This window comes from Numenius arquata, chromosome 7, assembly GCF_964106895.1.
Source record: "Numenius arquata chromosome 7, bNumArq3.hap1.1, whole genome shotgun sequence".
Classification (NCBI taxonomy): domain Eukaryota; kingdom Metazoa; phylum Chordata; class Aves; order Charadriiformes; family Scolopacidae; genus Numenius; species Numenius arquata.
In genome coordinates, this window is record NC_133582.1 from 62,213,513 (window position 1) to 62,284,469 (window position 70,957).

Sequence of the window (70,957 nt, forward strand, 5' to 3'; positions counted from 1 at the left end):
TACAGTCTTTAGCCTCATTTTTATACTTTGTGCTGGCTGGACCAATCTGCTCTTGTTTTGTGCTCAAATTCTCGTGTTTTTTTTTTTTTCCCTTCCTTCTCATGATATCATCTTGCAATACTTTAGGCCTAAAGATGTAGTTTCTTAAATATAAGATCTTAGAATTCCTATTAAAAGCTCTTTAAAAGTCAGTTGAGGTGGGTACTCCTTGGCCAGGCTTCTCTCTTCCTGCTCTGGGAGGAGGGTTTGTGGCCAGTGCTTGCAGGTTTTGCCCTGAGCCTCGCTCCTGGTTTGTGCCCATTGATCCTGCTCCAAAGGTGTGCATGTCCCAGGACATCTGAGTGCGCAGACGGCGTGCAGCCTTCCAGAAGCTGAGGGTATGGCACAGGTTGAGGAAAAAAATATTTGATAAGAGTAAGAGAAAGATCAGGCTGCACTCGATATGAATGTTGGTTGAAGGTAAAGCATCTCTAAAGCGGTTCTCTTCATTCCCTTAGTTCTTAAAAAATCAGTTCAGTTTTCAAAGCCTGGAGTCTGTAACGGGGTCAGCAATCAATATAGGGCAAAACACAGCAAGGAAAACAGCGTGATTGACAGGAAAACAGTCCAAAGCTAGAAAATGATCAAAAGAACATCAGGGAGAGGCGTAGATGAAGAGGGGAGGTGGGTTTCCTGGCAAAATGGTGTTCACAAGCTGAAAAGCAGTATAAGGAAGGAGTGGCACTTTGAGATATGGAGACAGGTAAAAAGCTGGAACAAGGAGGTGAGAAAAGTGAGAAGCAGTTTTTATTGCCTGCAAATAGTGCCTGGAACACCAAGGTAGGAAAATATCCCAGCAGGTAAGAAAACACTGGGGTAGGAAACTCAATCCCTTGATCCTTGAGCCTGGACTGAGGCAAACTTCCGTGTCACAAAGGCCATTTGTCTAAAGAAAAATTAAGTATTAGTGATGAATGAAGTGTCATCTACTGGCCATGAGAAACTGGAAGAACGTCCCACAGGGTTCCAGACCTCAACACTGACCGACCTGTTTTCACTCCTGGATGATTGCCACTGTTTTTGTGCAGTTCAGTGTCTCAGAACCTCTCCAAAATAAAAAGTAAAATATGAGCTACACCTATGGCGATGGGCAAATAACGTGGCCAGATTATTTAATGCTGCTGGAGGGTGGCTGCGCAGCGTCCTTTGGATGGCCACTGGGAATACTCAGCTCCACAGAGCAACTTCTAACACAGTTTAAAAAAGTGTTAAAAACATTTTAGCATACAGCAGCTTTCCCTTCACGCTCTCGGCTGGTGTCACTTGTCCAGCAATATTTTGGGGAGGGCAAGTGGGTGATTGTAAAAAGGGGCACGTATTTCACTGTGGAACCTGCTACGAATGAGCTACGGAATTTATAACTTAAAAGCAAATATAAAAATGGGAACTAGTTGATGGGACAAAAGTTAAAATGGAGAAGTCAAAGTATGAGGAGCTTTATTTGTGAATGAAAAATTGTAATTGACTGTTATGGACAGCAGTTATGGACAGCAGAAATACACTTTTCTGAAATTGCTAAATGTCTTGTCAGCTCAGGTTTTTCCGAGTGACTGATATTTATAGACTAGATTCTGTAATACTATTTTAGGAGTGAAAACCAAGCTGTATTAGAAATGGAAGAAGTCTGTTTTTATAAAGGTATCCGGAAGGCCATTTCTCGCTGTTGTTGGTTTAACTCCAGATCTTTAATTATGCTAATTTCCCAAGTGTCTCTAAATGAATCTGAAATTTGGTGGAACTCCGAAATACTCCCAGCTGCTGGTTTGGACAGTGAGAGAGCCAGCCTGTGGAGGAGGGCTCTCTTCTCACGACTGACAGGGAGAACTCACCAGCCAATGTAATTTCTCCAATAAGAACAGTCTTACTTATTTTCCATCATCATTTCTTCCTGGAATTTGCAGGGTGCTCTTGAGTAGTTTTTGCATTTAAACACTGAATTACTTAGATCCTATATGAAAAAATGGACTGCAATGAAACATGGTGTTGTAAGGTTTCTTTCAGCTTGAAAGATTCCAGGATATAGTAGGAGTTAATGCAGAGTATCTCTGCTACGAGGAATCAGGGGCTTTAGGAAGGTAATTTTATTTTAGAAATGACAAATATTTTTTATTACAGAAAAATTTTGCAGCAGGGAGTCTCTGTGGCGCAATCGGTTAGCGCGTTCGGCTGTTAACCGAAAGGTTGGTGGTTCGAGCCCACCCAGGGACGAGTCCCTCCCTTTCCTCTGCCCGGGGCAGGGGGGTTGGAACTACATGGCCTTTAGGGTCCCTTCCAACTTTGATTTAAGCGTAATATTACAGAGTGTTCCTTAGGGTTCATGCTGTTTTGTAAAACCTTTGTGTCTGTAGGGTGCTCTGTTGGGTTACTCTGAGCTCTAATAGCTCTATGTAATTTCAGCATGGTGAAATATAAATATATGTAGAGAGAATATCAACATGCGCTACTGTGCACCTCAGGCTTAGCAAAGATTTGTCATTTAGGAGTTAACAGAAAGCTGCGTGGTCGTGCCATTTCCAGAAATGTTGTGTAGAAGCCGGGTGAGCTGGAGTCCGCAGGGCAGCTCTCAGTGGCTGCTGCCGCCTTCAAATCAGCGCACGGCACACTTTAGTAATTGCTCTAATGGCAGCCATATGGATCTAAGTCTTTGATGTGATGCTTTTGCTTATGCTTTAAAAACATTTGCACTGAGAGGCTTAACTGACAGAATATGACTTTCTCTAAAGCCTAAAACTGAAACAAATCCACATGCAGTGAAACCGCTGAAGTCTGTCCCTTCAGCAGCTCTCTCTTCTTAGCACTTTATGAGCCAGCCCTTCTCTCACAGGGAGAACTGGGAGGGCTCTCTCCCCGCTGTCCATCTGCCTGCGTTCATGGTACATGCAGGCATTTGATCTTTGTGAGGTGGAGAGCTGGAGCATAAGGATCTAAATGCTGCTTTCAAAGCTGAAGGCAAAATCTCCAGCATCCTATGGGCTTGGGAGCAAGCAGCAGACAATTAGCTGGGAAAGAGGTGAGCTGATAGCTGAGAAAAAAATGCACAAGAGCAGCTGATAAATCCAGAAGAGATCTTTGGTCTCATGTGTTGGCTTTGACAGAGTGCTTCCACTCTGCAAAGGAGGCACCAGCCTGAAGAACACCTCCTGGGTCTCAGCAGAGGGCTCTGTGCCCCCAGGGTGGCAGAAGAGCGCAAAGCAGCTTGAAAATGGAAAGGAAATCCCAGTTTTTCAACAGACCAGATCCAGATACTCAGTTTCTATTTTTTTAGATCATGCTATCATAAATTTCAGAGTTTCAGATAGTAAAAGGCTACGAGTTTAACCAAAGTATCTATTAAACTTAGACAATGTGAAGGCTCCTTGCCCTGTCTGCAGCTCGTCTCACTGATTTTCAGCTATGGTCCTTGAGAGGAAAGACGGTTTCTTCAGCATCGTGCGCAGCGTAAGCAAAATGCCTGATTGGGCGGGAAGTTCTGCTGAGCCCCAGCCCTGCAGGCCAGACTGAGTGTCTTCTGGGTGCTAATGAGACCAGAAGTTGTGAGGGAGGTGCTATGTATTTTTTTCCTGGTTTGATCTCCAAGCCAGTCCGCTTTTGTGGCGCAGGTGCGAAAACAGAATTTGGGTGTCACCGCTGGGCTGGCAGAAAGGAAGCGCTCTCTGCCCAGCAGGGTGTGAGAGCAGGGGAAGAATCAGAAGATGACAAAAGGGACAGCGTTTGCCCTCTGTAGTTTCCTTTCTAAACCTCAGGTGTTACCTGTACCGTGGGTTGGGTTTTTTCCCTTCCCAGGCAGCAATAGTCCACCTCCCAGCCCTGGCGATGGCCTCTGCACACATCCCAGGGGATTACATACACCGAGGGATCTGATTTTATCTTTTCAGTCCTCACAGGAACTTCCTGGCGTGTAGATAACCTGCGTGAGAAAAGAAGCTCTTAACCATTTTAAAGCATTTAATTATTTTCTTTTTACATCCACAAAAATTGTATTTTGAACTACTAAACCAATGATTGAAATAGTAACACTTTAAGGATCATCATGATCCAATGAATAAATTCAGGCGTTTACCTGCAGTTATGTTTTACTCGCTTAAGAAAAAATGGGGTCTGTTTTATCCTGGCAATTCCCCTTCCCTTAGCGCAGCACACAGCGGGGGGCACACGGCAGCCACACTCAGGGCTGTGTTTTGGTATTTACCCTTTTTTCCTTAATCAATACTTTGCAAGCAAGAAGGAAAAAACTTTCTTCAGAGACAGTTTTTAGTCCTTATTTCTCCTCGCACTGTTTGGAGCTGCCTTTGGACTCTCACCTTCAGGTTATGAGGACCTTCTGCTGGGTGTTTCCTTCATGCTCCCCTCTGGAGGTCCCCACTGCCTCAGCCCGTCTCATCTCTCCCCTCACCAGCTTTTGCCATCATCCTCACAGTCCTTTGGGTGTCCTTGTGTGTCCTTCGTGCAACACCAAGGAGCTTCCTGTCTCCAGGCCTAGGACAGAAGACTCCTTTCCTTCTCTCACCCGTTCATCCTGCTTGGCCTTTGGAAAAAAAGGAATTATTTCTGCTTTTGAATTTCTCTCACTACGAGGCACGGAGTTACTGAGTTTCTTGTGGACCTTTCAAAAGGTGGTGTTGAAATGAGGAGTTGAAGGGAGAATCACACCCGTAAGACCGTTGAAGGCAGACTGGGAATGCTCTGAGCGGGTGTTTTACAGCAAGGGGCTGAGAGTCGCAGTGATGCAAACATACTGCCAATTCTGGGCACGAGTACCTGCCAGTGCATCTAAGCAAGTAACTTAACTCATTAAATAGTTTCTTTCGGAACACTGGACATGCTTTATTTCATTTTTTTTTTTCACAATTTATTTAAACATCTCACATATACAAAATACATTTTCTTTCTTTTTTGAGAAATGATGATTTATTTTTTTTTTTTTTACCCATTGTAGAAGATGGAAATGAGATTTGAAAGCAGGAGCACCTGATTTTGGAGGAAGAGGACAAAGATGAGGAAAAATGATCCACGTGCTTAAGCTGCGGGTGAGACAGGACAACCTAAGTTTTGAGACAGACTTCAAAGACACAGAGAAGTGATACCTTAAATGCTACTAGCACCATCGAAGTTCAAGTATTGGAAAGATACTCTGTAATAATGCAATTAGCACCACTGTATTTTGAGTGGAACTGACAGTACCTCAGATCATATAGAGAAGTACCTACAAAAGATGTGGATCACACTTGATTTAGTGTATGAGGTAGTTTAAACCTTTGGAAGTCGTGGTTTTAAACTTCCTCTGTGGAAGATATTCAAAGGCCACAAGTGGTGCAAACTTTCATGATTTTTTATTTGGTTTTTTTTTTTTTCTTTACAAAGGTTGACATTTCCCAAAGCAAGGTGTTAAATCTTGAAAGACTTCCAAGTCCTTTTGGGGCTGTATTAAATTTCATTGCACAATGCTCCAATCAATTCTTCTCCTTCTCTTTCGCCCAGAGTTTAAGCAAGTAGATGAACAGAAGAAATGGAAGGAGTCAGCTTTCATTACAAAAAGAAATGACAAGAGAATAATTTGGGAGAGGCTTTAAGTTAATTTTAGTTCATTCATTTGAAACAGACTGGGCCAATGTCCAAACCGAATTCTTGGTCAGCGCCGCCAATATCCAAAGGTGCGATGTCGAGGATGGGCAAGCGAGACGGCTTGTTTGTTCTGTATTCAATGATCGTTTTGCCCCATTCATTGTTCTTTCTCTGCAAGAGAAGGTTCATTACAATTGTTACTGCATTGTTCATAGGACTGAGAATTATTTCAGCTGAATGGATCATTTCTGAAATAATTTCACATTAATTTTGCTGCCACTGTTGGCAAATCAGGTACCCGTAATCCAACTGCTTAGATCTCTGATACAGAGAAAATAGTTACTTTAATCTTCTGAAGTCGTATGTGTGATGCTCTACAGAAACTACCATACTATTCACACTGACATTAAATTCTCAGTGCCTGAGTTTTTCAGGACTTGAAGGTCCTGTCCCTCCTACAGCTTGTGCACTACTTTCTCACCAATGCTCAGCTTGCACAGAATTTGGGTCTGGTCCCTCTGTAAAGCTTTTTCTTTTTTTGCCATGCAGCACAAGGCAGGATTTGTTTGTACCCTGGTACTTCCCACATGTTAAATATCTGGCATAGATGGTTTTGTAGGCTGTTCATCTTCACTGCACAAAATTCTGCTGGTCTGACTGATAACTGAATTCTCACTCAAAGCCCAACTCTGTCCCTAGCCCCATGCTTAAGCGGGGGCACTGATGGTGAGGTGAGGTGGGTTCTGCATTACTTACAGAGCAGCCATCCTCGAGCACACTGAATGTGAATCTGCTGTTGCCCTCAGCTCGGAGCTCAACGTCGTTGGATCCCTGCAGTATAACAGCCTTTTTAAGGTTGCCAGTTTCCGCATCCATGTAGGCAATGCTGTTCTTGCAGTGGTAGGTGATGTTCTGGGAGGCCTGGTTGGCCAGCAGGCGCATGAAGGCAAGTTGGGTGGCCATGTCCTTCGAGGTTACTCCTTCGTTGTTGTATTCGAACTGAAAACCAGAAGGAAACGCAGTAAATGGCATTGCTGGAGGAAGGCGGGTGTTTGTAATGGGAGTATGTGACAGTTGATCTAGGGACATTAAAAACCCCAACACCTGAGTCTGCAATCACTTGCCTACTGCAACTCCAGACAGCAACCACGACAGCATCACATAATGCTGGGAGGAGGCTGAAAACCAGACATGAGTGGGTGTCGCTGAATTGTGGAACTCTGTCCCAAACCAGAGCGTTAACAGTTTGTGGGGATTCAAGGACAAAATCAGACCAGGTCAAGAAAGGAAATCTATTATTTCCATAGATACACAGAAGCAGTGCCTGCCTCGAGAAAACCCTGATCATATTTTTTCAGTCTAACAGAATAGCGTCTGTGGATTTTACAAATGTTTACTTTAGTCTTATATTCTTTTACAGCATCTTTTAGCCATCGGAAGAAACAGGCCCCTAGACTGCCCTGGACCCTCATCCTGAACCAGTGTGATCGCTCTTCTGTTCCTACATTAGATTCCTTGGACACTGCAATTTCATCACAAGAGCAACTCAATTTCATTTAAGAATTATGTAGTTAGGTCTCCTTGGCTATATAAAAGTCAGTTATTTGCAATTGGCCAGTATGGTGTTTAACGTGCATGTAGAGATATTTCTTGTTTTGACTCACTCTGGCAATTCTGACTGGTGGGGCGGCACACGCTCAGGGTCTGTCATGTGTAATATAAGTAACTCCCCAGGAACAGTGTCATATGCAAAAGGTCTCAACCCGAATAATAAGCAATGATGTTTTTCTTACTTTTTCAGATAGTTTCTATACTGTCTTTATACTAATGTGGCATATTCCAGTGCGGGCTTCCCTTAGCAATAGCCACTGTCACGCTGAACTCATCATTTGCAGACACCAAGAAAAATTAGGACAAGACTGAGAAATCCTTTCAGCAAACTGTTATCCAAATGGGAACTGGAGCTCTGTTCCCTTGAGACAAAAGGTAGTTCCCTTCTTTGTATTTCTCCTCTAAGAGAGTTTGACTTATGTGTTTGCCTGATGAGAGTGAGTGAATTGGGCATGTTTTCAGAGAGCACTTGTAAGAAACCATCACCCTCCCCTCCATCACTCACCTGGCTGCCACCATTGATAGTTTCACCGAACCATACGTGTCTCTTGTCCTTGGGATTCTTGTTGATGTACCAGTTCTTCGTGGGGATGTTGTCAGGGTTGGCGTGGATGCAGGTCTCACCAGTGGCAAAGTCACAGTAGGCTCTAATGGCATCTGCAGAGCAGCCCTGGTTAGGATCGATCCAGTAGAAACCTGCCATTGAGGGGAGAAACACCAACAATAGTTCACTCAGCGTAACGCTTGCATTTGGTTTGTACGCACTTGTTTGATGGAGGAACTCAGAGACAGGTCATAAATGTCCCAACGAGGCACAATATTATGGTGATAACTAGGATAAATACGTATTTTAGACTGTTAATGTCTAAGAAACTGCATTTGAAAGCTATGGTTAAATCTTTTTATATTAATGACTGCACAACAATAGCTATAAAAAGCTTTTCAGAATGCCCTTGTATCTATTGTCAGTGGAGGCAGAGAGACCTTCTTCATTCGTCATTTAGTATTTTCACAGGGTGGCTGAGGATCCCGTTCATCCGAGAACACTAATAACCTGGCAGTGCTCCCTGAGCCAGAAAGGGAAACATCTGGCACCAACGTACCGCTGCTCCACTCGGGGTGGCTGAGTCTCAGGTCACGGCAGGTGCGAGCTGGGTTCTTTCTGGAGCCTTCTGGGGTCAGCAGGGTCTCGATTTGGTTGTTCAATGTTTTCAGAGTGGCATCAACTTCATAATCCTTGGGCCTGAGGGAAGGCTGGTCAGCCCGGTAGTATTCTGCGTCATAGCCAACCTCGTATCCACCACCGTTGGGGCCAGGAGGACCGGGGGGACCAGGAGGACCAGGGGGACCCTGAAGTTTTTCAAAAGTAAAAGAGAAGCAGCATTCTGTTAGACAGATGGTTCTCTCAAATGCTTCCACACACACATAGTCCTACTTAATTCTAGCCCCTAATCTGCTGTACTCTGAGGCAGCAAAGATGGACCTGCCCTGGTGACTACGCGGGGCTCAAGCAGTAGTAGACACACAGTGTGGGACTATCACAGCTTCTTTGGGTATTTGCTGGTTGGCTATACAGAATGAACAAGGACCTCAGGTTTAGGCCTATTGGGGAAACATTTAATGGTAAATAACAACAGACATTTGGAAGTCTTTTCCTAAACTGCTAGGCTTTTGAAGTTATTTTCTTGTAACTGGGACATAAATGTGTTAAATCAACAAAAACTAAGTTATACTCACAGCAGGGCCTTGGCTCCCGTGAGAGCCACGCACACCAGCAGGGCCGATTGGTCCAGGGAGACCATTGCGACCATCTTTACCAGGAGGACCAGAAGGACCAGGTGGACCCTAAAAGGAACCCCAAACAGTTTAATGACAGTAGAAGACACTAAAAATAAAGATTCATGTCTCTAGTGTACATATATATTCATATCTCTAGTGTACATATATATTGCATAAAAGGAATAGGAGAGTTATTTGAATATGCTCTTAAATCCACATACCCTTGGGCCAGCAGGGCCGTTGTTACCAGGAGGACCTTGGTCACCGTGTTGGCCCTATTGAGAAAGATACATCCATAGTCACTAAAACAATGCAGCGGCACACATGGGTATTAGCACGATTCAGGGGTGAGCTATAGTCAGCACATGTATTTGGGCTCAGTGAATGGGAACCTAGGGCTAATGGCCTTTTTTAGTGCAGCTGGGGTATGAAATGCCTGCTTTGGGGAGGGAGGAGAGGCTATTTAAGGGGATAACCTATAAAAGTCTCTATAGAATTTTTTCAGATTTTCAGAGAAAGCTTTAAAATAAAAGTCAGAATTCCTAAAGGAGATACCAGAATTTAAAGGGAATAAAATCTACAAATTACTCCTCCTTCTTTGTGATACAAAGGCTTTACAATTTCTGGCCAGAGTAAGAAATAATATTAAAACAAAGGCTGAGCTTTTTGAATTCTGTGCTAGCCAAATGCAGACAAGTTTCAGGGCAACTAATGGTACTCCCAGTTCTAAAGCCAACTACCTATGGCAGTATCAAAATTTGCCATTTTATGTGAAGAGCGCTGAGTATTAAAGAATCCTGTGACTTTTGAAGTATGATGCAGAGGGAAGTTAAGCAGTATCAACCTGCTGGGTTCTGCATATGTAATTCCACACTACGGTGAACTTAGTCCCTTTTTTTGCTCTTTATATTCAGAGTACTGAAAATGGTTTACTTACAGCAAGACCAGGAAGCCCCTGCAATCCATTGTGTCCCTTCAAGCCAGGCAGACCTCGAGGGCCCTTATCACCAGGGAGACCTTTCTCACCACGTGGACCTTGTGGGCCCTAGGAAGGGATAGAGGTGTCAGAGGAATAAAACAGAAGGCTTCAGGTATATACCACTGTCAAAGCAAGAACAAAGCACAAACATTCTATATTACGCCATAGGTTGCCCCAATATATATATATATGTACAAGCTGTTAACACACCCAGGAAGAGTGTCAATCCCAAAAGCTTCAGGATCGGTCCCATAAGAGAGAATACTGATCGAGGTTCTACGTCTATAAATATTTACAGCTTCTTAAGCACTACTTCTTGGGCCCATGTCTTCAGCACAGCCATGAGTCCTTACTAATAAAGTGTGCTTTCTCTTCTTGCCCCAGTGCGGTGATGTATTTAGAAATCAGACTTACAGCAAGACCTCTTGGACCAAAAGCACCAGCAGGTCCAACAGCACCAGCAGGACCCTGGAATGCAAACAGAAAATGCACGTCACTGCTGTATATTACGTCTAATAAAGGTTCCATGCTCAACACATCTCTGCAGAAAGGAAAGGAATCATCCACAAATTGGAGGGGTTTGATGTATAACGTATGTATGTGATGGAAAAATGTTAGTCCTGTGTTAGTCTAAAAAAAATGAAGGTCTAATCAACTTACAGGATCACCACGATTTCCAGGCTTTCCAGAAGGACCAACTTGGCCATGAGGACCGGGAGCACCCAGAGCACCGCTGGGACCAGGGTTGCCAGGAGCACCTCGCTCGCCCTAGGGACAAAGGAGTGCAGAGGGAGGGACAGTGTGTCACTACTGACTTACACATACTGGGATATTTCTTTCATGATTATGAAATAAAAGAGAAGAACAAGTCACCTTGAAACCAGGAGCACCATCACGGCCTGGAGGACCATCGTTTCCGGGATTGCCCTGTTGAAATACCATGAAAACACATTAAACTCTTTATCTCACGTGGAACTGTGCATCAGTCTAACTGCTCCCAATACGAGTAAGAAGACAGTGAGATGGAATAGCATAAACCTTGAAGATAACAAACTCTTCCTTATAGATGCCATTCTCAAATCCCTTAAATATATTAATGTTTTCAGAAAAATAAGATGGTTTTCAAATATTTTAGGTTTTAGAAGTTCAGCATAGAAGAAAATTACTGGGTTTTGCTATATTTCTGTAAATGAAAAGGTCAAGACAATAGTGGTTTTCATCTAGCTTGCACTCTTGTAAAACCGAGACCTAGTTTTTAGATGAAAAATGCCAGTGGTGAGAAAAGGACTTCAACAGTAGGCACAGCTGAATTACTTGGCTGTGGTACTTCACAAGCTTAAACAGCTTCCTTTGTGAATGTTAACTGCACTTCAGCTGTTTCACTGTGTGCATCAGCAAACCTTTTCCTTCAGACGATTCCGGTGGAGCAGAAAGTTTATTTCTTTTTCATACTTACAAAATAAAATTACTACTCTCTGATGTCTTTCAATTCTGTGAGTCTCAGGACTCAGAGGAGTCCTGTATTAACAATGCTCGGCTTATCAAATAAGCTTCCCCGACACAGCCCAGGGAAAGCTTTATCTAGCTCTGCTGACAGGAGACAAGGTAATGTGTCAATACTTTAACTGTTCTCACAGTGTAAGCCATGGATAACCACTGGATGGATCCCTTTCTTCAAGGTGAACTACTAACTTGGACAGTTAAACTGGATGAGTAAGTTTCTTTGCTGCTCTGTGAGGAACTGGGAGCAGGGCCCCGTCCTCCAAGTCATCACTTAAGGCTGGGCATTAGAGGGAGCAATTTGTTCCACTCCAGATTCGGAAAGCGACTCCAGGATGTATTTCAGACACAACTTTTGTCCTGAAGGATTTGTCACCTAGTTGGGGGTGAGAATCCATGTCTATTAGAGTCCTGCCCTGAAGCAGCAGAAGGTTCAAGTTTGCTGGCAGAACAACCTCCGCTTGCGTCCATCTTTTCTGGGTATTTGTCTTTGGCTCAGAATAAAAGAAAAGCAATCCTGAAAAGCAAGTAAGACATCACTTACATCACGACCAGCTTCACCAGGAGCACCGTTTGGACCAGGAGAACCCACAGGACCGGAGGGACCACGGGCACCAGGAGGACCAGAAACACCCAGGGGACCAGGTTCACCCTAATACAGGAACAGTGGTAACAAAATGTGACGTTATAACACAACACAAACCAGTCTTACAGAACTGCTGACCTATATCTAAGAGAAACATTTTTCTGCAATTGATTCTGGAAGCGAAACAGGTCCAGGACACAAGAAACATGTCCAACTATACCAAATATTATCTTCATCCTAAATTTTCTACCTGTTCTATCAGAAATCCCTGATGCCATTCAAAAATATGCTCCCCTGCAGACACAAATCTTGTTTGTCTGCAGCGAGCAGTAATTTCTTCCCCTGCTCTAAATCCTGTTTGCAGCAGCTATGGAAACAGCAGGATCTACATCTCCTTTTTCCCAGCTTCCCTTAAGAGGAGACCTGACCTCTTCTCTTTACACCTGTCTGTTTACAGGATTTAACTGGTTGTATACTCACTGTTGCTCCGGAGATGCCTGGAAGACCACGTTCTCCCCGAGAGCCAGGCAGACCAAGGATGCCAGGAGCACCAAGAATACCCTGAGGACCTGGGGTACCAGGAGGACCCTACAAGATGAAGCGAAAATTATTTATATTAACAGAGATCTCAATGCGGTGTCAGGGCTCATTCCTGCACGGACGTAGCTGTAATCAGGACATGAGACTGAGCTACAAAGCTAAAGGTCTGTAAGAACATCATGCCGGTTACATTCCCCTCATGACTGCTTTCCAGTGAAAATGCTGTTTCTGAACATCACTATATCTGTGCTTTTTCCCTTCCTATCCAGTAGGGGTGGGTGATGCAAGAAAATCGGGGTTCTCAGTCCAGAGGAGGTGACTATGTGAGGGGAGTCCGTAGCAAAGAGACACATCACCTGAGACAGGAGATCTGGCATCTCCAGACAACCCTCAGGAGGTCTCTACTGACTTTTCAATTTCCTTGAAATTTGAGCGTATGTGGCGCCAACCTCGGGGTAAGTAATTATCCTGACAGATTACCCTAAATTATTATCCCAACTTACAGTCAGGCCAATTCAGTTCAGTTATGTTTTTCGTAACTAAAATTAAATTAGAGCATAAAAATTAGAAAATGTATTGCTTTATACTGGACACTACAGGGCAAATTTTCAATAGTCACTCTCAAAATTTTAACATACGTATGTGACAGTGACACTGAAGTTCTTAGCTGCAACTTCTGCAGATCACAAAAGAAATTTCTATAGATTTTTGAGCAACAGACTGGTAATTCACACAGGTGCATAGTTCCATAAGACAGAAATGTGTCTGACTTTCAAAATGCCAGTGATTCTGGATATGCAAGCTTAAAGACACTCAAAATTAATTTATTTATTTGCATGATTCTGAGCCACCCTGGGGCCAGATGACTTTAACCTTAACGACTTTAAGAGAGAAAAACCTGACCCATGTGAAACACATCTTTAAACAATTTCCTGAGTCCCAGTGGAACTTCTACTTACAAGCTTTGATAAATTTATGTATGAAAGAAAAGCGCTTCACAAATACCAAAAGTATCTCAGAAACCATAACAATTACTCAAAGCATTTTTAATGAGATGTGATACTCTGTTACTTACTTGAGAACCAGCCTCTCCAGATGGACCTTTCTCCCCAGCAAAACCAGGTGGGCCAGCAATACCCTGTTCACCAGTACGGCCAACGGGGCCAACATCACCACGCAGACCTCGGGCACCGTCTTTGCCAGCTGGGCCAGGAGGACCGGGGGGACCAGTGATGCCCTAGGGTTGAGTATGAATACGGTATCATTAGACCCACTAACTGGGGAGAACAGAGATAACATTCATTTTATGTCCACGTACAAAAATCGTGTGTTGCAATAAGCAGGTTATCAGCTGCTCTGAAGCAGCAACTTTCATTATTTTTACTCAGTGCAGGTGAAAGTGGCAAAATTTGGCAGGAAAACACTCATTTGGCTCTGGAGACGTTAACTGCAGCTATAAAATCTATGCGAGAAAACCTCTTCCAGGAGGATTATTTGCTTTGGATACTGGGATTTACAACGTATTTAAATGCAGGGTTTCTAAGGAAAGAAGTGCATTTTGGTAAAGGTTGGAAACACCTTTGAAAACTACAAACGTCAAACTGAAATGGGAATTTTTGGCTGAAAAGTAAAGCAGCAGGGATTCTCAAACACGAGAGGTTCCTCTGCTGGAGTCAGGGGCTGGAACTGCAGATACTTTAGGAAGCACAGACACAAGATCACATTCTATTTCAAGTAGGACATGACCTTCTCATTCCACTCAAAATCTATGGCTATGCAGTAACTCGTGGTGACCAAAAGCAAAAGGAACACAGATCTTTACAGATGCTTGGACACCTCAAGATGCAGAGCGATGCTTGGAGCGTAAAAAAAGCCCACCCCAGATTAAATGCGTAACTCCCGCTCTGGGACTTTAAACAGCTAAGAGACTTCTTCTCATCTCATCCAGTCCCGTAAGGACCTGACTTGATTGCAGCGTGGTTAGAATTTGTGTCTGTGTAACAAAAATGAGGATCTTCTCTAACCAACAGAACTCCTGACTTATCTCCCATTAGAGCTTCCTCACTAGTCACTTACAGCAGGGCCAGGAGGACCAACTCTTCCAGCAGCACCAGGGAAACCAGTCATACCCTAAAAATAAAAGTGAAAGGAAGATTTGGGTTAAAGGAAACAATGACTGCATGAAAAAGCAACAACGCCAGTGCCCAAAGCCTGGATACTTACAGGAGGACCAGCGTCACCACGAGGGCCAGCAGGACCAGCAGCACCAGCGGGACCCTACGCATGAAGGATTGAAGAAGAGAGATGAATCAAGCAAAGACTGTCAATGTTCCCTGTTTAGAGTAAGGGCCCAGGCTCACTCTCATAAAAGTTAAGGGCGATCTTGCTTTTTACTTTAACAGGAGGAGGACTAGGCCCAAAACTACAATTCCTGCCCTGACACTAGGATAGCAAGTTCTCACAGACATTTAAAATGAGTATGGTACAGACTGAGAAGAGCTGCACAAGGTATTTAGGATTCAAAATAATTCGCCCTGCAAATGTTAACATGCATCTAAGCAAATCTAGAAGTCAAACTGTGAAAGACTATTAGAAGCCCACAGTAAGAACCCCAAGCCACGTTATCTTGCAACACTTCACAGTATCTGAAACTCCAGGGCCTGACTGCATCATTTCAGGCAGTTCCCCAATAACAGGCTGCGCATACATGAAGCAGCATGTGCCTTGGGGCTATAAAGGTGTTAGCACACGAAAAGCCTGTGTGCAAATGGGTGCACAAATGCTTCCAGATGACTGGGTCTGAGAGTCAGACTTGTGGCAGCACATCCTGTCTCTGAGAGGAAGACACCATCATCCTCAGTGCAGAGCTTACCCACAATCACCCCCTGGACGGTCCAAGATAGACTGGTTTTGCTGATCTTCAGGGCAAGTTGAAAATTACTATTTTTTCCTCTTCATTTCATTTCCAGACTCACGATCTGAGCCCAAGTAAGTTGGCAAAATTTATATAATGTGAGAAAATGAGTCTGGTGACTTTCCTCAGAGCCCGGTTTGAAGTTTTGTTTCTTTTTTTAACTACCTTTTCAAAATTCAGGGCCTCCAGGCTAGCGTATTGATGCATAGCACAGTTAAGAACCATGTGTTTTACGGAGACACAGTTCACTTACTGGTGGTCCGGAGGCACCCATTGGGCCAATAGCACCCGTTGGTCCACTTTCACCCTTAGGTCCTTTCGGGCCACGCTCTCCTTTAGCACCAGGCTGACCAGCTGCACCCTATGGGCAGAAAACCACACAGAACAAGGAATTGGAAAAGCTTGCGAAGGAAATAGAGAAATAGCACAGCACTGGTAAGAGGAAAGCAAAAACAATACTCACAGGAGGTCCAGCAAATCCACTGGGACCTACGGGACCAGGCTCACCACGTTCACCCTAATGAGAGGGCAAAGAAGAGAAGACTGGTTGGAATGGGCTTTGAAAGGGCATTTTTCTCTTGTAACACAGGACTAGTTCTGGGAATTACTACTTACAGGGATACCACGGGCACCAGCGGGACCAGCGGGACCAGCAGGACCTCCTTCACCCTAGAACAGATGGCAGAAAACATTATGATGCTGTGGGTTAAGGCCTCACTGCAGTCAGAGCAAGGATGATCTCGTGGTACAGACACATGGAGCGAGTCTCCCTGTGTCTCCAGTGGTCTCCACTGGGTCTCCACTCTCCAGTGGGTACTACTGAAAATGCTTCTGTTTTGACCTGCCCTGTATTAGTAATTTCTAACCATACTTGGACGGGATAAAGAATCATTCTGAGCTGATGTGTTCATCACCGTATCAAAACACGAGGAGGATTGTGGAGATTACTCTCAACTGGGAAGAATTCATACAAAGCCTAAATCAAAACCCTCTCCCCATATAACCCACTGCCAGGTAGATGTGCCTCCCTTCCCTGCCCTTTTAGAAGAAGGTTTGGGGTGCTAAGGCAAACTTCACTGAAGAGTTCTACAGTCCCAGTAATGCTTGCCTCCCAAACCTGAACTTGCAGAGCTTGTGCACACTAGAAAGATGGAATTGTTTTTTATGGAATTCCACATCTTAAATATTCATGTGTGGGTAAAGCGTATAAAGAAACAAGATGCTTTTTCATTCAAAGAATAGACTTACCCGATCACCAGCACCACCAGCAGGGCCAGGAGCACCAATAGCACCAGGGAGACCCTATAGGTCAAGAGACAGGACACTGTTTCTAACAAAATGTAAGCAGGAGTGACTACTTTTAACATTTTTTCTCTTTCCTCCTGGAAACAGGTATGTGACTTTCTTCCAGCTGTTTTTAATATCGTCATAGAATCATAGAATGGTTGGGTTGGAAGGGACCTTAAAGACCATCTAGTTCCAACCCCCTGCCCTGGGCAGGGACACCTCCCACCAGACCAGGTTGCCCAAAGCCCCATCCAGCCCCTGAGGGCTGCTCTCCAGCCATTCTCCACCCAGTCTGGGTTTGTGCCTGGGATTGCCCTGACCCAGGTGCAGGACCTTGCACTTGGCCTGGTTGAACCTCATGAGGTTCACACGGGCCCACTTCTCTTAGCACGTCCAGGTCCCTCTGGATGGCATCCCTTCCCTCCAGTGTGTCGGCCGCACCACACAGCTTGGTGTCATCCCCAAACTTGCTGAGGGTGCACTCGACCCCCAACATCCATGTCGCCAACAAAGATGTTAAACAGTACCAGTCCTGGTAAAGGACACAGGATTTTATAAAACAAAATCTATTCCATTACTTTCCTTCAAAACTATGAATACTGGGACAGGCAGCCAAAATCTCAAATTAATGATAATTTTGTGTGGTTTTGCAAGCTGCTTTTAGCATTAGCTGTTAAAGAGGATAATGTCACACTGAACAGCTGTCTGTGAAATACAAGATTCTCTGCTGATGTAGTTTCTCTGCTTGTGTGCACGAGGAGTGATCACTTTTCTCTCTCTCCCCCTGAACTCAAGCATCCCTGGACAAGGTGCAACAAAATCATATTGATTTGTATCAAAAATGAGCAGAAATAAGAGGGAATACAATAAAAGTGGGCAATGTTAAGTCCTGAACATACTTTGCAGTCACTGAAGCTCTCAGGTGTGTGCAGCAGGGTAAACTCAAGCAGAACCAAGAGACACTTACCCGGGCACCATCTCTTCCTGTGGCACCAGCATCGCCTCTCAGACCTGGGGCACCCTACAATACAGGGGGAAAAAAAAGCGTTATATTGGTAATGAACACTATCGTGTTCATTGTCTGGATGAAACAAGTCTTGAACTGTTTGCTGGGCATCCATGTGCTACTTGTATATCATATGAGATGCTGATCATGCTTGTTTTTTAGGAAATGGACTTTGATTATTATTTCACTCTGATTGCTGAGTATGTACCGACTTGTAAAGCGAGAATTTCCCGGCAAAGGGGACTGACGCGCTTTTCAGAATTATGAGCCTCCCTCCTTCACGGCAAACCTATTTAGTTTCCCCTCGGCGGCAAGAATTTTGAGCGGAATTAAAAATTCAAACCCAAGCTGATGGATATTCCAAATGATGAAGGTAAATCCCCCTCAAAAATCCCTTTTCTTTAGGTCAAAAAGAAAACCATACAATAAGAATTCTTTTGGGTGTTCATGTTGTACTTTCTAGTTGGAGCAGGAAAACAACTGTTAAGACAATGACGTCACATGAGTGCTCACATAACATGCCATATGCTTCGTATAATGAGAAGTTATATCCAGGCCATCACTAGTGTCAAGAAATCACACAAGCACTCTGTTCTTTTTTCTTTTTTAAGAAATCCCTTAAGAAGAAATCCCTTTTTTAAGAAAACCCTATCCTACTCTTCTGTATTAATCTGCACGTCAGTACACAGTGTTTTATAAAAAATTGCAAGTGATTTTCATCTTCATTTCCTTACAACTCCATTTGTGCTAAATGACTATGGATTTTTTTAGTGAAAACAAGGCAGTTCTAGAAATCTCAGTTTTAAGTTTAAATAATGAGCAGAAGAGAACATGGAATGAGATGTACTTAGCAGGATAAAAATCAGTTTCACAGATAATTATATGGATAAAGCAGAGGTAGCAACAGGACTCGCAGCCAGACTTCACAATTTCACATAGGGGCTTACATTGGCTAAAATGCTTTCTGATTTTATAGACAGCTGATATAATCATAACATTTTTGTAACTGATTTACTTCTATCACAGTCACGGCACCTAGAGTGGTCAAGGGTTTGATGAGAGACTCAGTCCTTTATGATGGGTAGGGCCATTCCTGCTATAAAGCCCGTACTCAGAGACAGCTTTAGCATTTCTTCGGTAAAGATAAGCTCATTGTTAACCAATCCTGTGAAGCACTAACTGCCACTTCAACTAACTCCCAATGCTGAGCAAAGATCAAAATACCACGTTAGAAAAGGCTGCCAGTCTGTTAGACCAACAAATTCTCTACTTATTGGCTACCCGTGCGTCACCACCTAATACAGTTTCACAGTAAAAAGAAGTTGTGTTGGGGTAACCTGCAGATTTTCGAAGTTGATGATATTCAAGCACCTCACAAACCCACCCATGCAGTAACGAAGCAGGTTGAATCTTACCTTTTCACCTTTGCCTCCTGGAACACCAGCAACACCTCTCTCTCCTGGGATTCCACCGGAGCCAGCAGGACCAGGAGGACCAGCAGCACCAACATTGCCAGGCTCACCCTGGGAGCAACAGCGCATCGTGTAAGATAGGGTCAAACCATACACACCATTTGGAACAAAATTCTGCCATTCCTACTTTGCCCATTGTTCTGCTTGCTTGTAAACAATGCGAGCAGCAGTATTTCACCTTAAGCTATTGTACTTATTGTACTTTTTTAGCTAGTGAAGATGACAGTCATGAACACTCTCTCTGATTCTGTGGGCTCCTGAGATTTTAGGGTGTCCCACATTCTAAACTAAACTTCTGTGGAGAGACTACCCATGAAAATCTTGAGAACCAAGACCCACATTCAGTTAGCATCAAGTCAACGCTATTTTGGTAGATGACTGCTCATTATTGTGCTAATATTTGGGGGAAAACAAGGCTTACTAGACACAAGAGCTTCCTGTGTATAAGTAGAGGTGGGTATAAATACAAGTCAGTGTGAATTTTGGCCAAAATCCTGGACCCTATCTCAAACCAGAATAATATTACACCCAGCTGACAAACTGTAGTCAAACGGAGTCCAAACTGGAGTTCCCCTCCCACCACCTATCATGCTAAACATAAAACCCTTCAATATTAGGATGGACTAGCTGGGATGGAGCTTCACCACGTGAAGAAAGGACCCAGGGGCTATGGTGTATAGGTAACTGCCTATTACTAGTCATCACTTCTGCTCTTGGGAAAGAAGGTTTTGGATTGCCTCCATCAGGGACTCAACAGTAAGTCAACGGCAGCTGGAGAAGCTGGAACACACCTTGTTGCCTTCAGGGCCTGGTGGGCCAGATGGACCACGGCTTCCAATGGGACCGGTGGGACCAACAGCACCGCTTTCACCAGGAGGACCACGCTCACCCTGCAGGAGAGAGTCTCGTCTGAGTCCTGCCTTGAATTGTTCTCTAGCTTAGAGGTTTAAAAGCACTAACTGGCAGCAATGACAACGCAACATGTTTTTATCTAACAAACCATGAAGAACTACGTTAGAGTTGTGCAGAGATTAACTAAACTGGTAATAAGAATTGGCTCTGGCTTTTGACACAAATACAGAAAAATGAATTACTAAAGTCCGGCATCATGATACTAGCTGACAAAGCACAAATACTTCTTGGACACAGATTTTGACTACTCTTCTTGTTCTGGTAACAGTGTCTTGTATTCTATTGTCAAATGGAGCTTCTGACACCAATTTGAGGGCAGATAAGGGGTTCTAGTGAAATTAAAACCACAGTAATTGGCAAACAATTATTTTGACAGTGGCATAATTCTGGTCAATGTTGGTGAATAAGGGTGGCAGCTAAAGCCTGCTAACGTGACCTGGACACTATAAGAAGTAAAAGGATGAATTCTGCAGCAGAGGCCATCTGGAGATGTAGAAGCAGCCAGAAACTGGTCTTAAACACACCACTGATCTATCAAAGATAGAAATACCAGTTTTACTAAAGACATCTCAAATTATCCCAGTATGACCAAGCTGGACATCAGTGAATAGTGTCCAGTGAAAGAGCACAAACGATGCAGAAGGCTAACTTATACTGCAGTGATGTTCCCCAAATAATGTATCTTTCCATTATTTTTACATACCCTTTACAAACGACAGAGAGGCAGAAAAGGAAGACAGACATTTATGAAATACACAGATGTCACAAAGGTGGCAGCTCTCGTCAACAGGAAGAAGGGCTGGCATGTTACACAGGAAGAAGTAAGTAACCTGCTGGGTGGCTGTCACAGCACAAGGGGAACAAGACTCAAGCATGCAAAGTACCAGGCCATTTATTTAGGCACCAAAAATGAGGATTTGTGCTGTAAATGGGAGTTTCATGTGGTGGAAATGACAGAAAGGAAAAGGTGACAGCCAAGAGCCAACGATACAATACAGACGTGGAAAAGGCAAATGTGTTGTGGCACAAGCAGTGAGGTGTTCTTCAGAAGTGTTAATTTTGTCACACAAAGCATCAGTAAAACCTAACGTGGAATACTGAACGAACTACGCTCTGGCTGGGTAGGAGGTGCTTAAGGCAGGGCAGAGCTGAGCCAGGTAACTGCTCCTGCAGTGATAAAGGGAACTCGGCTTGGACAGATCGGCAAAATGAAAGTTTAAAGAGGAATGGTTATCTATACAGCCTCGGGGCACTAAATATAGGGAGGAAAAGTGCTATTTAAACTGATCGACATGACTGACAATGAGCTAATGGGAGTATTTGCCATGAATACATTTAGTATGGAAGACAGAAGAAGAGAAAAAGCAACAGATGTAGTTTAAATATCAACCTCTTTACAGGTGGATTCAGAAAGCGAGTCATTAACAGAGCATTTTATAAGCTAATCATTGCTCTGCATAAACGGGACCTTCTTGCCACACAGGAAGGCTTCCACACAAAGCTCCTCACAGGTGTTTATTCACAGTGTGAAATACACTGTACTCAAACTGAGAAGAGCCGTTTGTCTGGAGAAACCTGTAAATGTCTATAGCTACTATTATTTCTGAACACATCCTTTAGACAGTCGGGACTAGATTTCAAATGAGTGACTCACTCTGGGGCCAGCGGGACCAGGGGCACCAAATTCGCCGTGAAGACCCTAGAAGAGAGAAGATGCATTGGTAAAGCTTATTTCTAAAACAAACTTGTTAGCTTAAATTGTGCTTAGGTGTTCAGCAGTAAATAGAAATGCTTCCCAAATTGCAGCAGCGTATTGAAAACCTTCAGACTGAACCCAGTCTTTTGGATACACAGAAATAACCCCTTTTCATAAAGCTGCACAGTATCCCACAGCACACATCAAATAGTGATTTCTCATCTGAAGAAAAGAGTTGGCGATTAAAATCCAAGCTCATTTTTCAGGTACATGCAGTGTAAGCTCTTTTCCAGGGACACAGAGAGATGTAACTATGACCATTAAGGTGGTTACGACACAAGGATGCACAATTTGCAGGTTACATCCCACACTGAGCAGAACCTCGCGCCTGAATTACCAGGGAGCCACCTCAGCTGTATCCCACTGGAAATTCACCAAAATCAACTGAGTTGCAGAAGCCCACAACTGGAGTAATGCAGGTTAGATTGAATTTCTTTTGAAATCTTCAAGGTTCAAAGTAGAATATTTTTTGTGTACTGTCTTGTCTTTTGGGGGAGGGGGCACAGTTTATGGGTGCTTAAGGCCCGAAAAGCAAAGAACTGGCTTTGCTCTGTTTCATACCAAAACTTTGGGAAGAAAGATGTTGCAAATTCTGACAGATCTTCTTCATTTGTGGGTAGCTTTGACAAAGGGGAGTGTTAAACTTTGTGTATAACACAGATTGCTTTGTTTTGGCAAATGGATCCAACAGGCTCTTGCTTTACCACATGTGCAAGTGTAAAAATAACACTTCTGGGATGCCTGCCCCTGCTCGTGCAGTACTCACCCTTTCGCCTGGTTTACCAGCTTCACCAGCAGGACCCGAGGGACCTGGCAGACCCTAAGGGTAAAGAAATAAGAGGACATGTAAAGTTAAGGCAGAAGCACCTCGTGCATTGTAAACCATAGACCAGATTGAGCAGAGCACACCGCTCCTCACCTGGAAGCCGGGAGGGCCAGCGGGACCTGTTTCACCCTTTGCACCTTGGTTGCCCTGGATGGAACAAACAAGTGATTAACTTGGAAGGAGAAATGCAGGAAAATGGATTTTAAAATGGGAAGTCCCATTAATGAAAAGTAAATCACGCATTGGATCCGTAACTTACAGTGACTCCGGGAGGACCTTGAGCACCGTTGTTTCCCTCTGGACCGGGAGCACCCTAAACGTGTTCAAGCAGAAAGCTGTTATCAAAGTTTTGATTTATTACGAATAACATCTCTCTAAAGTGATTCTGTGCCAAAAACACACAAAAAGAGGTCCCTGGCTGCATACTTTAAACTTAACCATTTAGTTGTAAGAGCTCCACTATCAAAGGGTACTAAAGATGCTTAAATTTTAAATTCTGGCGATTGTTTTAGTTATTGCAGCACATTCATCCTTAAGGAAACTCACTTTGGAATTACAGGTTCTAGGAACCACACTGATAGCATTTTTCCCACAACAGACCAATTATTTTGTCCCTTAAATGGAAGAATTTGTAAGTTCCAACTATCAGTAAGAAGCTGGAAATTTACAGGAGAAATTAGAAACCATACACTGTCCTCAAAAATTTTCACAGGGAGTGCTATTTTCTGCACTTCATAGGAAGCTAATGCCTCACAATTAATTAGCCAATTAATACCCCAGAAGGGTAGTTTTCATTTATCCGTTACACAATAGTCCTCACTGACACGAGGCCAGATGAGTGCATTCCCGAGTGCTTTTCTATTTCATCATCTGTTCAAGCTTGCACAAGATAGTGCTACTTTATTACAGATGTTTTAATATCTACTTTTTTCTCTCTGGAGGTTGATAAAGAAAACATATCCACATACCCGGGGGCCAGCAAGACCAACATTGCCTTTTTCACCAGGTTTGCCAGGTTCACCCTGAAGTTGAAAGAAAAAGATGCAAAGTTACCCAAGAGCTCATACTAGATTCAGTTTAAGCTACCAAACAATGACCGATATGCTCCTTGCCACAAGACTTACTGTAATATTTCTTTAACCTGAATTAAAACACCCACAAGCTCCATCTGCCTTCTTGAACTACTTAGAAAGAACAGCTCAAAAACAAACAGCTTCCCTTTTCAAAACTCCATTCCTTTATTTTTTGAGATCATAATTCATGACACTCTGCTGGGTGTCCCATGCAATACGCCCTATTATGTCTGCGTGCGTGTGTATGTACAGCCACAACACAAAACCAGGAGATGATTATTGTTGTCTGTGCCCTCTGTGTCACGTGTCAAGAGCCCCAGTGAAATCACTGGCAGCTCTTCCTCTGAAGTGAGCGAGCTTTGGATTGTGCTCCATAAATAACAATACTCTGGGACTGAAACTTAGGCTTGGTGCCAACCTCTAGAAGCGTGTATGAATTATAATATAGACATATTTTTTCTAATCACTTCAATGTCCAAATATTCCTCAACTAATTAAATTGTTTTTAATTTCTTTAGTAATATTTTAAATAACTGGAAAATAATTTAAAACTAAACTCTTGAATGTAAGCAGATGCCACCCAATAAACAGCAGGGGAGCACACAGGGAGATGTGTGCAGTTAGAGTTAGGGGAGCTGTTAGAGTTGGGGACCCACAGATTAGTCTGGAAATACCTTCACAGCAATAGAAAGTTTCTGTGCTGTACTTACAGTGGGACCCTTCGGTCCAGGGAATCCGATGTTGCCAGGCTCACCCCGATTGCCAGCCGGACCGATTGGCCCAACCCTGCCATCTGCTCCAGGGAAACCCTAGAAAAAGAACTCACACTTTTAGGTGGCTGGGTAATTAGAGCTCAGGTTTAGGAGAAACTTGTACTGACAAGAAGTAAATGCCTTTTAACTACATTGCATGCTCATGCATTCCTCCACTTTTCTCCTTTTTTCTTCATCCCCTTCCAGGACAAAGGCCTGATCTGAGACCCACAGAAATGAATGGGAAGCTTCTCACTGATCTTCTAAGTAATACAGTAGTAAAATATCTTGCTGGTTTTAGGCAGAGTTGTTTTAGAGCTCAGTGCTGAGATCTCTGCTTTTTAAAGCCTCAGGTTCCGTCTGTGTTCCACATGCAATGGGAAAAGAGAATGAAAATCAAGGTACTTACAACTGGACCTTCCTTGCCAGCGGGGCCTGGGCTTCCAGGCTGCCCTGGGAGACCCTGAGAAAGGAAAGGTTTCATGTTTTTAGAAGGAAACCATCTCACCCAACCATTAACCAACTTTTTTTTTTTTTTCCCCTACATCTGTGCACACACAGAGACACGAAGTTATCAATGTGGAAACAGGACTGTACGTCCTATCCAATCTCCATCTAAAACACCCCGGAGTTTAATTTGGTGGTGTGTGCTCCCACGCCAGTTGAAAATCAGTGTAGGCAAGTACCTGTTTCACTTAAACTCATTTAGGCTCTACTTCAGCACAGAATGGTTTAAATGTTTGCAGATGCCCAATAGTTCACGTGTGCATTGAAAACTCTTTCACTTCATGGAGCGGGGCAGGAAAAGAAAGAGAGAGTAGTAAAAAGAGGATAAAAGACAATGACATGGACATGATCTGGCTGCAGCCAGCACCACTGAAAGGATGGCTGTTTTCAGGGAAATCATTTGCAAAATGAAATAGAAATAATTGAGATCAGCCATCTCACAGCACTTTAGTATGGTCTGCTTCTCTTCCAGTCAGTTACAGAGGACACACACTTCAGCTGTGCTCTTAACGACCACACTCAGCACATAACCTCAGGAGGCAATGTACATAACGAGGGGCACTGCTCTGAGACAAGGCAATTAAATGCTACCACATACAAAAGAAACTAATTTCAACAAACATTTTGATGTTTCTTAATCACTTCCTCATGGATTTTTTTTTTTTCAAAAAAGCGACAGAAATGCCCTAATTGTGATTAGCACAGGCTGAGTTTTTTGCAGTTGGATTTCTGAACAATTTTGTCCTTAAATTGTAAGTAATTTTCTTTTTTGCATAGTTCAAACTTATACCACAGAGTTCAAACTTACTCTTGGACCCATAAGACCAGGCTCACCAGGACGGCCAGCATCACCATTAGGACCCTTAGCACCAACAGGACCACTAGCACCACGGTTACCAGCAGGTCCCTACCAAAATAAATACATAAAATTAGGCAGAGGTAGAAAAAAGCATCACACATTTGTATAGAGAAGAAGACAATTTAGAAATAGTGACCCAGAACAAAAGTCTTACCATGACACCAGCTCTGCCATCAGCTCCAGGGAGACCGCGAGATCCAGGCACACCCTGCAAGGGAACACAGAACAAGTGAAGAAAGGGAAAGAAATAAATCTGTTGCTGTAAGGCGTACGGCGCTTGCTGAATTTCAGCCCCCCAAGCAGCAAAGTCTGCTCAATTTGGGGCAGGTGCAGCTCTAAGCAAACACACCTCACTGGAAAAGGACACCGTGAAAGAGATCTCCCTCCCTTCCTTTAGATTTCTTTAAATTCTCATCTGCTTCTCTCAGAGCATTTTCACTGCTCATGGTACTCTATTCGTGCCCAGCAAACGGGACCCCCCAACCTGGCCCACGCTCTTCCACCTTGGCTTCTCTGCCAGGAGCAACCACCTTCTCTCTGACTGTACGCCCCGCCAGAGGTGCAACACTGAGTCCTTATCTCTACCCCCAAAAAAAAAATGGTGGAAACACTGCCATTTTTCCTATTTTTTTCCATTCCTGCTCCCGCGTGAAGCCACGCGCCTCCTGACATTCCCCCACTGGCCTCTTCACCCAGTGAGAAGGACAGCAGGCACCCGTGAAGACACTGAATTGAAACCCTCTGCCTCACATTATGTGTGAGCCAATTACCTGATTTAAGCAGTCAAATCCCATCACAAAGCTTTAAGAGTAATCAAAGATAATTCACTAAATATTACAGAATGGAGAAATCAAAGCAACCTTTCATTCCTGCAGGGGTAAGGCAGCAAACAGCATTCACACAAAGCAAAAGCAGCTTTGGTCGCAACTAATCCAAAGGCTCAGAATGGCAAAGGATCTTTGCTTAGTGGCACTGATGCAAATTTCATTACTCATAATTACTTAATTTGCCTTTGTGAGCCTAGCTTTATTTCCTCTTTCCTTTTTGCTTCTACTTCTGGAAGGTGAAGAGAAAACCTACTCTCAGACCAGCAGGGCCAGGGGGACCAGCAGAGCCAGGTTCACCGTTGCTGCCTCTCTTGCCTTCCTCACCACTGGGACCAGGAGGGCCAGCGGGCCCAGCTGCACCCTATTGCGGGCAAACAAGAGAAAAAGAGGAGATCAGACACTGTGCTGCAGATACCATTAGGCTTTAGTCACTGAAACAACCCTCCCGTGCTGCCATACTTACAGGTTCACCCTTGTTGCCGCTTTCTCCCTTGGCACCAGCAGGGCCTGGTTCACCCTGGAGTCCAAAACAAAGAGAGATCGGAGAATTAAGCATCATTCAAAAAAATCTTATTTCTACCTGGACAATTTTCTCATGAATCAAAATGCTCTTCAATCATCCCGTGCCATGCCTGCCTCTATTCTCATTAACGGTCAGTGAACTCAACTGTATTTTTGGCTTAACAGGCATAAGAAGAAACATGTTAAAAACACCCAGAAATGGCAGTAACTCCCCAAAGGGAGAGCAAAGCAAACCTCTTCAGTCTCAGCATCTGGAGCAAGCAGTGAGACAGAAATGAATGACAACGTTTAATTATAGTGGAGCAAGGAAAAAAAAAAAAAGTCTGTATTAAATACAAAAGAGGACATCTTTTACAACTGTGTACACCGTGTCCCATTTTCAGCTGAAGCCATGCAAAATACACAGTCACTTACAACAAGTCCTCTCGCACCACCAGGACCGGCGGGGCCAGGAGGACCAGGAATACCACGGGGACCGGGCAGACCAGGAGCACCAGCGACACCAGGAAGACCCTGTCCAACAGAGGGGGGGAAAAAGGCGTTATGAGCCCATTATCTTTTCTGTTGCATTAGCTGAATTATTCTTTTGGAGCAGACAAGTGTGAGTAAGGCGGTACTTACAGCTGCACCTTTAGCCCCTGGGAGACCGTTAGCACCGGGGTTGCCCTGTTAAAGATAACGACGCTGGTTAATTCAGAGTCTCAGGTGCCCTTGTCCCACAATAAAGTCTGGCAAGTTACTCACTGGGGGGCCAACAGGACCACTAGAGCCGGGAAGTCCAATCTCTCCTCTGGGACCAGCAGGACCACTGGGACCAACGTGACCAGCAGGTCCAATTTCACCCTGTTGGAGAGAAGACAGAGCCCTCCATCAGCGTACACGGCGTGCACGTTAGGCTGACATTAAGAAAACTATCTGATATGTATTTTCCCACTTCAGAAGCCAGGAAATCAAAGAGCTGAGAGATTTTAAAGGTGCTGAAGTTGGGAAGCCTAGATCATCAAAGCCGATGGCTAACATGGGAACAACGGGTGCTCAGTGTGTCTAAGAAGTTACATTATCACTGACGGTTACACAGAGGGTTGACCAGGAAAATCAGGATTCCAATCGCAGCCCTATCTGCAGCCGTGTGCCTCCAGCATTGGCCCGAGATGCCTCACGGAGTATGAGACCTAATGGACCATCATCTTGCACCTTAAGAAGCCGTTTGCACAGATACAAAATGCAAACCAATGCCTGATCCCAGTGCTGTAGGACAGTGCTCACAGCGCAGTAAACGACAGGAAAAAAGGTCCTTGGTTTGACTCTCAGATGCTTGTATTCACCAAGTCTGCTACAAAATCCTGAACAGAACAACTTCTCTTCAGCAATTCTCTAAGAAATCAGAGTTCAGATGGAGATGCAGGGAGCCTTCTCTTGAAATCACACGCCGTAACCACACTCACTTCTGCATCAGACAAGACTCCATCGTTTCCAAAAGTCTTGCCTTTTGTCAAAAGTAACCAGAACGGGATCTCAATCTTTCCTCATCTTCCCTGCAGTCAATATTAAGAGGTCTAGCAAACAATACCCTGTTTTCTTACCTTGATCTTCCTTTAGAAGAGTTTTGTCTCTTGTGCATTTGTGTTCAGGATGCAAACCTGTACCCCACTGGCTGGGAGTGTAGGCAGCTCTGAGCTTCTCGACAAACGGCAAGTGAGATTTCTAAATGCACTCTACGTGACACTCCTGCCCCATATCCTCTGTCCTTCCTTGGACAAAGTAAAATTTGAAATAACGCGAGTCTTACCCAGGTAAAAGTGCTAAGATCTGAGCAATAAACTGCATCATCTAAGTTACAGCCTGCAAGAGGGAAATGGTATTGCTCTAAACCTGAGAAGTTTCTCCATTGTAATTTCAAGAACTTAGGCTGGAGGGAGCCCGATACTCACAGGCAGATTCTTGGCCCTCCACGACTTCTATAAAGCGATGTAAAGTGCTACTTTGATTATTTATCAAGATCCACATCACCTTTGTAATGTGTATACAACTGCACCATGTGGGAACTAGTATAAAATAGAAAGAGGCTACGTGTCTTCCTGAACATGCCCAGCATCAATCTTATCTGGGAAATAACTGCTGTGTTTTAAATAAGCACGAATACATGATTTCTCCAAATACTACAGGGAATCAGCCTCATCTTAACCTTGGTAAGAAAGCACTCCTGTTTCAGAGAGACTGGTTTCTTGCTGCCTAGTGATACTAGTTGCTGTATTTCACCTTCACGATCAAAGGTACCAGCAGAAGCAGATGTTCATACCTTAGCACCAGGAGCACCTGGGAAGCCTGGGGGACCAGCAGCACCAATGGGGCCCTAGGAAATGAAAGGAAAGCAGCTGTGTAAGAGTATGCAACGATGACAGAAGCACCTTGCTTGCTGAAGTCAACAGATTTTTAAAAATGCACATTTACTTAGACACTCCCACCCATTACCACCTCGGAACATCAGCTGCCTTTTGCAGCTCCAGACTGACAGCTCTGGTTCACTAGAGACAGGTAAGAGCAAGGTCACTACTGAAAAACATCTGCAGTGCAGCTAAGAAACTGTGAATTAAGCAGCGATGGGTAAAACCTTGCCTTGAGGCCAAACACCTGAGAAAGAACAGAGGCTGGGCAGAGGCAGACATATGTCTGCAAGGCACCATGTCTCACTGTAAGTCCCACAAGGGAAGGAAGGGGAGGACTGCATCCTGCCGCTGCGCGTCTCGGCTGGCTGTTCCCAACACCTTCACTGCGCAGGGGCAGCTGTGCACACTTCCACACCAGTGGTCCTTCTAGACTACTACTGGTCACACCTAAGAGCCCTGTCTTGATCATAGAATCACAGAATGGTTTGGGTTGGAAGGGGCCTTAAAGCCCCCCCAGTGCCACCCCCTGCCCTGGGCAGGGACACCTCCCACCAGACCAGGTTGCTCCAAGCCCCCTCCAACCTGGCCTTGAACCCCTCCAGGGATGGGGCAGCCACAGCTTCTCTGGGCAACCTGGGCCAGGCTCTCACCACCAAAGAATTTCTTCCCCAGATCTCATCTCAGTCTCCCCTCTTTTGGTTTAAAACCCTTCCCCCTTGTCCTATGGTTCCCCTCCCTGATCCAGAGTCCCCCCCCATCTCAGTGAGGGCTGGTCTCTGCTGACAGCATTTGTTCTTCTTCACCCGTGGGAAGAGGGTTGGTGAGATCTCTGCACCCCTTCACAAGCCAGTGCTTGACACAACTTACACGGAACGCAGTAAGAAGGTACTAGAAATTGCATCAGGCTTAACAGGAGGGCAGGAGCTGATTCTAAAGTTCAAATGGATTAAAAATCTTGATTCCTACCCCGAGTATACATTTTGAGGCAGTTAACGTGCAGCCCCAGTGCCCTTTCTTTAGACTGTTTTGTTTTTGTTTTTTTTTATGGCAAAGGCAATGGCATGTCAGCTTGAAGAGGGCCGTCTGCTGATTCTACTGTGTCCAGCTATTGCTGCGAGAGCTGGAATTGTGACAGGAGAAGCTTCCTAGCACACAGTACCCAGGGACCACAAAAGAAGACACGCTGATGGATTCACAGCTTCTGTTATTCTTTAATGTACACAAAGACATCGTTTTTCTTCAATTATTAATGAAATATCCAACCTATCCCTATTGGGGATTGATAGCTACTTTTTTTGTGAGCTAATATCTTTCAAATATAAATACATATTATTAAACTGCCTCACAAATCCAAGGGAATAAAACGGGTCAGCTGGTGTAGTAAAGAATTGGCTTCTGACATTCTATAACCTACTGTGGTTATTAGAAAGTGGGTACCTGAAATTCTCACTGGTTTTACTTCAGTGAAGAAAAAGACTAAATTCCCTGTAATGTATTTACAAAAATAGAAACTTTCTGAATTTCCATTACAGTGACTCGTTTATATTTTAAATTCCCAAATCTTCTATAAACAGAAAGAGGGACAAAAGGCCCTAACGGAACCAGATTATCAAAGATCAAGAGTGGAACTTACAGCAGGTCCGGTGGGGCCAGCGCTGCCATCGCTTCCCCGAGCGCCCTGTGAGGAGAGAACACGATGCACAGAGTTTGAAAAGAGATTCAGAGGCTCGAGAAAGCCACAGTAAGCGGCCAGTCACGATGACAAACAGAGAGATGGGAAGCCACTTACAGCTGGTCCAGGGGCACCTACTCTTCCTCTCTCACCAGGGAGACCACGAGCGCCCTGAAAGAAAAATTAAATTAACTCATTTATGCCTATTCACTGAACAAAGATACATAGATTTTTTTTTTTCCTCCTCCTAAGTCTCTATATGAAGTGTGCTGCAGCCAGGCAATTCTGTTCTAAACATTCACATCCTATTACATTAGAGCATCTAGCTAGCTGGGGCGATGACAAAAACTGACCAAATGCTGGCTGAACTGTATCTATCACATCATCATTTCCCGCAGCACGGAGTAAATACTTACAGGTTGTCCGGGGGTTCCATTTTCACCAGGGGCACCGGGTTCTCCCTGTGAAAAAGAAAGTTCGCAGGCTTGAGATACTCACAGGATGCTTTGGACAGACAGCACAACACCCTCTAGAGAGAGATTCAACTGCTGGATCCTACTGCCCTGCAGCACCGACACCCCAATACACAGTAACAGCATGAGACCCCGAGGGTGACTGTCCCTGCGGATGCTGGAGCATGGCCAAGTGGAACCCTCTTAGAAGAACCCCTCAGAATTTGTCTTTACCTTGGTGCCAGGAGTACCGGGTTGTCCCTTTTGACCATCCAGACCATTGTGTCCCTATATCGAGTAGAAAAATAATATTAAGTATGTATTTTCCCACTAATGGCTATACACAAACTCTTAGTCTTGTAAGGTAAATCCTTCTTTCCACACAAAATTATTTCCTAATATAATCTTGTGGTTTTTTTTTTTTTTTTAAATAATCACTCTTTCACATCAGGAGATACTATAAACTTCAAAGAGGTTCATGCGGTTAGTTCATTCTTATCTCTGAGGGGATTTCCCGGGATTTTCAGTACACTGAAGTGTTGTCAGTCTTAGTTATTCGGGGAAACAGTATGTACAGACTCACCCTAATTCCCTTAAAGCCGGGCAGACCAGGAGTTCCAGGGAAACCACGAGCACCCTAAAAACACAGAGCACACGAACGATTGTCTCTCATATTATACGCTGCAGTTAAAGAGAAAGAAAATGCCTAAATCTTTCAGTAAAATTAGTGAGCAGATTTGGGCCGTGACCACTGAAGCGAGGAGCAGAGTCCATTCTGTAACCCTCCCAGGACCAGGCTTCTTCCAAGACTGAGGGGAATCAACCTGATTTTCCTGTTCTGGATCTCAGAAATCTCCTGCGTTAACACGGGACAGCGTGGCTGTTGTAGCTTCCTGTGCCCAGGTGCCTGCTCCTGTGCCACTTCTGTGACTAATGACACTGGCTCTGCCGGGGAGGGGGGGAATGCAAAATACACTAGTAACTCTATGGTGTCCCTGGAGGTAAGAACTGGAACGGAATTAATGCATACAGGGAATATGACCAGACTTTTAACCTGGTGCAATGCAGAAAGGCCAGCAGGTTTCACGGATAAGGACGGTTTTGCAGTGGATAGAGCAGATCCCTACGTACCTGAGGGCCAGCAATGCCCCTCTCGCCAGGTCTTCCAGGTTTGCCAGGGTGACCCTAGAAACGGCAGTAAAAATGCACTATGACGGAAAACTCATTTTATAAAATAACAACATAAGCCATCCAAAAAAAGACATTGAAAAAGAGAAACTTTGCCAATAAATACAGAAAGCTTGTTAACTTTCAAGTTTCCCTCTTTCTGTATCCAGAAAGCTAAATTATGTATTTGGGGAGGTTTTGAAGTTACCATTTTTTCTGTACATTTCCAACATACAGCATCTCTTGTGCTATATAATAATTATTTCAGGGGCTTATTTATTCTATCCAATATTATAGAACAATGTAGAAATTATGGCCAACAGAATGCTTAGCTTAACAATAACCTAATGTTAGACCTGAATGACAGCCCCAGGAGAGATGAGAAACATTTAATAACCACTTACGTCTTCACCAGCCTTTCCTGGAGGACCAGGGGGACCACGAGGACCCTGGGCACCCTGTTGAAAACAGATTTGAGGATTACTTAAAACATCACTCTTCACATGACTCTTTTCACTGGTTTCTGATTGAGTTGGGGCACAGCTGGAGCCTGAACTGAAGCAAGGTCCTTCCATCCTAATTGACTCTGCACTTTATGATTCCAGTCTGAGTGTCCAGCTCTGCTTCTGTAACAGGACCAAGCAGGAATACCCAATTCCAACATTCAAGGTCGTGCTCATGGACAGGAGAAAGGGGCCTCAGCTTCACAAGCCTACTTTGGGGTCCTATTTCTAGTGTTAGCAGTGTCTGTACATGAAACCTGTACTTACTGTTTGACCAGGTTCACCAGGCTCACCAGGAACACCTTGAAAACCAGGAGGGCCCTAGAAGAGGAGGGAGATTTTGTCAGTGTTTGAACAAGCTATTTCCTGATTTTACAGGTGTGTTAATGCTCGTCAGTAGGAGAGATGAGACTGCACTTACAGGGGGTCCAGATGCTCCAGGTGGGCCTCTAGGTCCCATCAAACCCTAGGGGAGAAAAATTACAAAATATTTTTAACAAAATCACCATTAACTAAACTCATTTATAACTCCAATTCCTGGTATTCCTAAAATATTGGCAAGTGTTACAGTTTTCAGTGTGCGATGTCCAAATCAAGGTAGAGGAAGTTAAAGAGATCTGCATGAATTCGCGCAGGCAGATCTTCAAACTGCACTGAACCAGCGCAGAATCCAGTGAGATGATCACAAACGTACCATTATGGCTGGGAACCTTGTGATTAGGCTTCTTAATCTATTCTGGCTCATCAGCCAGTGCGCTGGTTCATTCCTCTACGCGCCCTCTCCCTTCCTGGGCAACAGCTTCCAGAGTTTAAAGACGAGGATCATAACAATGTGTTAAGAAATGTTGTATTTTTGGGCCTGTCAATTTTACCACGATTTTCAAGAAGGGATATTGGAGAAGAAGATCATTAAAATGGTACACAGGTAAGAGGAAAAATTAAGGTACATAAATGGCAGCATTACCATCAACTGGGAGGTTCACACACGATTTTGGGAAGAAATCAGACCACTCTTATACATATTGTGTATACATCTCTCTCAAACAATGATCAACCTCTATTTAAATATTTCATTGTATTCTGCTTTTGGTTCACCTCCAAAATTAGTCACTAACATACTCTCCTTGACCGAGTTTAGAATTTACATACATCTTGGAAAAAAAAAAGAGAGTCAAAAATAACTTTCAAAAAGGAAATTTCCATAGATGATTACTGCATCTTCTTAACAGTTGTCTTAAGCTTTACTAAGCAAGCAAACAACTTTGAACTGAAATTTAATTTAGGCTTCAGTTGTCCAAACAGAAGTTTTATGAGATGTTTCAACAGAAATTATTATGGTTTTAATTGGTTTTAAAACTTCTTGGGAACTTTCTTAAATTTTCTCATTACGAGATTAAAATCATGACCAACTTTTCAATGGCTTATGTAGCCTTCCCATAAGACTGAATACTTTTATTAAGACAATTAAATGCCTGTATTTAGTATGCATTTATTCATGGAAGCTAAAGCAATCTTGTGGCTATAAAGTTATATAGTAATTCTAGGAAAAACAACTCTTTCTGGACAGTCTGAATCATATATGCTGCATAAGCCCTGTGAATCTCTTCACCAATTATATTCCATAATTGTTTTTCCCTCTATTTCTATCTTCTCAATCTCTCACATTTTCTTTATAAAACTTAAGAAATCCTCACAGTAGGTAGACGCCACTGCTGCTGCTGTCAGACGTCACACCTGACTCAAAAATTGAAACTGAGAAATTGTGACACCCCAAATAGATCCTCATCTACATTTTCTGATTTATTGTTTGACAGCGAGGGCAAAACTTGATTAAAGATGCTCCTGTTTTTCTGTATTTAGTATCTAAATGGATGCCAAAATATTTCCAACAGTTCATTTACTATTACACTGTTTTCAGGAACGGAAACAAGCACTTGACCCAGGATAATCCCGGGCAGCCCTCATCCCGCGGCTCACCCATCAGATGCACTGCCTGTGACGTCAGCGTGGGAGGGGGGGATTTAACCCATATTCTGCTACGTCTGCTCACTGAAAATATCTGCTGACGTCAGGAAGGGCTAGCAGTTCATGTGGAGAGGCAACAGACTCCTGAAACATCCATTTGGACACAGGATGCAGTAACCGATACAGATCCCTTCTCAGAATAGCCCTGTCGGAGCCAGCACCAACAGTCAACAGTTGGGAATCAAATGTGGTGGCCAATTTCCTACCAAACCTGTGCAACCCAAGGCCATCGGAAGGGTTGTACAGCCATGGGAGAAAACGGTGACTAGCTGGAGCTGAGAGACTGAGTCACCTTCTAGCCCTGTGTCCGCTCTCGAGAGCAGCTTCACAATCCATCTCACTCCTAAAACACATTCTGCCTCACTATGGGTGAAGTAACGCTACCTCAGAGAACACGTGTGACCCGACAACAGGTTATGAGACTCACCGATTCATAAATGTGTGGTCAACGGACAGAACTAAAGCACAAGACCAGCAGTGCTATATTCAAGTCAAATACACAGTCCCAAGACCACATTTCAAGTCCTAAGACTGTATTTCAAACACTTGACATTGTTCTACAACACAGGATGAGTTACAGTCTGAACCAATACGTGACCAAAACACTGATTTTAGCACTGTGCTCTGAGCTCATACAGCTGGATTAGACGCACGGGACAACAGTACAAACGTTATCTGTGCAAGTTACCAAGTGCTAAATCATCCACCTACCATAGGTCCTGGGCCAAAATCAGCTGCTTTAGATGGATCATATTGAGCAGCGAAGTTCTGTGGGTGACAAGAAATTTGAAATTAAAATACTGAAAATTTTACTTTAAAAAGTATTGGTCACTATCATTGTACATCAAACTGTCCCGTGCCGTGCTATGCAGTACGTTAAAGCAGCATACGGAAAACTCAGCAAGCATGGCCCTATTATAAATACATTTCTATTCACTTGTTTCACTTGTTTCCAGAAAGACTTGATTTTATGAGGAAGGCCCTTTCACACAGTGACCTCAAATATCCAGGCAGCAGGGACACAAAGGCATTGCAACAGCGTGAAACGAAAACTAAGACTGTAAACTCAGTGCTCATTTAAAATTGAAAACTTTCTGGAAACCCTCAAACCATTCGGCCTGATTTCCAGTGAGGGAGGTTCTGCGTATGTTTTCACCACGTTGCTTAAGGAAAATCCGTGTACCAGCCCGGAGTGACTATCAGATCGGGGGCCCTTCAGCTTCAGAAGGATTTGAAGAGTATGTAGCCCCAGAAACACTGCACTGCATTTTTGGTCTTGTATCAACATAAGCTTTGTAGGCAAATACATGTCAGGTTCTATAGAGTACATTTTGCCTCTTCACTAAAATGGAAAAAAAAAAAAAAGTTCTATACAATCAATTGAAAATCCTTTTCTTGCTTATTTTATTAGCGTAATAGAAATAATAGAAATTAATTAAAACAATTTGGGGTTTGCTAATAAGAAAATAAATTATTGCTATTCATACTGAAGGCAAAAGAAACATTCTTCCATGAAGAAGGATTTCCTGAACTCCATCAACATGACACTGCCTGTGCCTTCCCGCTCCCTGCGCGAGCTGATGTCCAGCAAAGAGTTAAAGCCAGCAGCTGCAGAGACTGCATGATGGACATGTCTGCAGAAAGTGTATATGCCACGCTACACCTACAGACAGACATCAAAAATCCTGAAGGAAATATTCTAAAATTCTAAAGGACTTTTAACTGAAGAGTAGTCTTCTTCAGCTGACTCCACTAGAGTGGCTCTCCTGAACCCAACCCCAACATCCCATTTCTTTTCCCCATCTGCTTAACAGCACAAGTTTAATTTAGTTGATTCTTAATCCATACACGTTATGGCTGTATAAATTTAATGCTAATTAATGCTTGATTTGCTCCTGTGCATAAGTCCCTGTTGAATACAGAATCCAAGTTTGCCACAGAAAATATACACCCCAAGGAGAGTTTCATTGGAACTGAGACCATCAAAATTTCTTGCCGATCACAAGAGAACGCTTCCTCTCCTCTCCAGTGCAGGTTCTCCTCTTTCCAGCAGATATACATTTAGTTTTAGTCACAAAGCACAGATTATCAGTTCCAGTAATAGAAAGTTTGGACGCCTTACTCCGCCAAGACCTGGAGGACCAGGGGGGCCTGGAGGACCTGGTAGACCATCTTCACCATCTCTGCCTGGTGGACCTGGTGGACCCTGGAGTCAGAAAGAGGGTTATAAAATGAACATTAGAAGTGGCAAAAGAAATCTCTGAAGTGATAAATTCATTAACAATCAGGCACCTACAGCACACCCTACAGCAGCGCTGTACAGGCAGTTTCGATAAACAGCTAACTTCAGAAAATAAGCACAGCATGGATTCCCATTGCCTTGAGACACCTCGTATCGGGTATTTACCCTAGTTTCACGTTTGAGAAGATTTATAGGGGCAACACTGGATCTCTGCTACCAAAGCGTAATCTCCAAATGGGGAAGTTTCATTTTAAGCAACGTAATTTTGGACCCATGGACCGCAAGTGACTCACACAGCCTGTCAGGGATGTCAGGGAGAGCCTAAACTGTGACCAGCTGAGGGCTGGCAGAGGTCACCCCTACAGCCCTACACAGATCCAGAGTAAGCCAAAGGCCAGTTTTTAACCAGTCTAGACTATTTGCTGCTTATAATTGCAAATTCAGTGACAATAAAACATTGCTTTCCTGCAGATTTTTGATACTGTCGCTCTGCCACCACTGTCATGGCTTTTTACAACAGCCTGAAATGACACGCGTTTAGCCCAGCAACGTCTGCCCTTATACCCTCTCATCCTCCCTGCACAAAGCCGGTCAAGTTTTGCCATCGTGGCAACTGAGGTGTGGTATTTTGTTTGGCTTGTCTTTTGGACTCAGTTCAGTGCCAGATGAAATCCATAATAACAGTCTTAGGGATTCCTAAAGGCGCAGGACTGGGCTGCCTTCAGGACAAAGCACGTATCTCGTTTCATTAAATAAATTTAGTTAGCGGTAGCCTCAAGCAAGTACGCAGCTGACCACACACATCTACTCTTCCTAACAGTCCCCACTGCGTTTGTCAGCACATTGTGATTTAAGAAATCTTCAGGAGCTACCTGTCAGTACTACGGCATCTTCCTTTTCAGGAGATACCACCCCCCCCAGATAGGGATGGGAGTTTCAGAACACAACTTTACAAAAAGCAGCAACGACGCAGAAGCAAATCAGAAAAGCAGATTATCAGTGATACGAATGAACTACATGAATATGAATTACATTATTTGGCTTTCCTCATTTACAGCAGCCTTTAACCGTCAAGTCTCCCCTTGGACTAACAGAAGGTAGGTGCCAAATGCCTCGCTGCCAAGAGGAGAGCTTTTCCAAGCCCTCTCCGGAGGCACAGGCAATGAACAGCCCTCAAAGCTCGCTCTGTCAGATGTGGAGAGCTTATCCGTAACCCAGATTGTTCAAAGCCTACATCTTTACGTGTCAACTTCCCTTTCCACATTTTCATGCACTAATTCCACTGCAGGCAGTTGGAAAAAAAGTTTTCCAAGCCACCCCTTGGAGCACTCAGCTGCATCTGAACTCAACCACATCTGCTCCGGCACAAGGACTGTAATTGGGTGGGCGAGGTATCGCCGGGGCAGAACCTGGCACATAGATAACTTGGTTTCTTTTTACTTCAATTGTGAGCTTCTCCAGTCCATTCCTTTAACCTCACATTAATGCCTAAGCTTAGTTTTTTTTCCCCACTGGTTTTCCAACAACTGTTGCTCAAAGATCCCAAGCGCATGAACGTCAATCCAATCCCTTACCCTTTCTCCCTGCGGCCCTTTGTCTCCTCTAGGGCCCTGTGGGAAGAAAATAAAACCCAGTGAGTTACCGCAGAGATCTTCCAGGACGACACGGGGGAGCAGATACGTTAGCAATAAGGACTGGAAATGAAAAAGGGGCAGGAGGCTGCTCGTACGGGTCCCACGGACAGCAGATTCTTTTTCCACCCCAAGCTACTGGAAACAGGTCGGTCACTGCCGTTGCCTGGTCAGAAGTATCACTGCACGCTCCACAGAAGCGCCGGCAAAGGTGCTTCTAGTCTCTCATTAATAACTGGCTCAATTTAACAGGAGTGACTTCCAGAATTAAAGAATTAAAACAGAACCAGTTTAGCCTTTTAGACCTGTATGGATATTGCTGTACCGGTCACTTCAGGTAAATCTTTCCAGGGGAGCTCTAGTTGAATAAAAATGCTACTTCCACGTAGTTTAGATTCTCGTAGGCTCAGTTCTGCTCTTGGATAACCCACCTTAAACCCAGCATTTGAATTTAGCCTGCCATTAAGATGTTGCACCCCTTGTCCCTTCCTTTTTACTTCCTACTCATCTCGGTGCTACTGCTGTTCTCAGGGAATACTGGAAATAATTAATGTAGTCGGTTTTCCTTTCATCCAATATTCCACAAAATATCAATTTGCCTAAGAACATCTGATATCTGATATCATCTCCGTTCCCACCCAAGGAAAATAGAAATGCTTACCTTCCGCCCTGCAGGTGCCTGCAAAAAAGAAAAGATGATAATTAAGGAAAAGATACAGTTCTTCCCAATGTCTTAAACTAAAATAATGCACAAACTTAGACTCATCTTCTCACATAACTATAAATTTTCTCGCTACAGTGTATTTAAATAAACCTTATGTTTTTAAATTACTCGGAAGGCTAGGAGTTAATTATATAGCAGAGAGACATGTAACTACATTAGAACACTCTGTTGAAGACTGACAATTTTATCCCTGTGACAGCCTACAGAATGGGCTTAAAAAAAAAAAAGTCACACCTGAGTTCTTTCATAATCCTTCCGTGCAACGAAATTTCGACTGGAAGTTGAAGTGCAGTCCCCTCCGACCCAAACTGCCAGGTATGGAGCCCAAACACCACTGCCCCCCCGACCGTCCCCTCACGGTCTCTACACCTCTGAAGGCTGGCTCTGGAAAGGGACGTCCCACTTGAGAACTCGGGGTGGGTACCTTCCCAGGCAGTCCCCCCAGGGTCTCACCGATACCTTTCCATCCTGGGAATTAACCTTAGTTAACGACACTGCCACGAGGAAGAGCTCTAGCCTATTAGTTGAAGTTGAGTGTTACATATTAGATAAAAAAACCCACCAAGAACAGTTATACTGACCTCACTCACATCTGGAAAAAGAAGGGAAAGAAAAAAAAAAAAAAGGAGATAATTAGAGTGTGGATTCAGTTACAAGTTTACATTTCAATACTTTTAAATCAAAATGCAACTTTGCTAATTTTGTCAATGTAAGAAACCGTCTTCTTAATGTAATTTCTTTATTTTAAGGTGATTACCTTAAAGACTCACAGCTGAGATGGCTATATATTTCCAATTCAGAACAGACTTGCTAAAGAAATTAAAACAAGTGATATGGCAGAGAGGGTAAAGAGGCAGGTATCCCGCACAGTGCGCGCTAAGCAGGCTTAAATCTATCTCCGTGGAAAAAACCCACAAATCTATCTTCACGTATGTGTGCCCGCAACAGGTGAATAAACGCCGGCAGGCTGACACACGTGGAGGTATTAAATTGTAGGAGTAATCTTAAATTTTAATGTAAACGGCCCCGTCTCACTTTTTACGGGGAACGGTTCCACCCAAACATCCCGATTTCCTCCACTTCCCGCAAAACGCCACAGTGTGAGCCTGGAGCCGTTCACCAGCACATGGCGACGGCCTGTCCTTCCCCGGCATTCCCTGCCCGGAGCATCCCGCCAGCTGGCCGGAGGTGCTCACTTCCAAAAACCTGTTCTCTGAATTTCAAGCACTTACAAATCTACTTTGGCTGAAACTTACCACGGGGAAAACACCTCAGGCTACATTTTAACACCGGCCATTTGACGTTATTACTAATTAACAGCTTGGGGGGGGGCTTCTCCATAAAGCATCCCGTTGGCAGCGCAGGGTGACACCACATTCAGGCGATTCGTCCGGCCCAGCGAAAAATTTAACAATCCTGCCGTGCCAAACGCTGTCAAGCACCACAATCCGGCGGCAGAACAGCCGCTGCCTGTACCACACCCCCATGAAATTAAATAAAACCCCTACTGTCCCCAGGTGATGGTGACACTGGCGACGACACTGCCTTATCTGGGGAACGGCGGGGGCGGTGGGACCCCCACAGGAACCTATCCATCTCCTCAGCCTTTGCTACCGCTGCTGTCACCGGGGGGGGGGGCACAGCACGTCACCGGGGGTGGGGGGGATGTCCCCGGGGGTGGGGGGGGTGCCGCGGTGCTCATGGCGAGGCCTCAGCCCGGCCGCCCCCCCCCGAGCGACCCCACCGCGGCCCCTCGGTTCTCCTCCGGGCCACGGCCACCCCCAGCCCTTCCCGGGGGGGTGGGGGGGGGGGGTACGGACAACAGCCGGCTGCTCCCGCCCTCCCCTGCCGAGGAAGGCGGCCCAAACGCCGGGTCCTGCAAGAGGGGGCTCAGGGGGGGTTCACGGGACGGTGCCCAGCGGGGACACAGGGGGAGACCCCGCTTCTCCCCCAGCCAACTGCGTGGGGCGCGTTTCCTTCCCAGTGTTGGGAGGGGGGGGGCTGCGCTTCCCCCTCAGCGCGGGGGGGGGGGGCACACACTAAACCCTCTTCCCGGCGGAGAGCCCCGCCGCGCCCTCGGGGAGCCCCCCTTCCCTTTTCGCCCCGGAGCCCAGCAACGCACACACCCCCCCCCCGCCGCCCTCCTCCTGCCTCGTACGGCCTTTCCCTCTCCGGGACCCCCCCCGCCGGGAAGGAGGGCTCGGTGTGCGGGGGGCGGCGAACACCTTTCCCCCCCGCCGGGCTGGGTCGGGGGGCGCCGCAGCGGCCCCGCTCCGCCTGCAGGGGGCAGCGGCGGGACCGGGACCGGTAGCGGGGCGGGGGGGGGGGGAGGCTCCGCCGCCCCACCGAGCTGCCCCCCGAGGGAAGGGGGACCCCCCGGCTCTCCCGCGGGGGAAAACGCCCCTGGAGCCCCACGGGGCGGCGGCGGGGGGGGGGGGCATCCCGCATCCCCCCGCTCTCTTTCAAGCATCCTGCGCTCGAGTTAGGGCTTTGCATTCTCCTTTCGGGTACGAGCCCGCCTTCCTTTTTTCCTTTTTTTTTTTTTTTTCAAGGGGGGGTCTCGCTGGCCTTTTCCCATCCTTTTCTGCGTAAGAAAAGGAATAAAAAAATAAGGAAAAAAAAAAAAAAGAAAAAGCTAGATCCTGATTCGGGAGGGAGGTGGCAGCTTCACGCGGTGGGTGCCCGCGGGCGCGGGGAGCGGGGGGAAGAGCGACGTCCCGGGAGGGAGCGGGAGCCGGGCAGCCCCCCCCCATCCCGCCGCGACCGAGCGGAGAGCACTTACGTTGGCCTGTGGCTAGGTATGAAGTTACTGCGAGCAGCAACGCGATCCGCGTATCCACAAAGCTGAGCATGTCTAGTTGCGGGACATGCAGACTCCCTGTGGCGCAGCGTCCCCCCCGCTCCGGTGGCTACTGGATCACCTGCGGGGCGCGGGCATGCAGTCTCGGGGAGTAACTCCAAACCTAACCCCAACCCCTGCCGCCCGGGGACGCTAAATTAATCAAGCCCCCCGTCCGCCCTATTTATACCGCAGGAGGGTCCCGGGGGCCGGCGGGGACCGGCTGAGGGGCAGCCAATGGGCGCGCGGCGGCGGCGGGGCCCCGCGCGGCTCCCAGGGCCGTCACGTGCCCCCGCGGCTCCGGGGTCGGCGGGGGGGGGGGGGGGGTTGGATGGAGGGAGGGAGGGAGGGAGGGAGGGAGGGAGGGAGGCGGCGACGTTAAATTGGTTCCATGCTTTGAGGACGTGGACACTTTGAGGCTTTCGGGAGGAAAATCTGACTCGTCGTCTGATTTTCTTTTTTCCCCCTTTTTTTTTAGTTTTCTTTTTTTTGGTTTTTTTTGTTTGTTTGGTTGGTTTTTTGGTTTTTTTTTGTTGTTGTTGTTTGTTTCCAGCCGCCCCCCACCCCGCGTCCCGGGGCTGCGCCGGCCGGCGGCGGGAGGCCGTTCAAAGCAGGAGCTGTCCAGGGCCTGCGGAGCCGCCCGCTCCCGCCGGGAAGCGGCCACCGGGGAACCGGGAGGATCCCCCGCCCCAGCCCCCCCCCCGCCACCCGGGGCGAGGGGCGACGCTGCCCCTCGCCTGAGGTCCCAAGGCTCCCGGGGGTGCGGGCAGCCTGGCACCCCGCTCCCTCGCCCCCCCCCCCCCCCCCGCATTGGCCCCTGCGGCGAGCAGGGGGGCAACCGCAGCCCCCTCAGCCCCGCTGGCCCAGCCCGGCGTTTGCTGGCCCCGTGGAGGTCTTTCTTCTCCCGGCTTCGCGGCCGCCCGGGCAGCGTTGCGTGTGTGAGGGGGGGGGACCGCTCTCCCCGACCCCCCCCGCCCCCCCATCACTCCCCGCCCGTTAAGGGTTGGAGGGCGCTCCCGGCGACTCCCCCTCCCGCCGGCCGCCCCCGCACCCAGCGCGGGGGGAAGCTGGCTGGGTCACTTGCCACGTCTGCCCGGCGGCCGGCTTCGCCCTTCTCGGGGGAGGGCGGGGGGGTGTGGGGGCGCCGACCGCCCCGCAGAGCCCGGGGAGAGGGGCTGGCGGGGACCGTGGTGGGCAGCGCCCCCCCCCCCCCTCCGCCCCTCCGGCCCGGGACCGGGGTCGGGGGGAAGCTGCAGTCCCTTGGGGGTCGGCCATCCCGGCCCCCGCCGGCCTCTGGAAGCCGAGGGGAGCTGACGTGGTCCCGCCGGCCGGGCCAAGCGGGCGACCGCGGCCAAAGCCGCCTCCCCGCCCCGGGCCCGGCCCCCTCCCGGGCCCCCGCTGCTCGCCGGAGGGAGTCCCGGGCAGAGGTAACGGCGGAGGCAAAGGGGAGCCCCGCCTCGGAGCGGGGCGGAAAGGGCGAGGAGCTGGCTCCGCTCGCCTCGCCCCAGCCCCTGGTCGCCAAGCCGGCGAGCGGCGGGGGGAGCGGGAGGGCTCAGCCCCAGGCGAAGGGGGTGGGCTGTCCCGCAGCCTGGCTTTGGGGAGAGGCAAGGGGGGGGGGCGTCCAGCCCTGATTTATAAAATTCTCCCCGAGGCAGAGGGGCGACGTGGACAGAAAGCATGGGAAAGACGGGACATGGGTGTCCACTGGGGGGGGGACGGGCCCCACAGAGGTTATGTGCCGGGGGCACCGGGCACCCCCGAAAGCAGTAGCCCTGTGCCACCCTCCCAGGCGTGTCGGGGACAGGCAGCCGTGGCCAGGCTGAACCCCCCGCCCGAAACCACCTCCAGGCAGGGGACCTTCCCTCGCCATCAGGAGTGATGACGGAACCGATAAGGTGCATGGAATTAAACTGCAGGTGGAATTAAACCCTCAGTTTAGATTAAAAAATCCCCACCCCATCATTAAGAAAAGGTGATCCCACGAAATAGGAGCCCAACAGATGATGACAGACAGAAACACTGTCATAAAAGTATGTGGCATAAACAGCACATAAGTATTCTTTCAGGTTACCTTTCAAGTATATCTGACAAGTATTTAAACCATATCACAGAATTTCTCACTTTTTTTTTTTCAGCTTTAACCATCAACTAATTTTTTTTTGGCTGTTCTATTTGCCAACCGTAGGATTTTGACTCGAGGCATACAAGATTCTCAACAAAAACAGAAGACAAGATGCAATGAAGGCAGGTGGTCCTTTTAACACGATCATCAGTAAATTCTAGTAAAAGCAAATTAAAGTAATGCTGATGAGAATACTGTCTCGATATGAACACACACATTAATGGATGTGTGTAGACAGACTCTAAATAAGTCGGTAAGTCTCGGATGTGGCAGTGAGTTCTGATATACCAAGGTCGTACCACTATTAATCAGCATTTTGCTGAAATGGAGATCAAGGTTAAAAAGGTTCCATTGCATCTTGATGGCATAGCACTGTGAGGTGACAGCTACAGAGCCTCAGCTCCTGGGGACTTCCAGAAATTCCTTGATGAGAAAATTAAAACTGAGAATGCAATGAACATCACCTGTAGAGGGTCTGTACAGATCCGTTCCTTCACAGCCTCAGCAGGCTCGGGAGTGAGAAGGTCAAGGGCTCAGAAGTGCAGGAATCAAATAAGCACTAGAAAACGTACGAGGTAGAGATCAGCGGAGTAATTCAAAATAAGCAAACGTGATGGTATTTGGTTTGTGTGAAAATGTATTTGCACAGAAGGTTGTGGAGGGCGTCAAAGAAAGCTCTAGTTATTACTTGGTACAATTATTATAGCAATCAAAATCCCACAGGCAATATTAGAGGGCACTGCCAAGTCATTGGCACCTCGCTCTGAAATGAAGTACTGAAAACCTTTGCTGCACAGTTGGAGTGAAAAACCCCCAAACCAAGCCACCAAAAGAACCCACAACCGGAACTGTTTATAGCAGGTGGGGACACACTCAAGCCCTTTGCCATCTTCAGGTCCTGAGCTTCAAAGAGCGTAATAATAAATGGTAGTTTTCCATATCAAGCGATAATTTTCGGCTACAACAAGGGTACATAAGTGGAAAGAAATCTGTCTCGGTGCAGGAAGCACCTTCACCCTGATCCTTCGTTACGTGGGTACGGCTTGGTATGCATGCCGAGGGTGGAAAGTGAGGAGCAGGGCAAGTGAGGGCTCGTTTCAGACAGTGCACATCACTGAAGTTACCTTCCGAGGCAGCGAAATTCCCACAGGCGGTGGGTGTCGTTTTCAGATACATTGAAGTCCTGCTTTGAAAAATGAGGCAGGTTGGAGGTATCAGTCAGATTCAGAACCAACATTGGCCCGTCAGTCCAGGCCTTTCCACGACTTTAAAACTTTTCACCCCTTGTCATCCCACAGAGATAAAAACAACCCTCCTGCACAGGCCTGAAACGCTTTCATCTCCTCCGGCAGCCTCGGAGGGAGGTCTGTTCTGCTTCGTGTGTATTTAGAACCCCTCATTCTGGAGGGGGGGCACAGAGGAAATCATCCGCCGGCTGATTGCTTTCGGGTGTCCTTCCCACAACTTCCTACTCCCCATTCACTGAGGAAGACAAACAAGATCTCCTGCTGCAGACTGGGGAAAAAATCTTAGAGCATCTGAGTAGAAGGACTCATGGCACGTGCTCGTGTCACACAGCGGGAAGCGTGACATCTCTGCAGATGCGATCACTCGGGTGAGGCTTGGCTGAGCACAGGATCTTGCTGGGTCCCGGAATTACTTGTACAGCACAGTGTTCCCATTTCTAAGGGGCAGAATCAGCGAACAGCATGCAGTATGGTGGTGTTTCTCCCTACAAACAATTTTAAAGCTGATTGTGATTTGTTGAAAGCATTTAATACGCTTTAATAGGTCATTGTTCATTGTAATAGCATGTAGTCTTTTAAAAAAACCCTAGGTGATTCCATGAGTGGTGGAACCAATAGACCTTACGGAGAGATGTGGCACACATCCTCAAAACCTCAGCTCCTCCCTTCTCCTGGTTCGTTGTCTCACGTCCTCTAAACCTGCTCCCTCTCACTGGGCTCAGCTCCCTCCTGGGTAGCCCTCAACAGCAGCCCAGGCTGGGGCTACCCCCAAGCAGTGTATTTGTGCTGATCAGCCACACCAGAGGGGCTCTGACCCACGCTGCAGCCTCTCCTTCTTGGACTCGCTGATTTTAGTGTTTTCTCTCTGCCTGCCTGCCGGTTTCATGGAACTTGGAGAATCTTAGTACCTTTGTGGGTTCTTCCACGAGTCCCACCAAAGTGGGCTACGGGCGAGGAGTTACGGGGGATGCAATGGGAAGGCAAGTAGAGAGAATGCAGGTGTCCCTTATGGAGGTCTGTTGTGCCTTCAGACCAAAAATATGTTCTGCTGAACGTTGTCAATGCTCTTCAGCATAAAATACCTTCTTACTATTAACTTTCTTTGTTAGTAAATACCACTAATGGGTAAAGAGTGGTAGCTTTCCATTCTCTCTACTACAATGTTTTCCACTCTTTGAAAAATGGTTGCTAATCCTTGACTTGGTATTTTCCTACACAGTCTTGTGAGATGATAACCACCCTTGTGATTTTTTCACAGGATGGTGTTTTCACATATCAAATTTCAGTAAGATATTTGAAGTATTAAGCAATAAATCAGTGGGCTCCTTGAAACTCTGCAAAGGAAAAATTGGCAGGTGGGACTTGAGGCTTGCAGTTGCTGCACTGTAAGAAGCTAAAGGCAGTGAGAATATTTTAATAAAATATCACCTCATTTCCTTTTTTCCTTTGAAATGTCTGCTATTGGTCACTGTCAGAGACAAAACACTGCACTAGATGTACTTTGATCTCACCCGATAGGGCAGGGTCCAAAAATACTTAAAGGTATTAGCGTCTTAGGGCCCGAGCTCCCAAGACCTTTGCAATCTTTGTGCACATACAGACATATCAGTGTATTCAGTCTTGCAAGTTCTAATATTCTAATGCTCTAATACTCTAAGAACATAGTGCTTCTAGCTTAGGTAGATGTATGGCCGAAAATTCAAGCCTCATCATATATTCTGGATCATCAGCTCAGGGCAAGATTTGCTTGTTCATCAAATGCAAACTCCGGACTCACTGATACTTGGTCATCAGAGGAGTCTGAGCAGTAACACAGGGAAAAGGAAACTGCAGCAGAGAATATATGTGTATCTTACCTTGTACAGGAGTTTTCTTTTTCCTTTGTTTTGGGTTAATTTAATTTTCCTTAGGGGCTTCCAAATCCATAACTTACCCTGCAACCCAGTGTTGCCACATTCCAGATGGTTTCTGACTGGAGGTGCCCAGCTGAAGTTTTATTGCTTTGTTTCCAGACTCTTGTATTTCTCAGCTCTTTCCAAGTTGCTGGAACTGCTGCCCCCGCTGCAGGGAAGAGCTCTACAGAAGAGGAGCACATGAGCCTGTGGTCCCTTTTTCATGCACAAATGTGAGTTTGGGACAAGAGGAAGGATGTTCTTGGCGTTTGTGCAGTATTAACTGCACAGGCTGTGTTTGAACAGTGAGTTTGTTATACAACTCAGAGTATCTCAGGATTTCCTTAAATGGAACATTTGCATACAAGTTATATAAAAAAGCAGGATGATGGTATTTGCCATCACCTGAAGCCACTGATTTATGAGTTAATCTCTGACAATTTACCTCCTGGGCCCTTGTTGCTCGCCCCTGCATAACGCCTATACAGGAGCCTTCATTTGCATCACTTACAGGTGTGTGGTGTGTGCTAATTGATTCCTGCTGGCGCAGGTCTTTGAAGATATGAAGCTCAACACTGGTGCTAAATATTCTTCTTTTAGGCAGCCCTGCCTTAGTTTCAACTGACAAATGTTAATGCTTTGGCACAAGCAGCCCCTGTGGCTTGTGTCCGAGCCTTCAGTGCTGCCTCTAATTACTCAGCTGTAGCTACACCTGGGCATTACATCTCCCCAGGTAATTAATACCTCAAGACCTATCCTTCAGTCGTCACCTGTACACTTGTGTTAGACTGTTGACCGCCGTTGCATGCAATCCTTGAGTATTTGTATTTCCACCAAGCAGAACGTCAGGCCTTATTTATTACTGAGTTGGCATAACGATAGGTAGGGTTGGGAAATGGCATTCCAGCTGCCTGGATTCAATAATGGATATAATTCAGTTTTTCAGTCTTCTTCACGCAAGGAAGGTGTCTGCAGGTGCTGTCTGGCCATTAAAATGCCACCAGGAAGATGATGTCTTGATGACCAGCTCTGTGTTAGTCAGCTCTAAAGAAATTTTGGAGGGGAGTTTGTGGCTGGTTATGGTTCTGAGGGCCTGAGACCCTGCCTTTGAACCACTGCAAGGTGGCTGTGCTCTAGCTATTCTTTTTATTTCTTATATATATTTCTTAATGAGTTTGCCAGAAATGGAGTATATTGTCATTTGCAGGGACTTTACCCGTCAAGTGAGGCTGTGAAAGAACCAGAGCAAACAGGAAGCCCTTGTCCTCAGGCCCTAATTTGAACAGTATGTGTGTTTACAGAGAGGCAGCTAACACCGATTTCGCTATACGCTCGCGCTGAGCAGAGGCTTGCAGAAGTCTCTTGGGGAGGCAGAATGTAAACACATCTTGCGTTTCAATGCAGGGAGAGAGGACAAAGCACAGGAAAAAGATGCAGAGAGGGACCTAGAGGGGTTGTGGCCAAGGGCAGGAGATGGCTAAAGGCAACCTTTCTGTCTTCCAAGTATATCTGTATGTATGTATGTATATGTCATTTAATCTGTTCTTAGGGTTCAGTCCTGCTCACATTGCCATTACCAAGCAGCACACATAGGATCATAGAATGGTTTGGGTTGGAAGGGACTCTAATGCCCCCCCGGTCCCACCCACCTCCCACCAGACCAGGTTGCTCCAAGCCCCCTCCAACCTGGCCTTGAACCCCTCCAGGGATGGGGCAGCCACAGCTTCTCTGGGCAACCTGGGCCAGGCTCTCACCACCCTCACAGCAAAGAATTTCTTCCCCAGGTCTCATCTCCATCTCCCCTCTTTCAGTTTCTTCACTTTCTGTAACTGTAAGCTGTTGCGTTTCACTGCTATGAGGTATTAGAATAGTTTCTTCACCGTGCTGTGTGCCCTTTGATGGCAGATGAAGCGTACACCGCTCCTTGGAATAAAATACACTGTAGTCACTCTAATTGTCAAAAGAAACCCAGAGCCCTGTCTATCGGTCTTCACAACTCTTTGTATCCGACGCAATCCCAAAGACAGACGCGAACTGCTGCATATGGGTGGTTTGACCAAAGATCTGCCACCAGCTGAGCCACCATCAATATCTCTGAGTATGATGAAGAAATTGAAGAAAAATGGATGACCTTATCTCTGTTCCCTTAAGGGATAAGGTGAATTTTATTTGCTTGCATTTTACATGAACTGTGTGCATGTAGACAATAACACAAAACAGTTGATATATAAATGTATCTTAAAGCACTAATTCACTCATCTGTGGGGGTCTATTACCTGTTTCCAGCTAAAACTGTGCAATTGGGGAACTTTGTTGTGCTCTTTATGAGAGGGGGGACCTAAATCTATACTTCATGGAAGTGTTTGGTAAGTAAACACACATTAATCTTAATGAGACTATGGTTTTGTTGTAGTATCAATGCCAGAACAGCCCTCCCTGTTACACTGTAAGTTCTCTGTTGGTATTTATATGGGATGGTCAGGCTTTTTTTTTTTTTAACTGGTTGAAGGCTACTTTTTGATGGATTGGTCCCAAAATCTGTTTTAAAAAAAAAGCTGGAATGAAAAAGTGGGAATTCTTCGTAGCCAGATCTGCATCACCCTGTGTCCCTCTACAAGTGTAATTGGGAAATCTAGGAAAGAGCTGTGTTCCCTCCTCACGTGCCAGGAAACAGCCATCGCCCAAAGCGGTGACTTGGTTTGGACCGAGCTCCTTCTGCTCAAGGAACCCAGGAGCTGCCTTTTCCCTCCCCCAGTAGATTCAGTGGAGTGAAACTTCTGACAAGTTGCCTGGCGTTTTAAAGGTTCTGAAGCGGCAGAGAAATCATGAGTCAGAATAGACCTAAGGAATGTTTTCCAACCCAAATAGTTTATTTAAGTGAAGTGCAGTCTGAAGAATGGGGGCAGGGAGGGAGATGGGACGTCGGCTCAGACATTCTTATGATTTCAGCTGAAGTTTTTCAGGTCCTGGGGAGGAGCTATTTTTCTTAACCCTCTCATTGAAAGTTAAGTATCTGAGCAGCTACAGTCAATGCCACAGACAATCAACACATCTTTTCTTCTGACTACAACAACAAGGTCTATATTTTTGTGGAGAGTCAGAGGAGAATAAATAATCAGAATAAATGACAGGTTTAATGAAAGGGAACAGAAAAGCTTCCCTCATTTACTTTAGTTTAAATCTGGGTAACTAGTAAATTAAATGAAATTTCTTTGGAGTGCCACTGGTCTGAAAATAAAAGTTCTCTGTATCTTCAGATATTCCTTTATGTTTGCTGATGTTCGTATTGGTAGATTAATACTGCAATTGACTCCCCCATGAATTCTACCCTAAAAACTCACCACCTAAATCACAGCAAATGGGTAACACCTGATGATGTGCACTACTACCAGCTACCTATGTATTTACAGCAGCATATACACACTGGTATATTGGCACAGGGTGGGTTTTTTTGCTTTCTGTTCCTTTCTTCCGCCTGTCCTCCACCATTAGAAAAACCCCCACCCAAAACAGCCTTGTCTGGCTTTTGTTTCCACTGTGCTCGAGGGAGCTGCTGCGAAACTATTCTGCGGTTTGCCCTGATGCAGTGCAGCTGTTGGGGAGGACAGCACCAGCATCCCCCCAGCCCTCCCAGCGCCCCGCAGAGCTCCAGCCCTTTCCTCCGCCTTCCTCCCACCGAAACCGCTGGCAACTCCCCGCTTTCAGTATCCAGGCAGAGAAAGCTCACGCTGGCTGTTCTCCTTATTCCAAAGTGTAGTAAGAGAGGAGGGGGAGAGGAGCCACTGTGAACCTCTTGGTGTTATGAAAAAGTAAGAGACGGTCATCACTGACTGCAAATAATTGGATTTAAACCGCTCTTCTCTCTCACACAGCCCTTCAGAAGAGAAGGGGTGCAAGTCTCAGAGGAAGTTTGAGCAGAAACGGTCAGCAGTGTGCTTGGGCTTGCCTGAAGAGTAGGGGCCTTAAAATAACATAGAGATGAGTTACCTGCACTGTTAGAACCCACTTTCGACAATAAACCCTTCCTGTTTTCCCTCTCCTCTCCTTCTCGTCAGTGCTGTGCCGCATTGCACAGGCACAGCGCTCCCGGCAGAGAACCGTGGACCCCACGGTTGACAGCTCAGGGAAAGGCACACCCTTTGGTCAGCATAATGACCATTTACCTTTCGGCAAAACCCACATGACTCATTAAAGACTAAATATATCTGTTACCCTGAGATATGTATGAAAGGCAGCTGGGAAGGGCTGGTTCAACTGTAGCTTCTGTCTGGCTGTGGCATCTGGAAGTCCTCTCTTAAAGACAATGTCTTAAAGACAACATCCAGTGAAACTCTCACTTTGGCCCCCAGTGGCAGTTTATTCAGAGTTATTGCATCGTGTGCGCTGCGCTTCTTGGACATGAAACGACCTGACTGCAGGACCTGCAACTAAAGGAAAATACAAAATATTTTAAAAATTAGGTTTAAATTATGAAATGGTAAAGTGCTGTGGTGTGTGTTTACTGACAGCAGTCAGCCTGAAGCTCACTGACAGTTCATATTACTTTGGTCCCTGTAGCTTGGGGCAGGGTCACTCCTAGACAGATTGTGTTTCAAGGCTTTAACCCTTTTAACTTGCTGTTCTTGGAAAGGTCTCACCTCTGTGTGCCAGTCAGTCAGGTGTAGCCCAAATGACCTTGGTTGATAACAAACTCTTCTTTCAAAAAGTATATATCCCATTTTTTTACCACGTCAATCATCTTGTGCATGTGAAAAAAAAAAAACAACCAACAAACAACCCCATAAATTTTATATAGTAAAATATCAGAAATGCTTAGTTCTCCAGAAACTTTGATAAGGCTGAACATAGCTTTATTTCGTGAAGGCTGGCTTTTAGTACAGCTGATGGTTTGTTGCTGAGATACGAATTGTTGGAAATTGCATAGGAAAACTGCTTGAATGGGCCTCTACCTTTAGTTGCGTTGCCTGTCCGATAATGCTGTTTCCTCTGCACTCCTCCTTAGTCTGGAGTAAATACAGTTAGACTGTAACTACCACCAAACAGGCTGGAAAACTCACTAAGAGTGGTTCAGTTTATAAAGACGAGCATGGGCAGACCCGCCTCTCTGTGGCCCACGGACCTGGTGGTCCGGATGCTGAAGAGAAATAAGGCTTGGAAGGATTCCTCTGAACCCTATCAGCGTAATCTCGGAGCGCTTTGGCAGGCAGTCCCTCAGAAAAGGGACGTGGAAGTGTAAAGATGGGGGAGGAAAGAGGATGAGGAAATACTTTAATAAGAAAGCCTACCAATCCTAGACAGGCTGTGGCAAAGTTTCCTTGAAATTCCTCCATCCGGGAGCCGGAGCCCCGGTTGGGAGGACTTATTGCTGAGCCACGTTTGCTTGTGTCTTGGGGAGAGGGCTGGAGAGCGATGGGGTGGTTTGTTCCAGCTCCGTAGCCATGTGGCAGCGCGGCGCTTGCTGCAAAGGATTCCTCCGTCATTACGTTTCTTCTCCCAGGCTCCACGGGCCGTTCGGCTCTCAGAATCTCAGAATCTATGCTTAAAATTATGAGGTCTAAAAAAAAAAAAAAAAAAAGAGAAAAGCCTCCTTTCTGCCCTCCCCCTCGTCAGTAGCCGCGTGGTTCCCATCGAGCGGGTGGGAGGCTGCGGCATTAAATGCAGCATGAAGGGGCCCCTGCCTGTGCCCACGGCGGGCTGTAAGTGACGTGGTGCCGGGTGTGCAACACCTGGAAGACACAGACCCAGCTCTGGGGGGGTGTTTGACCTGGGAAGCGAAGTTCCCTCTGGGCCTGGGGAGAGCTGGGTTCTGGGGAAGATTCACACGATGAATGGGGGATCCCGCTCTGGGTCACAGGGGAAAAGCTGGAGAAAAACTCGCCTGATGATTTTTTTTCCCTCTCACACATGGTCGTAGGATCCACAGACTGAAATCACATCCTGGAGTTAACCTCCCACGGCTGTCTTCTTGGGACTGAGTAGTTGACTTGTCCTTTTCTTTGCTGAGACGGGAGCTGCCGATGGATGTGCAGATTGACCCCAGCCCTTCCTGCTTATTCCTGGGGCAGGGGTGGTGGGAAGGGCCAGCCTGTGTTTTATCTTCTGTCATACCTGCCCACAAGCAAGGCCATATTTTAATCTGTGTGTATGAAAGACAACTAAACATAAACAATAAATTTGTGAAAAATGCATCATTTCTCTATATGCCATAATTTGTTAAAAAGCCTTTAGATGCCCAGATACTGAACTAGCTGTATCATAAATGTGCAGGAGCTGATTGTTCATTTAACAGTGACTTACCTGTAGATCAATCATCTCCTCTTAAGATTTTTTTTCTAAAGGGAGGAAGAATTTTTTTTTCCTCTGCAAATCCTTTTGACTGGCAGGACTGAGTTAAAACCCAGTCTATTATTCCTCTCATTCTAGTGACTATTTAAAATTCAGTTCATTAATGGCTCGTGGTGATGTGTTTGCTTTGTACTTATCTGCTTCCACACAACTGTAAGATTCTAAGAAAACACAAAAATACATTACAGAAAGTCTTTACAGATGACCAAATTAAAAACCTTAAGTTATGAGACCAACTAAGATCTAGAGTTTATTCACCTAATTTAAAAAAATTACATTACTTTTCTTTGGAGAAAACCTGGCAAAATAAGGATGCTCATGTGCTTATTCACCTGGGCAAGTTTTCTTCTGGGTCTCTAGGATATTAGTGCTTGGTCTGAATTTTAAGAGTTTTGGTGGATCTCACATTTCATTTCTCTGTGCCTCAGTTCCTCAAGGATTAATTGCAAACAGCAGCAGGTCCTTGTCTAACTATATTGTGATAGTAAGTTCAATAAACTTGTTGTGAAGCACTGAGAGGCTTTGAAAATATGAGAACATTTTTGCTACTAGAAATTACTTAATGGAAGTTGGATAGAAGGCTACATTTTGCATATTTTGGGCTATATAAAACATGGGCATATGCAAAAGTTAGGCCATATATATTTAACCTGTAAAGGAATAGTTGTGTTGGCCTTCTTTCCATAAATTCTTACTGTTTGAAAAATCCTTCTCACAGAAAGCCCTGGGTCCCCCAATAAAAGCTTTAAAATAAAACAATGAATAGTTTAACTCTGAATAAAATTACGTGAAACGGAGGCAACACACCACTAAGACCCAAGGAACAGGGCTAAAAAAGCTACAAAACTGCTTCAGTCCTGTGCAATAAAATGCTGAAGCAACCTAAAAGATGATTTTCTCCATTCTTCTGTTTATTCATGCTGTAGCATGAGAAAGTACCTGCTTAACTGGGAAAGTGTAGTTTGCTGTGGTACGGTACCTACTGATACAGTAAATTGCTTATTAGGGAATTTGCCGCTTATTGAGTTATTTTTATATGAAATGCTCTTCTCACATACCTAACACGCACATACATGTCTGCGCAAACACATGCATACACATCACAGAGTGACCTCAGCTTATCTACTTACAAATATGTGAATAATCCTCTTAAATGCAAAAATCAAAGCAATCTGATAGGAACATGAACTGCTTTCTGAACCTAATAATGTTTAAACTCTCTTTTTTGGCATTACAGTTCCAGGACTGAAGCCTATGGCTAAGGTAGGGACTCTACTTTTCCCGTGCAGAAGAGTTGATCGGACACAGAGGTAGTGAAAGGGAGGAAAACTCCAGAAATCTGTGTCTCTAGAAATGCAGCCCCACGTTATGAGCTGATGGAGCTGCAGTCCTCTCAGTGGAGCTGCTTCCATTTACCCCTGGCAGGTCCCAGGCCCAGGCTCACTTCCACTGCTGCCTTTTGAATCCCTGCCAGAGCGAGGTATAACTTAAACCAGAAACAGATGTGGATGGCTGTAGCTGAGCTGCAGAATACATAGAGGCTCCGTACGTGTTAATTTTCCATGCATTTGTTACAGGGTTGCAGAAATATCTTTAAAATCCTGTGGCTAATGGACCCTGAATGGTGAGAAAAGCTTCTCCTTTGTTTGCTGCAAATTATCTTGCATTTCCCCCTTCCCCGCTCAGATCGCACTACATTTATTTTGAATTGTTTGCAGCCTTTTCTGCGAAGCATCATGGGAGCCTGCTCTTAAGCGATTGCAAATGTTTCTGCGGTAATCATTTCCATTAGGGACGCCAGCTGGATCGTCCCCGGCTCACTAGCTGAAGCCTCTGTCCTTTGCTCCTCAAAAAATAAAAACACAGTGGGAATAAATATTTTTAATTTGTATAAAAATGGTCCTGAAAATGTGGGGTGCATGTAGCATATAGGAATGGATAAAGTGAGCATTCCTTGAAGCAGAGATGTGCCATAGTAAAAATTCTTTTTCAGTGCACTGTGGTTTTGGAAGCCCGACCAAAAGAAAAATGAGAGGTTTCCAGAAAAAACAGAGCAATGGGCCAAACTAAGCAAAATACTTAAAGTGAGCAAAGCAAAGCAAGAGCCCGTTAACAGTTTGTAGCAAGAGACTGTATTTTCTTTTCCAACCTTCTACCCCAGGAACTTTGTCTTAACATCAAACAAAAAACACAATAGGAATAAACAGATTGTTGGAGAAGCACTGGGGCTGCAGCAACCGGGCTACTCCGAAGATAAAACAAGGGCTGCCTTTGGATGTGATTTAATTCTTTTTTTTTATGGAAGGTTCACTGCTGTTGTTCACTTACAAATCAAGACTGGATCACTGAACTCTGCCACCTGGGCAGGTGTTTAGCCCCTTTATCAAAGTGCTGTCAGATTTCCTGTGTTTTCTCAAAGGAAAGAACCTTTCTTTAGTAAGAAGGGGCACAGATGCATTTGTCTCTTGAATTGCAGGAATGAGAAGAAGAACGTTTAGGAATATTCAGAGGTCCTCATCACTTTTTTCCCCGGTGGTGTTTGTGTAGTCTGAAATGAAGGTGGAGAAGGAGAGTCCAGTTTTCCCACTGCAAGAATTTCCATGGCTGCATTTCCCACTGAGTAAGTCCTCACAGTCCACAGTGGCTTCTGCAGCTTTAATACTAAAATTTTGAGCGGCATATCTATCAGCTTGTTCAATATTCCGTTTCTCCTCACCACTACAGAACAGTTCTGCAGGGGATATCAAATGGGCTATGCTTGCAACCAAGATTTCCAGCCTCTGAAGTTATCAACTGATCTTTTAAATTGAAATTGGCCTCCTGGGCAGGGTACCAGCCCAGGGCCCGTCTGCCACGTATGTCCCATCTCTGTGTGGAGCACAGGAATGTGAAGAAGTCGTGTTGGCTCCCTGTGCTGGTGGGAGGGTTACAGTGTCGCTGGCAGATTGCAGACTGGTTTTGCCTCAGAAAAAAAAGCATTCGTCTCTCCATGTTTGTTGCAAAAGAAAAAAGGAATGCCTCCTCTGAGTTTCAGAAAAATCACCTGAAGAAGGTACCGTTCTGCAGCAGTGACGTGTAGAGCCTGTGTTGTGGGAAGGCTGAGACATTTCTGTGTTCCCAGTTCTTGTTGGACTGTTCAAAGCAATAGCTAATAAGACAGAGAGACTGGGTATCTTCCCAACAAAAACGCCCTATTGCACTTCAATAATGGGAGTGAAAATCATATCAGACAATGGACCTTTGAAGACAAGTGAGGAAAAGCACTCTGTGCACCTGGAGAAGTCTAGAACGTGACTTTTAAATGGATAAAGTATTGAATAGTAGCATTCTCCATGCTATTCTCCCCAGTTCAGAAGATACCACCTGTAAAGAAGGCATTTGTCAGGACACTGAGGCCACTAATGGTGGCCAATCTCGCCCTGGGGTCTCCACCCTCACCCATGGGAGCCCTGTTTCAGCTCAGCAAGGGGTCACCAGTCCCTCCCTCAGTTATGTCGTAGGTGTAGCATCTTCAGCCCTGTTTCTGGCCCTGCCTCCTGGATGGACTTGAGCGCTGCACGGTGTGTGAATTGTGTCTCGCATGAACTTGGGACCCACAGTGTAGCCCTGTCTCTGGCCGGTCTCCTCGTGCTTGTGACTGGGGTCCCCAGAAGGACCCCGGACCTGACTCCGTGTCTCTGAGTCTTCCACTCTTGATGGATCCTGTCACCAGCACCTGGCTCTGCCTGCTGTGCTGCATCCACTCCTACCTTTCTGGAAACTTATTAGACAAGCTATAAAACATTTCTAATTTATATTTGAATATGGATGGAAAAAAAACATAAAAGAAGGTGGAGTGGCAGGTTTGTGGGAGGTTCCAGGCTTGAACCCAGGAGAGTTACCATATCGTGAATCTCAAAATATTTTACTTTAGTTGGCTGAGGGAGCGAGGAGGTTCCAGTAAACAGAAAAAAATGATCATAACTTATTTAGGGAAAGAAAAATTCATTTTCTGAGGTACTGCATCTCAGGCGGGGTCTAGAAATGAACACACACACTAAAGACTCCTGTGGTACCCTGCACTGGAAAGGAACCACCCTTCGTGTTCTTGTGAAATTAAGCACTGTGCAACTGTATTCTCTTTGGTTAAATTGCACTGTATTTCTGCTCGTTATGGAACCTCTGCCATCCTGTTACACATATCCCGATGTCTTGTGCAGTTAACTTCAGTATCCTACTTTAGTGGGAAGAACAGAAAGTCCTAAAGAAGCCAAGTACTTTAGAAAAATGTCATTACACCTATTGTTCATCCTGCTGACTACTAGACTGTTTTGAAATCATTGGGAAAAATCAGAAATGAAAGAAGTAATGGGTTTTTTTGACAGTGAAAGTGATTACTGATCTGCTTTCTCAGCATGCGTTCTGGCTGGGTATCAGTTGTTCTAAAATTGAAATGAAAAATAAGTTAAGGAAAACGGTGTTTGGGTGAGTCAGTTTTCCTTATCAACCGACAGCTGATCGCTGAAGGCATCAACGTGTCAGGATGCGAAGAGGAAGTTGTTACGGGTTTGCCACTAGAATTGAGGTGACGAGCCTTCAGGTAGTGCAGTTCAACACCAACTGAGCCCTTCCCAGCCTCCGAGGACTCCACCTTCAGAGCAAAGCTAAAGACTCCGGAGTGAAGCGTCCTCTACGTTGGGGAGGCCTCACTCCAGGCAAATCTCCACCTCTACAGAAATGAACATTCATGACATTTTGCAGTTCACTTGGCTCCCCAGTCACAAGCGGTTTCACCTTATGAATTAATGGCATCGTGCAGCCTCCAGCTAAGAAAAGTAAATATAAACGTGGGAGCCCCCTCACCTCCGTTTGGCAGCCATAAAAGCAGCAGTGACATGTTAGAGCTGGAATTTGTGCGGGGCCTTTCTCATTAACCTAGAAATTGTAGCCAACTGAATGCCACAGCCTGAGAGAGATGCTCTCATGTATAAACAAAACCCTACGGAAAGAACAACCACGCTGCAGTCTGCCTTGGTTCAGCTTGCTTTCTCAAACTGTTTTATTTTAAACCAAAAAGATTTAATTCTCTTTTGCAAGTCCTCATGCTGCTATTACCTACATTAGAGGGAGAGAAAGAAAAATATTTAAGATGCTTTTATTGTTGTTGTTACTAGATTGCACAAGAGGGAAAAAGACCAAGCTGGAAACCATAAGAAAATATTCCAGCCTGGCACCGTAAGGGTGAACTGTGATATCAGCCATGGCCAAGTCCAGGCCTCCTTAAATAAACAGTGTCTGCAGGAAAGCAGAGCAAGTGCGGCCACTCTGCCACCCTCCAAGGGCTCCGAGCATATTTTGCCTCCTGTCTGGGGCTTGGTTTTTTGGGGAAACGTGAAAAATCAGTGAGTCCCAGCCCCGCAAGAAGAGCGCAGGGACCATGCCCGGAGGAGAAGGCCCTGAGAGGACAACCCGGCTCTGGACCCTGTGGCCAGGGGTTGGGCCAGACAGGGCCAAATTAACAGGGGCTGAAGCAGATTTTACACTTAAAAAGGTAGGCCTACACTGATGTCGTTTATTAAGGCAAAATAAAAGCTTTCAGGGGCTGTCCCACTGCGGCTTTGTGAATTTTTGCTGGAATCTGCCTGTCTGCCTGTCTAGGAGACTTTGTGGGCTTCTGGTTTAGAACTCACCTACTGAAGTCACCGGGTGACAAACCCACTGTACGAGCCTTTATCCCCAAAGCAATATGAATCGGATCAGGCCTGTATCCCACACTACCAAACCCAACCTAGAGTCATTTAGGAAGGAACCCCAGTCCCAGAGGACCGCAGGGATGGGTGGTCATTGCCTTCAGCTGGCTCTGGGCCATGGCTTGGGTCTGGTCTAGCTGGTTCAGCACTGGGTACTCAGAAGTCTGGGTACAGCACTGCCTCAGTAAATACAGAAGAGAATTTGGGCCCAAAGAGACAGGAACACTCTAGAACAACATCCCTACACCCCAGGAACTTCCAGGATTTCATACAACAGATCAGAAGCGTACCTGAGCGTTCCCCTTATCGTAGGTTAGACCTGCATCATACTGATTTCCATTACTTTTGTGCTCATTGCAGGCCCAGACCATCACTGCGTTTCTTTTGTGTGTCGTGCTGCAAGGTACGTTCTTCAGAACATCAGAAGCTATTTTAACGCACTAGTAATTCTTATGCGTAATGGAACATACAGCTTTAAATCTAGTTGATGTAATATTCCAGGCAGGTAATCTGCATAGAAATTGTGCAATAAGTTCAAAACGCCAGGTGAGTTAGTGTATTGGTTGAGGAGCAGTTCCGACGTAAGAAATCTGGAATTATTTTGTATGGAAGTGGAAAGAAACAACTGACGGGGAAAGACATCAAAGTGTGTCCTTGTCTCTTGGATACACGCTACACCTTAAGTATGGGTGGATGAATATCTTCCATGGTAGTAAATAAACAGTACTTAAAAGATGGATGCAGAGTGGTGCAGAGTGCCTCTTCGACACTTTAATTCTTTGATCCAATTTCTTAAACTAACAAGGCTTAAGCAATTGCACTGTCTTTCTGTTCCCATCCTAATGATATTTTAACTTTCTGACCATGTTTAAGTGCACGTGAGAGAGGGTTAGAGAGGGCCTTGGAAATATTACACTCTTACAAGTTTCATGGAAATGGGATGCTGAGTGGAAGAGAGAGATCTGAGTTAGAGCTTCTACACCCTGCTCTGGGAAAGAGACACTTGAGTTATTGGACACAAGGTAATTTAGCAGAGGCAGAGGAAAACAGGCTTCATTTCTTTTGCTGCTCATGAAGCTGCTTGTGTTTTCTTCTTACTTCTGTCTTTTTTTTCTTTCTTTCCTTTTTTAAGCAACAGAACTGCAAGACAAGGCTGTTCCTAGGAGGCCAGGATCTGGCATAGGTTTGAACCAGCTCCATAACAAACACTTCACAGGGGCTCTCTATTGGTGTGAAATCTCCCAGTAGCTGCTTCTCTGAACTTCTTGACCAATTTGAGTGGCCCAAATTGAACCAAAGATGGAGCAAAAACCTGGTTCTTTGATCTCTGCTTTCTTGTACTTATCAATGCCCTTTATCTTCCTCACTGTGTAGGTAAAAAGCTGGAAAGCAGTAAGAAGCTAGGATTTTTTCGTCTCCAAATGTTTTTAAGTCTCCAGTGGGGAAAATCAGGAAGTGTGAACAAATGTCTTGCAAACAATGGGCTATTGTGAGGGGAGCACTGAAAATGGTCTGAGGCAATATTGTGTGAGTGAACCAAAATTTCAGTTTTCTGCAGAAAATTACAGCCAGTCTAAAACAATCTGGCTGAGAGCTGGGTTAAGTATCCAAAAACATTTCTGATAAGAAAAAAATAAGGTACAACTTTTTGCCATTTTTTTTTGACTCTAAACATTTTCCCCACAGACAGTTTTAATTCTTCCCATTTTTTGTATTTGGGTGCTTGACTCTGTTGCTTTAAAATATTCTTTTAATTTAGGTGTATAATATGTTTATATCTCCTTATTAAGGACAAAAATATTATAGTTTGGATAAACTGTTTCAGAAAGACCAGTCGGATGGTAGCTTGCCTGTGCTAAACTTTATGCACACAAACACACTATCCCTTTTTCCGGTCTGAACTGTAGATGCTTTTAAGCACCTACTTCAGGAGAGGCTTTAGTGAGGTTATACAGATCCCACAGTACCACCAGGTCCAAGGAAAATAGTCCAGGCTGAATGAGCCAGTCATGGACCTGATGGGCTTTTTAAGCTGTCCACACAGAACTCTGACCACATCAGAGACTGGAAACCACCAACACAGCGACCTGCGGGGTTCGTTAAAGAGCCAGATGTTGGTTCAGAAAAATAAATACTTCCTCCAGCCTGGCACCTAAGTCCTGCAGCTCTCCATCAGAGGAGGGGGTATTCATGTAATGGGGTTGGATGCCACAACACTTCAGCCACTGCATGGCACTTTGACTTTTACCTCAAAATAGACATTAGAGGTACAGGTGATAAGTTCATAGCAGTGTTCAGCCCATGCACAGGGGCGTCTGGAGAGCAGCTCTGAGGAAAAAGACCTGGGAGTCCTGGTGGGCAACAGGATGACCATGAACCAGCAATGTGCCCTTTTGGCCAAGAAGGCCAATGATATCCTAGGGTGCACAGAGTGTGGCCAGCAGGTGGAGGGAGGTCATCCTCCCCCTCTGCTCTGCCCTGGGGAGGCCCCATCTGGAGCACTGGGTCCAGTTCTGGGCTCCCCAGTTCAAGCAGGACAGGGAACTGCTGGAGAGGGTACAGCAGAGGGCTACAAAGATGCTGAGGGGCCTGGAGCATCTCCCTTACGAGGAAAGGCTGAGGGACTTGGGTCTGTTTAGTCTGGAGAAGAGAAGACTGAGGGGGGATCTGATCAAGGCCTCTGAATACTTCAAGGGTGGGTGTCAGGAGGATGGGGCCAGTCTTTTTTCAGTGGTGCCCAGGGACAGGACAAGAGGTAACAGGCAAAACCTGGACATAAAAAGTTCCATGTAAAGATGAGGAGGAACTTGAGGGTGGCAGAGCCCTGGAAGAGGCTGCCCAGAGAGGTGGTGGAGTCCCCTTCTCTGGAGACATTCAAACCCACCTGTCCACGTTCCTGTGCGACCTGCTCTGGGTGACCCTGCTCTGTCAGGGGGTTGGACTGGATGATCTCCAGAGGGCCCTGCAACCCCTATAAAACCCCTGTTTTATACTGAAAGAGGGAGATTGAGATGAGATCTGGGGAAGAAATTCTTTGCTGTGAGGGTGGTGAGAGCCTGGCCCAGGTTGCCCAGAGAAGCTGTGGCTGCCCTATCCCTGGAGGGGTTCAAGGCCAGGTTGGAGGGGGCTTGGAGCAACCTGGTCTGGTGGGAGGTGTCCCTGCCCAGGGCAGGGGTGGGACTGGGTGAGCTTTAAGGTCCCTTCCAACCCAAACCATTCTTTCATTCTATGATTTGTTTTAAAGAGTGAGGTTTGAAGTGTGTAACATCACCTTCCAACTCTGATAAGATGTGAGGGGCAAAAGGGCAGAAATGAGCAGGCATTTTGGGCAGAGCTTTGTGCCTTGAGTTACTTCTGTGGCGCGTCTCACTTCTGCAGTGCCTGGAGAGCCTTGTGCTGGGATGATGCTCCTGCTGATGTGGCACCAGAATTTCCAAGTTTGTCAAGGAGAAGGTATTCCTGTTCCCTCCTCCTCCTTTTGTGCGCTGCAGCCCTACAGACGTGGCAGCTTCCTGAACCGCTTCCCAATTACAGGGTATGCATGCTGTACAGCCCTGAGACGGTCCGGACACGGAGAGAGTCAACAACTCCAAATTAAGAGCCACACGGCACCAAAAAAAAGGAGAAAAGGGAGGAGTCCAGAATAAAATCTTTTTATTTCCACAGAAAAGTTTGGTAGTGGCACAGCCCGATACATTGAGACTTGCTAGATCTCAGGATCTAAGTTTTGCTTGTTTTGTTGCAGTTCCTCAATAACATAAAAAAAATTAAAAAATTACTGCTGTGATTTGCCTAAAGCTTGCAAGATTGAGGCATTTGCAAGGGAAATCGTCAGGCTCTTTTGCCTGTCCCTTCTGAGAGGGGAGAAGCTGGGAGGCAGGCTGACCCGCTCACTCCCTGGGACTTTTAATTTTAAGTGTCTGGAGTTGCTGTGAGCAAGGCCGGGCTGTGGAACCTCGAAGGGTTTTATTACCCCCTTCCACGTCATCCCACAGTTCTCATATCTCTGGAAGAAATATTCAAGCAGAGCAGGGGGGAAGGGAATCCTTCGCTTTTTTGACCTGCAAGTTTTCTTGCACTCCATTAAAGCCTTTGCATCTTTAACCCGTAAGCATACCTTCTGCCAACAGTCGTTCCAAGGGCATTTCTGCTTCCCACGGGTTTGTCTGGAACACCAAACGGGTTAACATTCTCCTTTCCACCATGGAAAAGGACATTTTGCCCCTCTCCTCCCTGCCTGTACTTTACTGTTGTGAGTTAGAAGTAAGTTGTTCCATCACCTCTGAAGCTTTCCGTTCTTAAATACAAAGGTACTTGGTTACAAAAAGCAGTTCTAGGGTATAGCAGCAATATTTCTGAAAAACCGCAAAGAAGTGACATGAAGCCAGAGGATGCTTCTCAGTTCAGATGCCTTGAGTAGAATACAGTTTGTCACTGAGCTGGTGAAGTAAATCACCAGTAATTTGCAGCTAAGCATAAAGGGGCTTGCACTTCATTTAGGAAAACACACCGCGCGTGAGCTACAGCCTCCTCGGCAGCACTAGGACGAGCAACTTTAATGAATGGCAGATGTCTAAACTTCCCTGCTCTCCCCACCCACCTAAAAAAGTCTCCCTGCTCCCTGCCACCACATAAACCCTGTATGTGGCATTAGTTTTTTAACTTAATCTGAGCCGATTCACATCGCCGGGCAATAAAAGAATGCAAAAATGACCTGGCAAACACATGGGAGAGAGAGGCAGGGCTTCCAACAGTCTGTGCGGAGTCAGATAAAAAGAATCTCGCGGAGGAACTGTGCTGGGAGAAGCTGGCTCGTCTCACCCCGTGACGTGTCAGGAAGATACACACCATAGGCCATTTCCAGGCCAAGCACAAAGCCTGGGCAAAATCTAGGAATAGCCTTTGTTAAACTGCCCCCTGGATCCTAAGGAGGAGATGCACCAGGGCTCAGCATCCTGCACACTGAGGAGGAATCCTTAATGCTTGTGAATACAAGTGACTTAAGGTAATGAGGTTTCTAGAAAATATGAGACCCCCAATGAAAAATGAGAAAAAGATATTGTAAAATGAAAATTCAAGCATGCTGAGGATTTTTCTACTTTTTTAAAGGTTGGTAAATGCCCATTTTACATTGCTTGAAAAGTTTTTCACACTGCTTTTTGATTGTTTCTGATAGTTTTGGTGATCAACATTTTCACTAAAACCCCATTTTTTCCTTAAAAAGTAAAAAAAAAGGTCTTTAATAAAAAAGTTGTTTTATTCTGAAATTCCTGTTTTTTTACTAAAACCCTTCAGTATTTAGCATGATACATGAGGGGGGTTGATAAACAACAGCTTAATTTAATTCTTCATTAAAAAAGAAAATACTGAGCAGTTTACAAATACCCAACATTACAGTGAAACTGATTAATCTTCAGAGAAATCTTCTGATTTGAAAGACTTTTATTAAAAAAAAAGTTCGCATGAAAAATTTTGAGAAACTCTTTCCATCAGTAGCAAGTACCCACTTCACAGAATGACGGAAATGTTCACTGCCCGGGATCCTTGGGAATCAGTGGATTCAAATTCCTACTTGGAGCCGCAGAGCTGAAACCCTGCGTCAGTTCAGCTGTGAGTGAAAAGATAATTCAGCTCCTTTAGGGGCCACTCTTTTTTTTTTTTTTTTGTCTCTGGGATGAGATTTCTCATTAGGCCTTCCCCAAAGAAAGGGCAAATGAGCTGGGAGCCAAGAGGTTAACAGGAATCTTGCAAGAACATCTGCACAAAGCAGGGATGACATGAATTAGTCTCCCCCATGAGTAACCCATCGGGGGCATTCCCCGTGTCCTGCTGAACGCAGCTCTCATCTACATTACAGTCTGTCTTACGTCACTGCACTTCATTCTTACGGTTTCTTATGAGGAAACACCTGCTCATGAGAAATCCCTGAAGGAAGAGTTATTTGCTTAGAAGTAAAGGGATGGATTAAGCTCACTCCTTGGCTTCTCAGCCCTGCATTTCTATTATATTTAATAGACTCAGCAAACTCATCACAGTTCTTCTGTCGTCCCCTGTGCACGACAGAAGCTGTTCCGACCCTCCCTTGCAAAGTGCTTTTCACCTGAAAGTCATAGAAGTTTTTTACACTGTGGCTGAGCACCAGTGTCTCCGTTTCACATGGAGGCAAACTGAGGCATTAAGAGGGAAAATGATTTGCTTGAGGTTCCTCAGCAGGCCACTGACACAGGCAGCAGCATGAACATCATTTTGTGGTGGGGAGTTTTAGGTTTGCGGAGTACTTCAGTTCTTTTTATATTCAACTTCATGCTATTTTACGTAAATATGAAGAGATTCTATGCAATCTGCTTTCACATCTTTCCCTACAAGCAATTTAAGTGATTATTTTCTCTTCACTTTATATGAGAAGTTTTCCTGGAGAGCAGAGAGAGACAGCGACAGACATTTTATTTCTCCAGCTCATCACACATTTATATAACCAGAGCGAAATCTGTTTTCTGTTAGAAGAGAGAGGAGGGCAGAGTGAGGTTTTTTCCTTTTTTTTTCTTTTTTTTTTAAAAAAAAAAGGTTAACAGACCCAAAAGTTGTCTGGAAACTGTGCCAAAGCAATAGCATAAAGAGAATGCATCTGGAAGTCATTAGGGAAGCTTGGAGTGGGCAGTGATTAAAGCAGGATGGAATTTCCACTTTTTTTTTTCCCTTTACAGTTTCTAAGCCAATCAAACAGAACTTTAAAGCCAATCAAAAAAAAAACCCCAAAAAACCAAAAGACCACCTTTTTAAATCTTATGAATATGCAAGCAAGAAAATTCTCCCCCTGTTGCCCTCCTGAAGGCAATTCCAGTCATCTCCTCTGTAATACCTCCCAGCACAGTTCCCTGCACTATTTGGGAGAGTTCAAATAGTTTTACTTTTGCTCTGCCTTTTTCTTTTTTTCCATAGTATTCACTGGAAAATTCTAGCTTCATTCTTACCTTACAAAAACAACAGCTAGAACATTATACTGGCATTGTAAAATACAGTACTATAATTTGGCGTTAAAGCCAAACTCCTGTATAGGGTTAGAAGAATCAGATTAGGAATGAAGATCTATCTTTTTTCAACTTCTTCCCCTGATAGCTCCGTGGGGAGCCGTTTCTCCTCTGCTGCCATGGGTGCCGTGGGCCGGGCTGTCACAGTCTCCTCCCAACAGCTCCTGCCAATTTATGTCTCGAACACAGGGACTACAGCCAGCTAAATAATGCCAGGGTCCTCCTTTCCGAACTACCTCCAGCCCCCTCGTAGGACCTCCTTCTGCTTAGCATATCTGGTGATGCAAAGGTCTGAAAGCTTCATCCGTTATTATTCTGCTAAAGTCCACATTTTTTTCATTCCATCTTTAACTGTCTGAGGCAGGAAATCTAATCTACTGTAAAGTCAGAATCAACAGCAGTCAAAAATATGAGGACACACTTTTTAAAATTGATTTTGAAGATAAATGGCATCATACAGAAACATCCATTGATCACATTTCATCACCGCAAACAGGGCGACATTTACTGAATTAGACACAAAACGAAGTGCTGCCCATATGGAAGTACAAGTATTTCAGCTGTGGCAGCTCTATGCCTCTAAAGCATTGAGAGTGCTTGAAATGACCACAGAACGTTAGTCACGAACAAATGAATTTGGCTGCCCAGAGAGGTAGTGGAGTCTCCATCTCTGGAGACATTCAAAACCCACCTGGACATGTTCCTGTGGGACCTGCTCTGGGTGGACCTGCTCTGGCAGGGGGTTGGACTGGATGATCTCCAGAGGTCCCTTCCAACCCCATAGCATTCTGTGATTCTGTGAATACAGGTCTAGCTCTGCACCTGAAATTTAGCTGTAAGTCCACAGTGCAGTTTTATGCTTCTTATGGAATAATTGATTTTCCTGTAGCATCATGAAGCTATGTACTGAAAAACAGAGTCAAGGAGATCATATGCAGATGTCCCATTTCTACCATTTCACCTGGCAGGAGCCCTCAAGAGAGGAGAAGGGGAGGAGGCCACGGCCACCAGCCAAGCCAGCAGCCTGTGCCCCTCACTGCAGGGAAGACATTGAGGTGCTGGAGCGTGTCCAGAGAAGGGCAACGGAGCTGGTGAGGGATCTGGAGCACAAGTCTTGTGAGGAGCGGCTGAGGGAGCTGGGGGTGTTCAGCCTGGAGAAAAGGAGGCTGAGGGGAGACCTTCTCACCCTCTACAACTCCCTGAAAGGAGGGTGTAGCCAGGGGGAGTTGGTCTCTTCTCCCAAGGAACAGGCGATGGGACAAGAGGAAACGGCCTCAAGTTGCACCAGGGGAGGTTTAGGATGGATATTGGGAAAAATTTTTACACGGAAAGGGTTATTAAGCCTTGGAATGGGCTGACCAGGGAAGTGGTGGAGTCAGCATCCCTGGAGGTATTTAAAAGATGGGTGGATATAGTGCTTAGAGATATGACTTAGTGATGGTTTTTGTCAGTGTTGGGTTGATGGTTGGACTTGATCTGAAAGGTCCCTTCCAGCCCAGGGAATTCTATGATTCTGTGCCATACCCTGTGCCCACAGCAGCCCAAATGAGCACACCAAGGAGATCTGTGAGGGCTGCCTGAGCACGTGTGACTGCTCTCCATGACTCCTTCCACTTACTTTTCACCCTGTGTCTCCTCAAGGATTGTGGGAAAATCATATACGAGGATTTTGCCTGGCATTTGTGTTATAGAAGCAAATAGGTTTTCTGCCTTAACACAAGTCACTAACAGGAATTAGCCGATGTATTATTTTGGCCTTGAGGTCTCATAGATATGTATATATTTAGCCAAAGATACATGCCTCAGTCAATGCTCTCCATTTAACAATCCCCAACTTCTTTTTTTTTATTCGAACTTTGGATCTTCTTATGGTATTGTCTCATTTTCCTCCCCATATTGTTTTCTTTTTGTTCTGCAGTTCTCCGTCTTAACCAGAAGCGGTGATGGGACCAACGGGTCAGCTGTCAAACGAGGGCTTCCTGCAGTGAGCACCATTAAAAATTGACGATCTGAGGCTGAAGAGATTTTGCCTGAGGCCAAGTGCAGATGCAGCAGAAAAAGAGACACAGCCTGCAATAGCACTGGGAAAAGGATTTGTAACAGCCTGTTTCTGTTGCGTTTCTCTTAATTTGCTAACAAAGAGCACAAAATGAGTGAAAGAACCCAAATGGGAAGAGATGTGAGAGGTACAACAGTGTGAGAGGCCTGAAAACATGGGGAAGAAACTTAATTAATGCTGACCACATGGGACTGACTCCAGATGTGTTTCTACACAGCAAAGTATTAGAGTAGCTCCACTGAAATCAGTAAAGCTACTTCCCTGAGCAGAGCACGAATCATTAACCCTTCAGGCAGAGATGGGGCTCGTCTATGAACAGGCACAGCATTTTGGGTGTGCAGTCACTGTTTCAGAGATATGAGCTGTAGTAGATTTGCAGCGAAGAAGGGATCTTTGCGTGCCTGAAATTGGGGATCATGGATGGTGGAGCCCAGAAGCTTCATGAAGGTGCAAGGCAAGATGAATCATACAATGAAAGAATGGTTTGGGTTGGAAGGGACATTAAAGATCATCTTGTTCCACCCCCTGCCCTGGGCAGGGACACCTCCCACCACACCAGGTTGCTCCAAGCCCCCTCCAGCCTGGCCTTGAACCCCTCCAGGGATGGGGCAGCCACAGCTTCTCTGGGCAACCTGGGCCAGGCTCTCACCACCCTCACAGCAGAGAATTTCTTCCCCAGATCTCATCTCAATCTCCCCTCTTCCAGTGTCAAACCCTTCCCCCTCATCCTATGGCTCCCCTCCCTGATCCAGGGTCCCCCCCCATCTCTCCTGTAGGATTTCTGCATGCCTTGATAACAGCCTGCAGAAACCACAAAGGAATTATGAATAGAGAGAATTCATTCCATAAAGACTCCTGGAGTGTGGTGTTAAATGTGGATTTCAGCACCTGGTCTGCGAGCAGAGCTAATGAACAGGTAAAAGAAGAGGTCTTGTCCCTAATAATTTGGTTTTCCTATGGCAATATTCCCTCTTTGAAGATGGCATTTCATCTAATTTCAAGTAATATCTTCCTCTCTTGATAATAAATGTAGTCTGCTCTTTTTGGAGAAGACCTGCTGTTGTTCTCACTGCATGGTATATATACAAGATGCCTTGGATAAACAAAAGGGATGCCTTGTTCATAGTACTGCAAATGAGCATGGCAGTTGGTTTTGGCTCACTCATTTCCTCTTCCACCCTAACATTTGTAAACTAAGCTCCTATTTTCAGATTTCCAAAGGCTGTTCCAAAGTTTATGCTATTCCTTTAATTATGGCTTGAAGTAGAGGAAAATGCGTTCCAAGAAGCCAACAATTACCTGCAACATGTTATTACAGCCAGACTTATGGAGATCTGCAGCTTTGGTGAAACTCCATGCAGTGTAACAGAAGAGGAAACTGCTGAAGATGGATCCAACTAGGGTGCAATAAAGAAGTCTCAAAATACTATGGAATCTTCTTTCAGTACCATAGTTGGTATAACAGAATTACAACACAGATGGAACTGCTGTTTGAAGGCCTCACAAGGTGAATAAGGGACATTTTTCATCCATGAAAAAAAAAGGAGTAATTAAATTTATTCATTTTTAAGGCTATCACTTATA

The 70,957-nt window shown here is 45.5% G+C and overlaps 1 protein-coding gene and 1 non-coding gene across 5 annotated transcripts; one reads left to right on the forward strand and one right to left on the reverse strand.

The window, feature by feature from the left end:
* Positions 1-2,173: 2,173 nt before the first annotated feature.
* Positions 2,174-2,247, forward strand: TRNAN-GUU (transfer RNA asparagine (anticodon GUU)). The gene has a single exon. It is a non-coding gene; the product is annotated as a tRNA-Asn (tRNA).
* A 2,598-nt stretch (positions 2,248-4,845) lies between these two features.
* On the reverse strand, positions 4,846-42,964 carry COL1A2 (collagen type I alpha 2 chain). Of its 4 annotated transcripts, XM_074150193.1 has the most exons (52): positions 42,895-42,964; positions 40,694-40,704; positions 40,050-40,067; positions 39,332-39,367; positions 37,638-37,721; positions 36,227-36,283; positions 33,912-33,956; positions 33,758-33,811; positions 33,392-33,445; positions 32,952-33,005; positions 32,404-32,457; positions 32,055-32,108; positions 31,785-31,829; positions 31,486-31,539; positions 31,330-31,374; positions 29,609-29,662; positions 28,054-28,152; positions 27,931-27,975; positions 27,724-27,822; positions 27,251-27,304; positions 27,041-27,148; positions 26,115-26,168; positions 25,910-26,008; positions 25,004-25,057; positions 24,553-24,651; positions 23,738-23,791; positions 23,029-23,082; positions 22,863-22,916; positions 22,710-22,763; positions 21,842-21,886; positions 20,067-20,165; positions 19,219-19,326; positions 17,765-17,818; positions 16,759-16,812; positions 16,126-16,179; positions 15,974-16,027; positions 15,764-15,871; positions 14,820-14,873; positions 14,673-14,726; positions 13,672-13,833; positions 12,537-12,644; positions 12,015-12,122; positions 10,844-10,897; positions 10,631-10,738; positions 10,385-10,438; positions 9,929-10,036; positions 9,213-9,266; positions 8,950-9,057; positions 8,316-8,562; positions 7,718-7,908; positions 6,358-6,600; positions 4,846-5,772 (listed from the first exon to the last, which is right to left on the reverse strand). In XM_074150193.1, exons 1-52 carry the CDS (start codon positions 42,962-42,964, stop codon positions 5,626-5,628), a joined length of 4,092 nt encoding a protein of 1,363 aa, XP_074006294.1. In that variant the 3' UTR covers positions 4,846-5,625. The 4 variants fall into 4 exon arrangements, with proteins under 4 accessions (XP_074006294.1, XP_074006295.1, XP_074006296.1 ...); XM_074150194.1 differs by lacking the exon at positions 40,694-40,704 and having other exon boundaries at positions 40,050-40,057; positions 42,877-42,964; XM_074150195.1 differs by lacking the exon at positions 40,050-40,067 and having other exon boundaries at positions 40,690-40,697; positions 42,877-42,964.
* Between the last annotated feature and the right edge of the window lie 27,993 nt (positions 42,965-70,957).

Excerpts from the sequence above, each read along its gene's own strand:
- COL1A2 (XM_074150192.1), bottom strand. The coding sequence starts at position 42,964 with ATGCTCAGCTTTGTGGATACGCGGATCGCGTTGCTGCTCGCAGTAACT. Across the intron at positions 29,663-31,329 it reads CTGGCCCCACCGGACCTGCT|GGCCCCATTGGTGCTGCTGG; the intron begins GTAAGTTCCACT and ends TTCATTTCCTAG. Across the intron at positions 27,305-27,723 it reads GTGGTGCGAGAGGACTTGTT|GGTGAACCAGGCCCTGCTGG; the intron begins GTAAGTGACTGT and ends TTTGGACTCCAG.